General features: G+C 53.1%; 5 protein-coding genes across 5 annotated transcripts; 3 read left to right on the top strand and 2 right to left on the bottom strand.

The window, feature by feature from the left end:
* Nucleotides 1–12639: 12639 nt before the first annotated feature.
* Nucleotides 12640–13918, bottom strand: LOC133100067 (interferon-induced transmembrane protein 1-like). Its single transcript, XM_061203956.1, has 2 exons — nt 13596–13918; nt 12640–12988 (listed from the first exon to the last, which is right to left on the bottom strand). Exons 1-2 carry the CDS (start codon nt 13779–13781, stop codon nt 12800–12802), a joined length of 375 nt encoding a protein of 124 aa, XP_061059939.1. The 5' UTR covers nt 13782–13918; the 3' UTR covers nt 12640–12799.
* Nucleotides 13919–18169: 4251 nt separating this feature from the next.
* LOC133098964 (interferon-induced transmembrane protein 3-like) lies at nt 18170–19478 on the top strand. Its single transcript, XM_061202405.1, has 2 exons — nt 18170–18524; nt 19134–19478. Exons 1-2 carry the CDS (start codon nt 18276–18278, stop codon nt 19320–19322), a joined length of 438 nt encoding a protein of 145 aa, XP_061058388.1. The 5' UTR covers nt 18170–18275; the 3' UTR covers nt 19323–19478.
* A 10927-nt stretch (nt 19479–30405) lies between these two features.
* LOC133098963 (interferon-induced transmembrane protein 1-like) lies at nt 30406–31712 on the top strand. The gene is made up of 2 exons (XM_061202404.1): nt 30406–30760; nt 31368–31712. Exons 1-2 carry the CDS (start codon nt 30512–30514, stop codon nt 31554–31556), a joined length of 438 nt encoding a protein of 145 aa, XP_061058387.1. The 5' UTR covers nt 30406–30511; the 3' UTR covers nt 31557–31712.
* Nucleotides 31713–42133: 10421 nt separating this feature from the next.
* Nucleotides 42134–43399, top strand: LOC133098962 (interferon-induced transmembrane protein 1-like). The gene is made up of 2 exons (XM_061202403.1): nt 42134–42439; nt 43051–43399. The coding sequence occupies exons 1-2, from the start codon at nt 42254–42256 to the stop codon at nt 43237–43239; spliced, it is 375 nt and encodes a 124-aa protein (XP_061058386.1). The 5' UTR covers nt 42134–42253; the 3' UTR covers nt 43240–43399.
* Nucleotides 43400–46229: 2830 nt separating this feature from the next.
* LOC133100066 (interferon-induced transmembrane protein 3-like) lies at nt 46230–47470 on the bottom strand. Its single transcript, XM_061203955.1, has 2 exons — nt 47126–47470; nt 46230–46514 (listed from the first exon to the last, which is right to left on the bottom strand). The coding sequence occupies exons 1-2, from the start codon at nt 47372–47374 to the stop codon at nt 46323–46325; spliced, it is 441 nt and encodes a 146-aa protein (XP_061059938.1). The 5' UTR covers nt 47375–47470; the 3' UTR covers nt 46230–46322.
* Between the last annotated feature and the right edge of the window lie 21428 nt (nt 47471–68898).

Here is a 68898-nt window from a genome sequence, read left to right as displayed (position 1 = left end):
AAACATAGGCAGAACACTCTATGACATAAATCACAGCAAGATCCTTTTTGACCCAGGTCCTAGAGAAATGGAAATAAAAACACAAATAAACAAATGGGACCTAATGAAACTTAAAAGCTTTTGCACAGCAAAGGAAACCATAAACAAGACCAAAAGACAACCCTCAGAATGGGAGAAAATATTTGCAAATGAAGCAACTGACAAAGGATTAATCTCCAAGATTTACAAGCAGCTCATGCAGCTCAATAATAAAAAACCAAACAACCCAATCCAAAAATGGGCAGAAGACCTAAATAGACATTTCTCCAAAGAAGATATACAGATTGCCAACAGACACATGAAAGAATGCTCAACATCATTAATCATTAGAGAAATGCAAATCAAAACTACAATGAGGTATCATCTCACACCGGTCAGAATGGCCATCATCAAAAAATCTAGAAACAATAAATGCTGGAGAGGGTGTGGAGAAAAGGGAACCCTCTTGCACTGTTGGTGGGAATGTAAATTGATACAGCCACTATGGAGAACAGTATGGAGGTTCCTTAAAAAACTAAAAATAGAACTATCATATGACCCAGCAATCCCACTACTGGGCATATACCCTGAGAAAACCATAATTCAAAAAGAGTCATGTACCAAAATGTTCATTGCAGCTCTATTTACAATAGCCAGGACATGGAAGCAACCTAAGTGTCCATCATCGGATGAATGGATAAAGAAGATGTGGCACATATATACAATGGACTATTACTCAGCCATAAAAAGAAACAAAATGGAGTTATTTGTAGTGAGGTGGATGGAGTTAGAGTCTGTCATACAGAGTGAAGTAAGTCAGAAAGAGAAAAACAAATACAGTATGCTAACACATATATATGGAATCTAAGGAAAAGAAAAAAAAAGGTCATGAAGAACCTAGTGGCAAGACGGGAATAAAGACACAGACCTACTAGAGAATGCACTTGAGGATATGGGGAGGGGGAAGGGTAAGCTGGGACAAAGTGAGAGAGTGGCATGGACATATATACACTACCAAACGTAAAATAGATAGCTAGTGGGAAGCAACCACATAGCACAGGGAGATCAGCTCGGTGCTTTGTGACCACCTAGAGGGGTGGGATAGGGAGGGTGGGAGGGAGGGAGATGCAAGAGGGAAGAGATATGGGAACATATGTATATGTATAACTGATTCACTTTGTTATAAAGCAGAAGCTAACACACCATTGTAAAGCAATTATACTTCAATAAAGATGTTTAAAAAAAAAAAAAAAAAAAAAAAAAAAAAACCTCTGTGTGGGTTGGTGTGCTATTTGTGAGCTTAACTCCTTCAGGTGTTACCACAGAGTCATTTCGCTCTCTCACGTGTCTTGGTCTCTCTCTCTAGTAGCTTAAAACCTGAGCACCAGATGGCCGATCCTCTTGCGCGCATCTTCAGACGAGTGAGTTGTTTTTGTTTTTGTTTTTGTTTGTTTTTTTGCTTAATGAGAGGCTGTCCCTTTGGGACCACTGCATGGTATGAAGATTCGGCTCCACCACTCCTATAAGTTTCTCAGTTGCCTGAGAAAACAAAGCCATAGCTGGCTGGGAGAAGCTGGGTCCCTTATCTTTGGAGCTGAAAGCTCTCATGTGATATCGTCACTTTTATTCAGACAAACTTTGTTAAAGTAGCCAATTCAAGGAAAGACACAAGGCCAGCCTCCTACCTAATCACCCAGTCTAAACCTTTTCAGTGTCTTTCAGCTGGGGAATCCAGGTACCTCTTCTTGAACTTAAGTTCAAAGAAAGAACTACTCCTTATAACGAGGAGTTTAATAACCACCAAATATTGTAAAACTCAGGATTGCCAACCAGGATGGGAGACCTGAGACTCAGGAGAAAATTATCCATTCCTCTGACTCGCCAAGGAGGTGGATGGGCACAAGGGGCCCTCGCTAGTACCAAGGCTGGCAATCCTCTTGGAGTTCAGGCAAGGAGAGACGTCTGCTCTGGGTCCCTTCGTGGTCACCCAAACTGTTGACTGAAAGAAAAATGTACAACGTAAGAGCTATGAGTTGAGTTTTATTCAGGGACCTTACTGAGGACTATAGACTGGGAAACAGCCTCTCAAGTAGCTCTGAGAAACTACGAGGTAGGGGAGAAGCCAGTACGCACATGATTTTGGCTAGGAAATGCAGTGAAGCACACATCTCAGTAAAAGTTCCTGCTAGTCACGAGGATCAGATATCTCAGTTAATGCTTTTAGGGCTTTTCCATGTATGGGAATGATAGGGATAGAGTAGGATAGTTACACAGCTAGTTGTAGAAGTCCCACTAGGGAATTATAGACAGAGAGGGAAACCTAGGGAACTTTGGGAGACTACTGTAAGTTAATGATCACTCAAGAAAGCTATCGGAACTTAATGGAACAAAGCAGTCTTGCTTAACTATAAAGCCATAAATAGAAGTATGAGATATGCCCCAGGTCATTAAGTGAAAGAATGAGGCCTGCATTTTGCTGGTCGAGTTCAGCAAGATAATGATCCTTAGGACCAAGGACAGGAATTTAAGGGAAAGGTGACATTCCAAAGTAGGAGACCTTCATTATACAGAAACCTGAGATGATTCAACATATTTTAGTATATGTTACCACCCTTCTGCTGATTTGAATGAGCGCTATGACAGTCGTAGTTTGACCTCATAGGGTCGAACACTCTCCTGCCTGATACGAAGGAGAGCTAGCGATGTCTACTCAAAGAATGAGGAAAGGGCTTCCCTGGTGGCGCAGTGGTTGAGAATCCGCCTGCCAATGCAGGGGACATGGGTTCAAGCCCTGGTCTGGGAAGATCCCACATGCCGCGGAGCAACTAGGCCCGTGAGCCACAACTACTGAGCCTGCGTGTCTGGAGCCTGTGCTCCGCAACAAGAGAAGCCGCGATAGTGAGAGGCCCGGCAACAAGAGATGCCGCGATAGTGAGAGGCCCGCGCACCGCGATGAAGAGTGGCCCCCGCTCACCGCAACTAGAGAAAGCCCTCGCACAGAAACGAAGACCCAACACAGCCATAAATTAATTAATTAATTAATTTAAAAATGGTCCACATCAAAAAAAATCTTTAAAAAAAAAAGAATGAGGAAGAAGGCGGTCTTCCCCCCTCCCCGCTTACCTTTGGTTATAAAAATATAGCCTGCTTAATTCTTGGGGCAGAACCCCCTCGCCTGCCCGCCTGTATCCCTCACAAGCGTCCTATATTAATAAGTCTATCACTTTGCCTCTCACTGAATTCCTTCTGTGCTGAGCCTCAGTAAGTCCAGACACCAGGTGAGTGATTCTAATTAAGAGACCGTGGGTTCAAGTCCCAATCTGAGGTGCACGGTTTCAGGAAGATACAAGAAATTGGGTTCATTAAAATTTTTTCCAGAGATTTCTCTGCATCCAAGGAGCCTCGTCCTGATGTTTGTCCCGAACTCCTTTCAGGACGCCCTGTTGGGCAGCAACTGCAGTGGCTGACAACCTGACCCGTGTAGCATTGAGTGGTGGACAGTCCTTGTTTTACACACAAACCTCTGTTTTGGTGGGTCTGATACAACCCTCCTACGGCTGGCAGATCTGCCACGAGGTCGCCGGGTGGCCGTGTCCAACTTTAGAGACAGGATAGGAAAGACCACCTTCCCCAGATCACTCTCCACACCCCCAGCCCCGGGCCCGGCTGACGTACGTCTGGCACAGCAGCTGCACTTGGACTCCCACGGCTTGGTCTGCCGTGGCCCAGAGTCCCCACCAGGCCCCTCTGGGTCTGGGGCCAGACAGGTGAACGAAATGGAGGTTTGGTGGGGGTGACACCCCTGCACCCTTTAGGCTTTGAGGTGGCTTAATTTCTGCTTCACTCCCAGTCTGGGATACAGTAAGTCCCTTACATACGAACGAGTTCTGTTCCAAGAGTGTGTTCGTAAGTCCAATTTTTTCTAAGTCCAACAAAGTTAGCCTAGGTACCCAACTAACACAATCAGCAATATAGTACTGTACTGTAATAGGTTTATAATACTTTTCACACAAATAATATATTAAAAACAAACACAAAAAATAAAGATTTTTTTAAAGATTTTTAATCTTACAGTACAGTACCTTGAAAAGTACAGTAGTACAGCACAACAGCTGGCATCCAGGGGCTGGCATCGAGGGAGCAGGCAGGAAAAGTTACTGACTGGAGGAGGGAGAGGAGGTGGGAGGTGGTAGAGCTGAAGGATCGTCAGCCATAGGAGACGGAGGGCGAGCTGCAATTTCACTCACGCCTGACGTTGATGGCACAGGTTCTGGTTCCTTGCTGGATTCAACTCTATCTACCCTCTTGAAAAAACGATCCAGTGATGTCTGGGTAGTAGCTCTTTTTTTCTTATCATAGGTGACATGGTAGCACTGGATTGCATTCTGAACGGCTACTGAAACCTTCATGTACTGCTCTACGTTCGGGTCCTGTGCCTCAAAAACTAACAGTGCCTCCTCAAATAAAGAAAATCCCCTTGCCATTTCCTGCGCTGTGAATCTCTTCCGTTCTTCAGTTACTTCTTCTTCCTCTTGTCTCTCTTCGTCCTTTCTCTAGGCCTCCAATTCCATCAGGTCTTTGTTAGTAAGCTCCTCGTGATGCACAGCAACAGTCCTGTACAGTAAAGTACGCAAAAGCACAACCACTTGTAGAGGATGCACGCACATGACAATGTACACCAGACACGTGAACTAACTTACGTGACTGGATATGCGAACATACCTTCGCATCATTTTAAGTTCGCAACTTGAAGATTCTTACGTAGGGGACTTACTTATTGGTTTTGATTTTCCTCCCTGCTGGGGTGGGCACTGGGGAGCAATTCCAGCGTCCCCACCAGCCAGCCCCATGACCGTGGCTCCTACCCAGAAGCCACTGACCCCACGTGAGGATGTGCCGAGCACCACTTGCTTCCATTCCCGTTCCACCCCAAGGGTGGGAAATGCCTGGATGGGGCCGGGCCCCACTCAGAGTCTGATTAGGGCCTGGAGCCCCCTGATTCCTTAGCCCCATGTGCCCTGCGTGAAAGGGCAGCCAAGTGATACTTTGCCTGTTGAGTTATTGTGATTTATATTAAGAAATATGTATTCGACCTTCTTCCTGTTTCTTGCAAAGAACTCCTAAAACTCTTACAATTTCCTAAGTGATGAGAGTGACAAAGGTATCCTCTCATGTAATGAGGTGACTTTTGGACCCCACCTGAGGATGAGCGCTTCTCAGGGGAACCAACCATGTGTTTAGACGGTGGGAATTCTCAGTCCCAGTTCTCAGGCCTCCAGGGAGAGGAGAGGGGCTGGAGGTTGAGTCAATTGCTAATAATCTATGATTGAATCAATATGCCTATGTAATGAAGTCTCCAAAACCCCCAGAAGGACAGGGTTCCAAGAGCTTCCAGGTCGGTGAACACATGGCGATTCCTGGAGAGGGCAAGGAAGCTCTGTGCCCCGTCCCCCATAATTGCCCTGTGTGTCTCTTCCCTCTGGCTGTTCCTGAGTCATATTCTTTATAATAAATAAGTAAAATGTTTCTCTGAGTTCTGCGAGCTTCTGTGGCAAATTAATTGAACCCAAGGAGGGAATCGTGGGCCCCTCTGATTTACAGCCGGGGTCAGAAGCACAGGTGATAACCTGGTGTCTCTAGTGGCCGGGGGGCTGTCCTGTGGAGCTGAGACCCTAGCCTGTGGGATCTGGAGCCGTGTCTGGGCAAACAGTGTCAGAATTCAATTGAATTGAGTAGAATTCTCAGACACCTTGCAGGAAGCCTCCTCCCCCTCCACACACGCACACATTGAAATTGGGTCCAGGAAACCTATCAAATACCAAAAAATTCAACGGCGTAAATTTGAAGATCCAATTGTCTTTACTGAATGATTCACGAATGGGGTAGTATCCCATCCAACAAGTAGAAAGGAGCTCCAATGGGCTTGCCAACTACAAATCGGCGCTTGCCATCTGCCTCTACGAGGATTAAATCACAAGCCACTGCAGTTGCTGACCTTCATTCAACACACCCTGAAAGGAGTTCAGGGTGGAGATCAGTAATGAGGCCCTCTGTGCTCTGGGAAAAACTGGCAGAACAGGTCTTCAGATAGTTAGATACTTTCAGCAGACTTTATGAGCCCAATTCTTGCATCTCCTCGTATCTAGAAAAGCACTAAAGTTATTGACGGTGACATCTGCTCCTCGTGACCAGCAACAAGCCTCTGCCAGAATGCATGCTTGACTGCACGTCCCCCCCCACCCCCCTTCACTAAAATCACATATAACACTGACCTTCCCCGCTACCTCTTTGGAGCAGTTTCTCAGAGCTGTCTGGGATGCTGTCTCCCGGTCTGCAGTCCTCATTTTGCCCCAAATAAAACTTCACTCGCAACTCTTCACGGTGTGCATTTTTTTCCATTGACAGGCTACAAAAAGGGAAAAGATTTTAAAGGCAAGACAAGGAAGTCATAAACAAAAAAAAGGCTTAGGGCTTCCCTGGTGGTGCAGTGGTTAAGGATCCACCTGCTAATGCAGGGGACACGGGTTCGAGCCCTGGTCCGGGAAGAACCCACATGCTGCGGAGCAACTAAGCCCGTGCGCCACAACTACTGAGCCCACGTGCCACAACTACTGAAGCCCGTGCGCCTAGAGCCCATGCTCCGCAACAAGAGAAGGCACCGCAATGAGAAGCCCCCACACAGCAACAAAGAGTAGCCCCTGCTCGCTGCAACTAGAGAAAGCCCACGCGCAGCAACAAAGACCCAACACAGCCAAAATAATAAATAAATAAATAAATCTATTTTTTAAAAAAAGGCTTAGACAATTTAGATTTCAGGCTTAGATAATTCACCTATGGGGGAGGGAAAGGATCTTATTGGGGTTTCCTCCTAATACTGACCAGGAAATTCCAGGTTGACTGGTTAAAGGTTACTCTCCTGGGGAAGGTTGAAACTGCAATTAGGTTGGTTGTTAACTCTTGGTTGGCTGGTGTGGGGCTTAGCACATATGACTCCATTTGGGGCCTGTTGTTTCTTTTTAACAGTCCCCCCTTTTCTCAGACTCTCAGCTTAACTGGGAGATGTCATCGACATTTAAGGCACTAGCATCTCTCCTAGCTGCCGCTCTGAAGGTCCTTCCCGTGATGTTCACAGGTCACAACTGCAGATTCCAAATTTTTAAGAAACAGGTGAACTTTGAACTGTGTCTGGAGCCACATTTCTGGTTTTCCAAAGATTTGTGAGATAAGGACGCTTGTTTTTAATTCCTCAAAGAACTGGGTTGCAACTTAAATGACACCATAGGTTGATCCACTCATAAATCCTTTTACAAGAGCTTTAGGAGGTTTTTCCCTTCCACTTGGTAGATTTAGCTTAGGGGAGGAGGCCTAAAAAAATTTCTATCAGGCTTTGAATATCAGCTTCCAATATAGCCAAATTTCTGATCCTAGTGTGAAGTTAAATTCATATTTTATGGCAAGACAAGAAAAATTTAACATAAAAAATGTTCTCCGCCCTTTGGCCTCCTCTCTCCCCGCACTGTGCATTGTGTATCGACATTACGCATCAACCAACCTCCCCCATCGGCAGAAATATTGGTTCAACCATAAAGAGCAACATTCACCCATCAACACGACAACTCCTTAAAGACAACATTCCTTCCTGACCTTGTAAGGAGCCACGATGTCGCTTAGCTCTGGATCGTGTAAACTGTCGATAATACGTCATTTAATGTACAGCCCTCTTGTCTCAGAAAACTTATGTAACTGTGCCTGGACTTCTAATGGGCAGAACAGTTCTCTGTGCTTTCTGAGACGTTCTTCCCAGGTTATAAGCCTCAAATTTGGCTCAAATAAGACTTTCCATTTCTTTCTTAGTTTGACTGATTAATTTTTCATCGACACTAGAGTATCTTTTTAAATATCTTGTCAGGTCTCAGCCAGGACAAACAGTAAATATTTCTGGCAATATCAAACAACCCCATGGACCCAAGAGGCATCCTCAAAGAAGGTGTAAAGTTTACTACCTTCCCAAGATCCAGAGTCACTCTCAAAGACAGCCAAAAAAAAAGAGCTGACAACCTGCATGTCCCAGGCAGGCAGAAAGCCAAGCCACCCTCCTAGGACACAAAATGAGACAAGCAAAAAGACGACAGCAGTCCTTGGGAGAGAAAGGATCCATAATCCGCAGGTCTGGTTTGGAAAGGAAGGAACACCATGAAATTTTGTTTTCCTCTCTCAACCAGGCAATAAAGACAAAGACTCAGGAGAGCTGACTCTGTTAAGAACCCTCACCTTTTTCTGGCTTCTGTCAGCTTTCCCAGGATCCCCTGTGCAGGCTCCAGTTTTGCATTAATTTTAATTTTAGCTTCCTTGGCTGTTTAAGGGAATAGTGTAGCAGTTTACCCGAGACCCCTCGGAGTCCCATCAGTTCTGGGAGGGGCCTAGGTGGGGCCTCCTTTGGGGATAGATAGGAGGGCGTTCGAGTTGATGTTGAAAAATCCCCTTTGAGGACAATCTCTTTTCCATTGCCACAGTTCACTACAACTGACACATCACTCCCTGGGCCCCTAGGTGTCTGGTCTTGGAGCTGTAGTAGCTGTAACGTTCATGCTTTGGTGGACTTTGATTATGACCTGTGTCTTTAAATTTTCATTAGCTTTTTGCAAATAACTTTTTAAGGAAGGTATTTTGGAATTTTGAAGGCTTTTGAAAGCTTCCACATACCAATAAAAACAGGTATCCCATTTGCTCTCTTTGATTTGGGAAACTTCAAGTACACCTCTTAAATGATTTTATCTAATTGGAATAGTCCTCATAAATGCCCATTGTAATTCTAGGCTGTTTTAGTAAGACTTTTCCCATTTTTGTGATATCTACAGCTTCTGGGACAACAGTTCTTAGATATACAATAATAAACGGTTGTGCCGGCAGGTGGCAAGTTCCTTTCTTCTAGCTAAGCCTTGGGTTCTCTCTGAGCCAAACTAAAACCTCAAACGGATGTGCCTCCGCGATGCAGATTGTGTGTGGTTCACGGTGCACCTCGCTGCTCGGAAATTTTCTTGAGGTTGGTGAGTGACCAGGAGTCAATATAACCCGTTTCACGATCAACATATCCTAACATGGGAGTCCTTGGGTTAGGAGACAAGTGGTCTAACAGCCCTTAAATGCTCCACCTGCACTACCAATTTTTGCGCCTTTTTTTTTAACTTGCAAATTTCGCATTCGCAGTTAGCCTTTGCTTAGGATTTTACTCACCCGAGGACCTGCACCGGACCCAGTCCAGTTTAAATTGGACTTAGTTCATTTCGAAACCCTGTTCAGTTTTTCAATCAGACCCAGTCCGACCCCAGCTGGTAAACGCCAACAGTTCCTAATGTGGAGTCCGGGGACTCGTCGAGGATTCTACCAGCAGAACTCCACACAGGACTGCAGCCTGGGGGCCCCACGCGGATGGGAAACTGTGCGCTGCACTTACAGTGCCCACGAGGGCGCAGACGCAGATCCAAGGGAACTGCGCCCGGGTCCTGGGCCTTCTTCTGATGATCGTCTTCATCATTATTTTCGCCACTGGCTCCCTGATGATTTTTCAAGCAGTTTCCCAGCTCATAAAGGATTATGGAGGCTACTAGTAGCTGCCGGCAGCCTGAGGCAGTCACCCCTTTTCACTGCAGTTTATACACGCGTCTGTCCACAGTTGAATAAAATAAAGCATTTGTATGTGAGGGTGCTGTGTTTTGACCTGGGGAGGGGGCCCTGTTGAGAGTCCCAGCCTGCCCCTGAGACTCAGCCCACCGCCCCCTGTCCCGTCTGCTCTGCTGGTCTGAGGGAGGCCTGACAAGTCCTCAGGCCTTGCCTGTTTGTGGCCTCGAGCTGGGGCAGCAGCAATTGGACAGGGGTTTGGGGCGGTGGCTTCCTCTGGGGAAGGGTCATGCTGGGTCCAGAACACCCTGGGCCCTGTTGACAAAATGCAAAGCAAAACAAACAAACAAAAACGCTCGGAAGCCTGCCAATAAGAAAAGAGTTTCTTTGGAGTTTTAGGATTTGCAATCGGAGAAGCGCAGATTCCAGTAGCAAGTCAAACGTGCTGCGAGGAAAGTACAAATGCTGGGGGGTTCTAAACACAACAAAGACATTCCAGAGAAGTTACAGGGGTTGTTTTACAAAGCGGGATCGGTGCTAGCAGGCATTGGGTCACATGTCGGCAGCTGATTGGCTGCTAAACTGAGGTTGCCAGGGAGTCAAGACAACAGGTTCCAGGTGGTGCCAGGACGGCCAGGACGTGTGCAAATTCCAGGTCCGCAGTGGCTCCCCTGCTCCCTTTCAGACCCTTTGACACGTGCCTCCGCTTTGCTGTTCGTAGGACCCCGTCAGCTCAGGAAGGCTACAAGAGTGCACGGGCCACCGCTGCAGAGACAGCCCCCAGGAGGAGGAGAAACCCCTGCCCTGCCCTGGAAATCAGCCCCCGTCCCTGGTTCTGTCAGGCCTCCAGATGTGTGGGCACTTGGGGTGCCCCAGGGCAGACCCTGCCCACAACCAGCTGGGCAGGTGCGGCGTGAGGTGGGGTGGCCCTAGCCTCCCCTTCGTCCCCTGACACCCGAGCCCAGCTGTGGATCCCCTCCTGACCCGCACCCGCGCCCCTTTATCGTCCCCAGCTGCAGTCCCCTGACTCCAGGAGATGGCCGAGGGGCCGGGGTCCCAGGGTGGCCATGAGGGAGCCCCTCTCCCCGGGCGTCTGTCACACGTGAGCAGGGAGGGGACAGCCCCAATGGCCGAGGGGCCGGGGTCCCAGGGTGGCCATGAGGGAGCCCCTCTCCCCAGGCGTCTGTCACACGTGAGCAGGGAGGGGACAGCCCCAAGGAAGTCCTGGAGGAGGGGAGGCTGGCAGACCTGCCCCTCTGGATTGGGAAGGACTGACTCCAAGGTGAGGAGGGGCCAGCAGCCAGTAAAGCCCTGGAGTCAGGCAGGGGGCGCTGCCCAGCGACTCAGACCCCTGCTGGGTGGGCTGGGCAGGCGGAAGCTTCCCTGACCAGCAGTGCTCAGGAAGGGAGCCAGGGGCGAGGCCAGGAGAGATGTTCGTCCCCACCAGGAGCACATCTGTCCTGCTCTGCCCTCACTCCCTCAGGACCAAACCCGGGCAGGGCATCTTCAGGAATCCTAAGGTCAGACTTCCTCCAGGCCAGACTCCAGGCAAAGCGATAACAGACACTTCTCTCCTGAGGGCTACTGGGAGAAAGGACCAGAAACGCCTCTCACCCTTGCTGCCGGCCCACCTGTGCGGCCCTGCCCAGGGCTCTGACGTCCCAGTTCTGTGTCTTCCCACTGTGTCCTCCCAGCTCTGGTCCCCCCGGTCTTTGTCCTCCCAGATCAGACCCTCCCAGGTCTGTGTCCTCCCAGCTCTGCATCCTCTCAGCTCCCTGAACGCTCTCCGCCCAGCCCAGGTCACCCACCCCAACCAGCACCGCCCACCCACAGGTGACCCAGGACACTGTGGCCGCCCACATCGGAACCAGAGCTGGGGTGGCTCCGAGGACTAAGCCGCTCGTGACCCAGCAGTCCATGCCCAGGACCTTCGAAGGACCCTCAGTTCCCCTGCTTGATGCCTTGGGCCTCCTGTGAATTTTCGGAAGCTCCAGACCACGGGATCTTGGCTGCCTGCACCAGCTGGTCTCCCACCTAGCAGGACCCTCACCCCAAATCCGTGAAGATTGACGGGGTTACACTCAGTGCCACCACCCTTCGTGACCGCTGTCCGCCCGACAGGGGAATGTGGGACGCGCCTAGTCAGCCAGCCGGGGTCGGGGGTGTGGGGGCTTGGGGTCACACATCTGTCCCCCCACCCCCTGCCTGGGAGAGTGTCCTTCCTGGACTCAGAGAGGCAGGTCCGCCAGCCTCCCCTCCTCCGGGACCCAGCTTCCCTGGGGCCGAGCCTCCCGAGCTCACATGTGGGACCCAAGAGAGAGCGGGCAACCTCGTCTGAGTCACCGTCCTCCAGGCAGGACCCCAACCTACATAGCTCCTGAGGTAGGGCCTTGGGAGGGTTTGGTGTCTATAGTCCTAGGTGCCAGGATGGAAGGAAATCCACTGGGAAGAGTGCTGTGAAATTCAATGAGAGCCGGACAGGACTGGACCTCAGCCCAGTGAGGGAGCCCAGAAGAGCCTGGATCCCCAAGGGGCCTGTGGAGAAGGGGTCACTGCCCCAGCACCAGCCTCTGGCTGCCTGGACTCCTCCAGCCTCTCCTGGGTGATGCACAGCACGCCTGGGATACTGTGCAGGGCGCGGTGGGTCAGCCGGCAGGGTGCGTCCCCCGCGCCCTCTCCCTCTGGGGCTCAGAGACAGGAATACCTGCCTGGGGTGTCTCTCCCTGTGTTGGGCTGAGGCGGGTCCCCACCTCCCCGTGTGCAGCCCAGGCTCACACCCAATGCCCCAGGGTCCCCAGTGTCTGTGAGACGCTGCCACCCAGCAGGGCAACCACGTTTGCGAGGGAGGGAGTGGTCTTTCCTTTTGGGGTTTCTGTCGACCGGGGCGGGGTCACCAGCTCTGCTCTGGGCTTCTGCTGTCAGCCCACAGCTGAGCGCTCTGTGCTTCCCCGAGGCCACCGGGGACTCACAGCAGTGTCCCCTCCCAGGGGACATCACAGCACCTTCACAGATGAGTGCACTTTATTGAATTCAGCTGTCGACAGCTCTGTCTCCATAAACTGCTGTATAAAGGGGTGGGGGGAAGGAGGGGGCAGGCCCACAGCCCCAGGTGCAGGGCCGGCCGTGGATGGTGGAGGAACTGGGTTGCCTCCGTGTCCAGCGGCTAGTAACCTCTATTATTCTGCATCTGTAAAGCCATCTGGTAGGCGGTCAGGTAAACAAACACCAGAAGAACGATCAATCCAATAGTCAGAAAGATGCCCAGGACCAGGGCCCAGATGTTCAGGCACTTGGCGGTGGAGGCATAGCTCTGGGCCCCAACGACATCGCCCACCATCTTCCGGTCCCTAGACTGGGGGAGAAGAGACGGTGAGGGGGACCTGGAGCTGGGCCAGGTGACAGCCAGGTGCTGTGACTCAGGCCCTCCCCTGCTCGTCCCCCAGGGCCCATTCACCCAGATGGGGACCCACCCCTGCCCGTTCCCTGGAGCCCAAGCAGGACAGTGCCCGGTGGGCCCCCCTCCCCTTCTGGGGCCTCGATCTGCTTCCTCACAGACTCTCAGCCTCTCCTGGAGGCCCCAGGGCTCACCCTCCCTCTGCTCTGGCCCCTTTGCTGGCCACTCACCCCACCAGGGGTCAATGTCCCTTCAGTACCTTTTTCTTTTCTGGACCAGACTCGAGGTCTGAATCCGAAGTGTGAAGGATGTAGCTTCTCTCACAAGGCTGGGAAGGAGAACTTCCTGGGGTGGTGGAGACATAGCCCCCCATCCCCATGTGCGCCCCTGCAGCTTCGCCGTGAACTCTCATTGGGAATGATCCCCCAAGCCACACACACACACACACACACACACACAGAACAATACACACAAGGGCTCTCCACACCCCACGTGCCGGCCAGGCAGGGGGGCCTCTCCAGGCTCACACACACTTCCTTGGAGAACACCCCAGGCGCCCACCCACCTTCACGGAGTAGGCGAATGCCACGAAGCCCAGGCAGCACCAGTTCATGAAGATCGTGTTGAACAGGGACCACACGATGTGGTCAGGCACCGAGGTCTCCCTGGGGATGTTGATCACCGTGGTGGTCACGGGGGCCTGGCTCTGGGGAGCCCCCAGCACGGCCACCTCGTGCTCCTCCTTGATCATCTCTGGCGCTGGGGGAGCCAAGTGCTGATGGCAGAGGACAAGGATTGACAAGTATGTTTCCTGAGGCAGAGACGGAGCAGCTGTGGGCCAGATGCAGCGACACACTCAGGGGCCCTCCCTTTCTCAGTAGTTTCGATTTCTCTGTTTCCTTTTCCTGGCCTTTTGCGAATTGGAGATGGGCTGGTCCAAGGAAGTGGGACAAAATTCTGCCAGTCAAGTTACACCAGGGTGGGTGGGAAGAAGGCTGAGGGCCTGGAGGGGGCTTCAGGCCCTGTCTCGGCCACCCCACCTCCCTATTTAGGGGTGTGGTTGGGCCCCGGGACCCTTCCCCAGCCTGGGAGTCTCAGGCCCAAGCCTGCTGCAGCCCCGCTGTCCCCACGCAGGGCCCCTCCCAGACCCTCACTCAGCCTCCACACCCCAGCCCCCAGAGCGAGCCCTGGCCCACAGCCCACCCCTCACTGCACCGCCCTCCCCTCGGAAATGCACTGGCCTTCCTGGCCCTGAGTCCCTGCTCCAGGCTGGTTTGGGTCCTTCCTGGCTGCAGGTCAGCACCCAGCAGCCTGGGTGGCCTGCCCCAAAGGAGCCTCCCATGTTCTCCCAAGGGCTCCCGGGAGCGGGGACACTGGGCCCCGCGTGACCTGAGGAGGCAGCTGTGGTGGGAGACCCCGGGGTCCAGGGCGTCTGGCGGCGGCTGGGAGCCCAGGGCCTGCATATTTGCGCAGCCCCGTCGTTCCTTCCTCCCTCCCGCCCCCCCTTCTCACAGGACTTGGGGTGCTCCCGGGTGGAGCTGGGGTGTTGGCAGGACGGCTCCTGGGCTGTCGGGCCGGTGCCCACTTCTCAGGGGCAGGGTCAGCTCAGCTCCGTGGACGGGACTCCGCTCTCTTCAGACTTCCTGAAAAGAGCCGGTTATTTTACCAGCAAAATGGATTTATTTAGGAATAGCGGATAATTGTAATTCAGGACAAGTAAGCTACAGCAGAAACTATAAGCATATTTGGGAAACAAGGAGGGGAATGTTACCTCACAGATAAAATGGAGGCCTGTCGGAGGGACTGCTCTGAAGGAAAGTCCACTGGAGAAAAGTGGCGATAGGGTGGTGATGGTTCCCATGGTCTGAGTTGCAACGGTTCACATTGGCTGGGACTGCTGGAGGGAAGAACTTTCCCTCTACTCTTTTAGGTTCTTCTGGCTGGTCTAAGAATTAAGCTGACATGAGACATTAACAGGAGAAAAATCACACAAAAGTTTAATAACATGTATACGTGGAGAGACCCAGGAGAACTGAATCACCACCAAAAAGGCCAAAACCCTCGCCTTAAATACCATCTTCAGCTAAAGACAAGGGGAGATGTTGAGGTAGGGGTTTGGGACTTGAAAGGGGAGGAAGGCAGTTGACCTGAAGATAGAAAAGCAAATGTTTGGTAAATGAATGTTTGTTGGGCCAGCAGGAACATTGGGACACAGAGTGGACTCTGGCCTCTAACAAGTTTTTATCTGAATTATTTTAGGCAGTTATGAAGGGTAACAATAAAAACTTCCTGAGTCTTCTGTTGTTTTTTTTGTTTGTTTGTTTGTTTTTTACAAATAGTCAGCCTAAATTAATCCTTATGCCAAAGAGACACATTTTGAGATGGCAGATTTTGCTCCCCCACAGCTGGTACTATTTTGCTGTGGAAGCAGCCAGAACTCCTGGTGTTGGGCACAGGCTTCTAATCATGTTTTCATTGACCCAGGGGGAAAAAAGCTCTCCCTACGGAGGCAAACCTGGAGCCATGGGTGCCTCCTAGAAGTTTCTGATTAAGGTGCTATGGAAGCTTGATGGGGTGACCAACAAGAGGTTTTTGATCTGTTATGTAGAGAAAATGGAATGGCAAATACAGCGAGAGCACACTGCCCTTTTACCCTCCAGCTGTCAAATCAAAGACTTGCCCAAGCACAGACACTGCTGCCAAAACGTCCACATGTGAAGGAGTAGCTGGGGTGCACTCGTGAGCTGTAGCATCTGTAGACCCACGGGTCGGTATAAAGGCGTTGGCACCATTCAACCAAGACTAACTCAAAGTACGGGTGTGTCAAAAAGCTGATAAAAAGCCCGATTTACATTGGTTGCCCCTCAGTGTATCTTACAGTATATATCTTGTTTTTCCAACCCAGGGTTGGGTTAAATTGAAGCAAGGAATGGGGTGTGGAATTAATTAAGGAAACTGAGCTAAAGTTGGAGTCAGGACAGGCCTGCAGAGGACGCTCTCATGCCCTCAATACATGTCAACTACTCCAAACAGGAAGAGACGTCCCCCTGCACCCCCGACAGGAAGGCGTCTCTACTGACCGTCCAGCAGGAGGAAGGAAACTTCTCTCTTCCCACGGCAGCCCAGCCAATCAGAGACTGCAGCGGCCCAGCCCACGGGAAGCCTCCTTACTCTGGACCCCCAGCTCTTCCAATGGGCTCTGGTTATCACAGCCCCTCCCAACTCCCCCTTTTCCCCATAAAAGCAAGATCCCCCTCCTCATTCTCTGGATTTCTCTGTGTTGGGTCTTCATTGCTGCTCACGGGCTTTCTGTAGTTGTGGTGATCGGGAGCTACTCTTCCTTGCCATGCGCGGGCTAATCATTGTGGTGGCTTCTCTTGTGGAGCACGGGCTCTAGTTGCGTGCTCTAGGGCTTCAGTAATTGTGGCGCGTGGGCTCAGTAGTTGTGGCTCACGGGCTCTAGAGCGCAGTCTCAGTAGTTGTGGTGCACGGGCTTAGTTGCTCCGCAGCATGTGGGATCTTCCCGGACCAGGGAGGGTTGAACAGGAGGACGGAGGCACACAGGGCACCTGTTCAAGGGGGACCCAGAGGCGGCAGGTGCAGCAGCTGCCCCTCTGAGGGGCCCAGGGTGGGGGCAGAATTGGCCAGACCTGGAAACTGGAGGAGGCCCAGGGCTAGAGACCAGACTGCCGGGTGTTGGGGCCACTGGGGGCACGCAGAGGCTGGTCTGGGAGCCTTGACCCAACGGGCCCCACCAGGGAGAAGGCCTTGCTCCTAACAGGACAGGACAGGCCTGGCCATCAGCTCCCATGGCCTCCTGCTCGCAGGTGAGGACCCAGGCGACAAGGAGAACACCCTGCCCCGTGGTCTGAAGAGAGCGGAGTCCCGTCCACGGAGCTGAGCTGACCCTGCCCCTGAGAAGCGGGCACCGGCCCGACAGCCCAGGAGCCGTCCTGCCAACACCCCAGCTCCACCCGGGAGCACCCCAAGTCCTGTGAGAAGGGGGGGCGGGAGGGAGGAAGGAACGACGGGGCTGCGCAAATATGCAGGCCCTGGGCTCCCAGCCGCCGCCAGACGCCCTGGACCCCGGGGTCTCCCACCACAGCTGCCTCCTCAGGTCACGCGGGGCCCAGTGTCCCCGCTCCCGGGAGCCCTTGGGAGAACATGGGAGGATCCTTTGGGGCAGGCCACCCACCCAGGCTGCTGGGTGCTGACCTGCAGCCAGGAAGGACCCAAACCAGCCTGGAGCAGGGACTCAGGGCCAGGAAGGCCAGTGCATTTCCGAGGGGAGGGCGGTGCAGTGAGGGGTGGGCTGTGGGCCAGGGCTCGCTCTGGGGGCTGGGGTGTGGAGGCTGAGTGAGGGTCTGGGAGGGGCCCTGCGTGGGGACAGCGGGGCTGCAGCAGGCTTGGGCCTGAGACTCCCAGGCTGGGGAAGGGTCCCGGGGCCCGACCATGCCCCTAAGTAGGGAGGTGGGGTGGCTGAGACAGGGCCTGGCTCGGGTGTGAAGGGAAGCAGAATTCATTACTCCAAATGTGCCTCTTTGCCATATTGATTATTTTAAGCTGGTTATTTTTAAGCAATAGGACACCTGGGAGGAGCTCTGAAACTGAGTAGAAGTCAGCCTTTTGAAAGACATTTACATGTACAAGGGACACCTCCATGTAAGTGTGTCTCCTCTTGTATGGGGATGAGGGGGACGACCACATTTCTGGAAACTCTTGTGGATGGAGAAGCTCTGCAGGAAACCTTACCCTTACTTGTGTGCTTTTCCTTGTCACCTCCCAGAGGGGCCTCTCTTCCCCACCCCCAGCACCTTCTGTCTTTAGCTGGAGGTGGCCTTTAAGGTGGTGGCTTCAGCATTTCGGGGAGTCACTCAGTTTTCCTGGGTCTCTTCCATGTATACAGGAGGTATACGTGTTATTAAACTTTTATTTGTTTTTCTCCTGTTAAACTGTCTTTTTATTACAGTGGGGTCTCAACCAAGAACCTGGGAGGGTGGAAGGAAAGTCTTCTGCCCCTTCCAGCCTCTGGGACAGGAAGCTCCCTCCAAGCCCTCAGCCTTCCTCCCACTCACGCTGGTGTAACCTGACACTCAGTGGTTCTCATCCCGCCTCCTAGGACCAGCCCATTCTCAATTCACCAACTTCCAGGAAAAGGAAACTTCAGTGAAATCGAAACTACTGGGGAAAGGGAGGGCCCCTGAGAGCGTCCAGGCACCGGGAGCACAGCTGCCTCATCCCCACCATGAACCGCACATCCCAACCCTTCTTCAACGGTGCCCACAGCGGGGTCTTCCCAAGCTATGGGATGCTCAAGGAGGAGCACGAGGTGGCCGTGCTGGGGGCTCCCCAGAGCCAGGCCCCCGTGACCACCACGGTGATCAACATCCGCAGCGAGACCTCGGTGCCTGACCACATCGTGTGGTCCCTGTTCAACACGATCTTCATGAACTGGTGCTGCCTGGGCTTCGTGGCATTCGCCTACTCCGTGAAGGTGGGTGGGCGCCTGGGGTGTTCTCCAAGGAAGTGTGTGTGAGCCTGGAGAGGCCCCCCTGCCTGGCCGGCACGTGGGGTGTGGAGAGCCCTTGTGTGTATTGTTCTGTGTGTGTGTGTGTGTGTGTGTGTGTGTGGCTTGGGGGATCATTCCCAATGAGAGTTCACGGCGAAGCTGCAGGGGCGCACATGGGGATGGGGGGCTATGTCTCCACCACCCCAGGAAGTTCTCCTTCCTAGCCTTGTGAGAGGAGCTACATTCTTCACACTTCGGATTCAGACCTCGAGTCTGGTCCAGAAAAGAAAAAGGTACTGAAGGGACACTGACCCCTGGTGGGGTGAGGGGCCAGCAAAGGGGCCAGAGCAGAGGGAGGGTGAGCCCTGGGGCCTCCAGGAGAGGCTGAGAGTCTGTGAGGAAGCAGATCGAGGCCCCAGAAGGGGAGGGGGGCCCACCGGGCACTGTCCTGCTTGGGCTCCAGGGAACGGGCAGGGGTGGGTCCCCATCTGGGTGAATGGGCCCTGGGGGAGCAGCAGGGGAGGGCCTGAGTCACAGCACCTGGCTGTCACCTGGCCCAGCTCCAGGTCCCCCTCACCGTCTCTTCTCCCCCAGTCTAGGGACCGGAAGATGGTGGGCGATGTCGTTGGGGCCCAGAGCTATGCCTCCACCGCCAAGTGCCTGAACATCTGGGCCCTGGTCCTGGGCATCTTTCTGACTATTGGATTGATCGTTCTTCTGGTGTTCGTTTACCTGAAAGCCTACCAGATGGCTTTACAGATGAAGAATAATAGAGGTTACTAGCCGCTGGACATGGAGGCAACCCAGTTCCTCCACCGTCCACGGCTGGCCCTGCACCTGGGGCTGTGGCCCTGCCCCCTCCCCCTACCCCTTTATACAGCAGTTTATGGAGACAGAGCTGTCGACAGCTGAATTCAATAAAGTGCACTCATCTGTGAAGGTGCTGTGATGTCCCCTGGGAGGGGACACTGCTGTGAGTCCCCGGTGGCCTCGGGGAAGCACAGAGCGCTCAGCTGTGGGCTGACAGCAGAAGCCCAGAGCAGAGCTGGTGACCCCGCCCCGGTCGACAGAAACCCCAAAAGGAAAGACCACTCCCTCCCTCACAAACGTGGCTGCCCTGCTGGGTGGCAGCGTCTCACAGACACTGGGGACCCTGGGGCATTGGGTGTGAGCCTGGGCTGCACACGGGGAGGTGGGGACCCGCCTCAGCCCAACACAGGGAGAGACACCCCAGGCAGGTATTCCTGTCTCTGAGCCCCAGAGGGAGAGGGCGCGGGGGACGCACCCTGCCGGCTGACCCACCGCGCCCTGCACAGTATCCCAGGCGTGCTGTGCATCACCCAGGAGAGGCTGGAGGAGTCCAGGCAGCCAGAGGCTGGTGCTGGGGCAGTGACCCCTTCTCCACAGGCCCCTTGGGGATCCAGGCTCTTCTGGGCTCCCTCACTGGGCTGAGGTCCAGTCCTGTCCGGCTCTCATTGAATTTCACAGCACTCTTCCCAGTGGATTTCCTTCCATCCTGGCACCTAGGACTATAGACACCAAACCCTCCCAAGGCCCTACCTCAGGAGCTATGTAGGTTGGGGTCCTGCCTGGAGGACGGTGACTCAGACGAGGTTGCCCGCTCTCTCTTGGGTCCCACATGTGAGCTCGGGAGGCTCGGCCCCAGGGAAGCTGGGTCCCGGAGGAGGGGAGGCTGGCGGACCTGCCTCTCTGAGTCCAGGAAGGACACTCTCCCAGGCAGGGGGTGGGGGGACAGATGTGTGACCCCAAGCCCCCACACCCCCGACCCCGGCTGGCTGACTAGGCGCGTCCCACATTCCCCTGTCGGGCGGACAGCAGTCACGAAGGGTGGTGGCACTGAGTGTAACCCCGTCAATCTTCACGGATTTGGGGTGAGGGTCCTGCTAGGTGGGAGACCAGCTGGTGCAGGCAGCCAAGATCCCGTGGTCTGGAGCTTCTGAAAATTCACAGGAGGCCCGAGGCATCAAGCAGGGGAACTGAGGGTCCTTCGAAGGTCCTGGGCATGGACTGCTGGGTCACGAGCGGCTTAGTCCTCGGAGCCACCCCAGCTCTGGTTCCGATGTGGGCGGCCACAGTGTCCTGGGTCACCTGTGGGTGGGCGGTGCTGGTTGGGGTGGGTGACCTGGGCTGGGCGGAGAGCGTTCAGGGAGCTGAGAGGATGCAGAGCTGGGAGGACACAGTGGGAAGACACAGAACCAGGGCTCGAACCCGTGTCCCCCGCATTGGCAGGCGGATTCTTAACCACTGCGTCACCAGGGAAGCCCTGTGTTCTCCCTTTTCACGTTTTAATCTACTGCTGCATTTTATCCTCCATTTTTAACCGTGGTTTTAGCTTGCTGTGGTGCAATAATTTCCCCTACAGACACCTGGGCAGCACTGGGCCGGGACGCGGGGGCTTACTCCCGGCTCAGGGCGGTGGGTCCGGTCTGGGCTTCACCCCAGGGCTGGAGCTTCTTCCTGCAGCCAGCGCGCAGCGTGCAAACACATTTCAAGACACTGCTAGCTTCGCATTTGTTGATGTTGATTTTCCATTGGCCCAAAAATGTCCCCCAGTCAGGCCCAGAGTCAGGGGGAGCCACGGCCAGGCGCGGGCTGTGGCCGAGGCCATCGCTCACCAGCTCACCCCAGCTCCCGGGGACTCTCGCCTTTTGCCCCAGGGCCCTGCCATCTCGGCGTCTGGAAATTGCTGCGTGAATGCCACCTCGCCATGTAGACCCTGTGGAGTCTTCTTTCCGCAGAGCAGGTCCATTCTTGGCGCCACACTCCTATCGGGGACCAGGCCAGTCTGGGACCACAGTGTGCGTGGTGAGGGTCCGGCTCCCAGGTTCATCTGCCTCTGGCCAGCGTGTTCCTGCAGGTGTGTCCTCGGGCCGCTGGGTGGGCCTGAGCACCCACGGGGGTCCTGCCAGACAAACCCCCTGCTTTCCGAGGAGGCTCTCTGCCGACATCATGGGCCTCCTACCTGGGGAGCCTCCTGGTCTACTTGATGGGGCCAAGACCACCCTTTCAAGACCACTCTGTCCCTCATGTAGACACAAGTTTTTATCATGGAAGTGTGGTGGGGAATCAGTCAAAAATAAAATTGTGCGGGGGGCAGAGAACGGTCTTCTAAAGACAAAGAGTTCTGTAATGCGACTTTTTAGACTTCAACGTATGGGTTGGTTAGAGCAGTTTTTTCCTTTTTCCCACCTGTCACCACTGACTGGTGCACAGATCAACTGATCCTAAGTCCACAGAAAACCACACGATGAGAAGAATTTCTGCCACGTCTCCAGGTAGGAAAGCAGCAGAGGCCCGTGGGGCAACGTACGAGGAGGGGCGGAGTTCAGGGAGCAGCTCGGGCCAGACTTGGCCCTGACTGGGGCTGGGGCAGGACAGGCTGGGGGTCCTTCAAGCCTCAGACAGGACCGAGAGGGCCCCCTCACCCGCCGGAAAGGCCCAAGGGACAGCGTGGGAGAGACCCAGACGCCATGGCAACCTCTGCTCTCATCCCGAGGCCCGTGACAGAGAATCAGGGGCAGCGCTCAGGGGACGGGGGTCCACACCAGCATGTCAGGTCGGGCTGAATTCCGTGCCGAAAGGGCCTGTGCTCTGGTTCTGGTGCACGCTGGCCCAGATCAGAGGTGAGGGAGACGAGGGCCAGCATTGGAACTAATCCAACCTTGAAGGGATGGCGGTGCTTCAGCCATCCTCCCGATGGGATCTGAACCCAGTTTGAAGGACCCCACGAGGGACTGAACAGCCGTGCCTGGAAGAAGGGGGCGTTCGGCTTCTGTCGCTTCCTGACACTCCCCCGCTCAGGTCGAGTTCAGGGCGTCCTGCCTACGTTTTCACAGGTGTGGAAGGCGACTCAGACAGCCAAACTTGGGGGTATTTCCTGATCCGTGTGGGCCTTGTTATGAAGCTGGCCCTGGCATCCCCTCGTCCTCTGCCTCTGCTGAGCTGACGTTTAATCGAATGAACTCACGCTTCTCTCCTGGGCTCCCAGGGCCGGTGGCCGAGCGCTCTCTTGGTCCCGGGTGGAGGGGGAGACCTCAGGCTGGTGTTAGGGAACAGGGAGCAGCCCCAGGTGTCCCAGCTCCCCTGGGCGCTGGCTGATGAGTGGGGAGCAGAGCCGTCCGGAGGTGGACACACGAGGCGAGTCCAGCAGTGAGTTCCTGCTGGCCTGCCGTCACCTGTCTTCCCAGGCTCACCCACATTTTGGAAAGTTAGCTGATAGGTAAGAACACTTCATTGCGTGCCCTAATAAGGTTACAGTTGTACATTTTATGTCATGGATACTTTACCACAATAAATTTTTAAGTTGATTCTGACAGCTTATGGTGGTTTATTCATTGACTTCGCGGGGGCAGACTTTCAGAGTTCCCTACTTTGCCATTTTACCTGCATGATTTAATCTTAGCGACAGCTGTGTTTCACAACTGGCACAAACATTCCTTGACCCTCAGAATCAGCCCCTGCAGCTTGGTGGGAGCTGGCTCCAGCGCAGCCCGTGGCAGGACGTCTGCCACGGAAGGTGCGTCTTGCTTGGAGACCAACATGTTAAGACCTCTGTGCTCCCCCTGCAGCCCCAGCTGTGAGCAGAGGGGCAGGCCTTGGGAAGCACTGTTTGACCTGGAACGTTCCACGTCCATGCCGGAACGCATTGCTGCTGGGTCCACCCAAACCTCTGTCGTGGTGGGTCTGACACAACGCTCTTATGTTCGGCAGATCTGCCACGAGGTCCCCGGGCGGCCGTGCCCATCTTTAAACACAAGATAGGAAAGACCGCCTTCCCCAGATCACTCTCCACACCCCCAGCCCCGGGCCCGGCTGACGTACGTCCGGCACAGCAGCTGCACTTGGACCCCCACGGCTTGGCCTGCCGCGGCCCAGAGTCCCCGCCAGGCCCCTCTGGGTCTGGGGCCGGACAGGTGAACGAAATGGAGGTTTGGTGCGGGTGGCACCCCTGCACCCTTTAGGCTTTGAGGTGGCTCTCCCAGGATGGGATATCGGTTTTGATTTTCCTCGCTGCTGGGCTGGGCGCTGGGGAGCAAGTCCAGAGTCCCCACCAGCCAGCCCCACGACCGTGGCTCTTAGGCAGAAGACACTGACCCCGTGTGAGGACATGCCGAACACCACTCCCTTCCATTCCCGTTCCACCCCTGGGCAGGTAATGCCTGCTGGGCGGGGCCGGGCACCCATTGCCCAGTGGCCGCACTGAGAGCTGGACTTGGGCCAGGCCTCCATGTGCCCTCACACATTTAACAACACTCTGCCATTTCGTCATCTGTCATTCTTTTGTCATTTTGTCATTCTTTACCCTCATTTTATTGTTTTTACACTTTTTAGCTGGCATTTATCGTCACTGATACATGCAAATTTTAGCTGTTCAGTTTTGAAAGCTGGATGCACCCATGTAGCTCACACACTTACCATGATGTAGAACATTCCAGAGCTGCAGCCAGCTCCTATCAATGTGCGAGGGTTGGCCTTTCAAGTACCAGGAATTTGTCTTCCGGTTGTGAGGAACTACACAGAAAATGATGGGGTAGGGAATTCCAGAAGCCCATCCCGCCACAAGAGCAGGGAAAAAACTTGCAAAAGTTATCAGAAGCAACATTTTCAGACTCTGGAAAGTAGTAAAAAGCTTGCAGAAATCAGAGGGGTGCTTAATCAAGAAGAAAATAGTGGAAGTTCAGTACAGAGCTTTGTGGCATTTTAAATACCTTGGTTCCATCCCTCACGTCCAAGCCCAGCGGCAGCCTTGCAGACAGCAGCCTGTAATCTTTCTCAAATGCTCCCGAAAGTCTGAAGAGGAGGGAGCGCTTCTTAACTCATTCTGTGAGGTCAGCATCATCCAGACACCAAAGTCAGACAGAGACACTACAAGCAAAGAAAAGCACGGACGATTATCCCGTGTGAATATAGATGAAGAATCCTCAGTAAATTCTAGCAAACTGAATCCAGCAGCATATTATACACCATGACTGTTACCGGCTGGGGCCAAAACCGAACTCAGGTTGGGCTGCTCATCATTCCAAAGTCAACGTTCAAGAGACAAGTGTTGGTGGGGAAAGAAAGATGCTTTATTCAGGAAGCCAGCAACCTGGGGAGATGTCGGACTAGTGTCCCCCCAAACCATCTCCGAGTTGCTGATCGGGGGCAAGGGTTTTAAAGTTAAGCTCCAGGGCGTGCGGGTGGGGCCTTTGTGCTGCTCAGCAGAGTTGGCTCCGACAGGCGTCCTGACACTGGTCGTGCGGTGGTCTGGTCAGCATCATCTTGATTATTTTAAGTGAAGTTAATCTTCAGCTCCAGGGTCGGTTTGCTCCCATTTTCCTGAGGCCAGTTCTTGGAATTGTGCCAGATGGAGCAGCTTACATCATGCCTACAGTCTGGTCATCATTCAGTCAGCTTTTTCCCTCTGGTGGCAGTTTTTGATTCTGCAAAACAACTAAGCAATGTGCATCAGACACTGTTATCTATGTCCTTCAGGTGGAACTAAAGATACTGTGACTGATATATGGCTGATTCACTGTTTAAATTACCAGTTCTCCTGACCCAACTGCTATTTTTGTCACTACATATTAACATCTTTTCAATCATTAATTCTTGAACCAGGCTTTTGTGACGCGGGGGGGTGGGGGCCCTAGGAGACTAAAGCCTTTTTTTTTTACAAACAAGAAACAGGGGACATGGAGGAGCCTTTGTACCTGGGAGGGCCCCGCAGGGTCCTGCTGGGTTTCATGACCAAGAGTGATTTATCCCAGAAATGCAAGCATAGTTTAAGAATAAAAGTCAATTAATTAAGTCAAAGTAATTAATACACGGTATTAATAGAATGAAGAAAAAACATCATGTGATTATCACAATTGCTGCAGACAAAGCATCTGACAAAAATCCAACAACATTTCATCATAAAAGCATTCAAAAAAAACACTGCCTCAGCCTGATAAAGGACGTCTATGGAAAAGGGACAGCTCACATCATACTTAAAGGTGAAAGACTGAAAGCTTCCCCCTGAGATCAGGAACAAGATGAAGCTGTCTGCTTGAATCCAGCATCATGCTGAAGGTTCTAACGAAGGCAATGAGACAGAAAATGAAAGGGGGGGTGGTGGGATCCAGACTGGAAAGGAAGTGCCTTGGAAATGTCTCTATATGCAGATGACATGACTTTGTGTTTATAAAATCTCATGGAAACCACACACACACACAAACTATTAAAGAGATTACCAAAGTTTCAGGTGACAAAATCAACGTACAAAAATCACTAGCAATGATCAACCCAATAGTATAATTAAGAAAACAATTCCGTTTATAATAGTACTTTAGGGTTCGATCCCTGGTCGGGGAAGATCCCACATGCTGCGGAGAAACTAAGCCCGTGCGCCACAGCTACTGAGTCTGCACTCCAGAGCCCGCGAGCCACAACTACTGAGCCCGCGTGCCACAACTACTGAAGCCCGTGCGCCTAGAGCCCGTGCTCCACGACAAGAGAAGCCACCGCAATGAGAAGCCCGCGTACCGCAACAAAACGGTAGCCCCCGCTCGCCGCAACTAGAGGAAACCCACACACAGCAACGAAGACCCAACACAACCAAAAATAAATAAATAAAAATAAAATAAAATAAAATTTCAAAAGAGGATAATAGTATTTGAAAAATACTTAGTAAGAAGTTTAACCAAGCAGGTGCAAGACTTGTATGCCGAAAACTACAAGCATTGCTGAAAGGAATTAAAGAAACCTAAATAAATGAAAAGACATCTGTGCTCACAGACCTGAACTCTCAGGCAATACTTCACAAACTGACCTTCAGTTTCAATACAACCACTATCAAAACTCCCCCAGTTTTTTTTTGTTTGTTTTATTTTTGTTTTTTTCCAGAAATGGACAGGCTGATCCTAAAATCCATATGGAATCATCGGGCCAAAACAATCTTAAAAAAGAATAACAAAGTTAGGGGCTCACGCGTCCTGATTTCAAAACTTACAACAAAGCTGCCGTCATCAAGGCATTGTGTTCCTGGCATAAGACAGACACGTGGATAGTGGAATGGAAGCTAGAGTCCAGTAATAAACCTGTGCCTCAGTGGCCAAGTGACACAACAAGGGTGCCAAGACCTTTCACAAATGGTGCAGAGACAACTGGATGTCCACGTGGAAAGGGAGGAAGTCGGACCCTTACCTTACAGATTATACAAAAATTAACTCAAAACGACAGGCAGGGACCTGGGACCCTTTGCTGCAGGGCTTACACCTGGACGAAGCCCTCCTAGAGCAACAGATACAAAGAGATGATAGGGGACTAAAAGTAACTGTGTGCCTGCGCAGTTGGGGCAAATTATGGACAGCAAGATACAAAAACGGCGAAAACCCCACTGCCACTGCAAAAGCAGTGCCCGGTGCGTGATCCCTGCACACAGCACCACCAGGGGGGCGGGCAGACTACCTAAGCCATCCCTCCAGCCCAACCCACCGATCTGTCCCCATCCTCACCCCGTTTAAGGGACCAGCTCGCCCCCCTCGGGAGCGAACAAGGGCACCTGTTACTTGTTTCCGCTCCCTCTTGCTGTGGCACAAGTCCCAATAACACCTTGCCTGGATTCCTCATCTGGCCTCTCGTCAATTTCTATTGATTAAAGAGTTCAAGAACCTCAGTCGGCAGGACCGACTATATTAGGACAGTAGGACCTAATATAGAAGCTAAAACTACAAAACTGTTAGAAGGAAATAACAGGTGTAAATCTTTGTGACCTTGGATCAGGCAATGGTTTCTTAAATACAATACAAGCAACAACAACAACACCACCACCCCACACAGAGAAATTGCAGTTTGCCAAATTAAAGATGTTTGTGCCTCAAAGGAAACTCTCGAGAAAGTGAAAAGATAACCTAAAGAACAGGAGAGAATTTTGCAATTCATATATCTGACAAGGGACTAGTATTCAGAACATAAAGAACTGTATTAATTCAACAACAGCAAGACCAACAGGCCAATGAGTCAATGGATAAAGGGTTCGAGCAGACATTCTCCAAAGACACGTGAATGGCCGGTGCACACAAGAGATGCTCAGCATCATCAGTGATCAAGGAAGTGCACATAAAACACAACCAAGGGAATAGGTACAATGGTTTTCAAGGTGAAAACAACTGTGCGCGAGGATAAGGAGGGGTTAAAACTCTCCTACAAAGCTGGCAGGAATATGGAGTGATGCAAACCTGCTATGGAAACCAGTCTGGGGGCCCTAAAAGGGTAAACATTGAATTATGATACGAGCCAGTAGTTCCACTCCTAGCTGCATACCAAAGAGAATTAAAAATGTGTGTTTACACAAAAACTTGCACACAAATGTTTCTAAGCATTATTCATGATTGCCAAAAAACTGGAAATCGCCAAATGTCCATAAATTGATGAAGAGATAAACAAAATATGGTATACTCTCACAGTACCACATTAATCAGCCATAAAAAGGACTGTAGTTCTGACACAAGCTACAACGTGGATGAACCTTCAAAACATTATGCTCGGTGAAATAAGACAGAAACAAAAGGCACATAATTTATATGAAATACCCAGAAAAGGGAAATCCATGCAGAGAGAAAGCAGACTGGTGGTTGAAGAAACTCGGTGGGCAGGATTAGGGAAGCCGACCTTCCCCTAAGAGTGGGGGTTGTCGGAACTGGGTAGGGGTGGTGGCTGCAGCGTCACCCCAAGAATGTACTGAAAGCCGCTGACTTGTACACTTTCAGTGGGTAAAATGACAACGTTTGTGTTCTGCAAATTTCAGGTGATTAATAAATTAAATCATATGACTTATAAATAATTAAAGTATACCGAAACAAAGTCGTCATTACGAGAAACACATCACCTGGCAATTATTTCCCTACGTGTCACTGTTACCTCTGCACTGAAGGTCATTTTTGTCTACTTGATCCGCCACCTGATGAAAGGTTGCCCGAGGCTGAGCTACTGCCCCTCGCTTGCCAGGAACAGGGGCACCTGCTATGGGGGGAATGCCCGCGGGGGGAGCATCAGCCCCGATGCCGGCGAGGGCGGCGGGCTCATCAGGGCCTGGAGTGGGCAGCAGTCCACTCGGGCCTGTGGGTCGTGCGTCCCGCTCGCGCCGACCTCACCCCAAACCAGGCGCCAGGGCAGCCCTCTGATGGCCCGCGTGCGCACGTCGGCTTCGGCCGTCTGGACAGCCTGCCGGCTCAGTGTGGGCCCAGCAGGAAAGCAGACAGCATGAGCTATCGCTACAGGGAGGGTTGAACAGGAGGACTGAGGCACACAGGGCACCTGCTCAAGGGGGACCCAGAGGAGGCAGGTGCAGCAGCTGCCCCTCTGAGGGGCCCAGGGTGGGGGCAGAATTGGCCAGAACCTGGAAACTGGAGGAGGCCCAGGGCTAGAGACCAGACTGCCGGGTGTTGGGGCCACTGGGGGCAGGCGGAGGCTGGTCTGGGAGCCTTGACCCAACGGGCCCCACCAGGGAGAAGGCCTTGCTCCTAACAGGACAGGACAGGCCTGGCCATCAGCTCCCACGGCCTCCTGCTCGCAGGTGAGGACCCAGGCGACAAGGAGAACACCCTGCCCCGTGGTCTGAAGAGAGCAGAGTCCCGTCCACGGAGCTGAGCTGACCCTGCCCCTGAGAAGCGGGCACCGGCCCGACAGCCCAGGAGCCGTCCTGCCAACACCCCAGCTCCACCCGGGAGCACCCCAAGTCCTGTGAGAAGGGGGGGCGGGAGGGAGGAAGGAATGACGGGGCTGCGCAAATATGCAAGCCCTGGGCTCCCAGCTGCCGCCAGACGCCCTGGACCCCGGGGTCTCCCACCACAGCTGCCTCCTCAGGTCACGCGGGGCCCAGTGTCCCCGCTCCCGGGAGCCCTTGGGAGAACATGGGAGGCTCCTTTGGGGCAGGCCACCCAGGCTGCTGGGTGCTGACCTGCAGCCAGGAAGGACCCAAACCAGCCTGGAGCAGGGACTCAGGGCCAGGAAGGCCAGTGCATTTCCGAGGGGAGGGCGGTGCAGTGAGGGGTGGGCTGTGGGCCAGGGCTCGCTCTGGGGGCTGGGGTGTGGAGGCTGAGTGAGGGTCTGGGAGGGGCCCTGCGTGGGGACAGCGGGGCTGCAGCAGGCTTGGGCCTGAGACTCCCAGGCTGGGGAAGGGTCCCGGGGCCCGACCATGCCCCTAAGTAGGGAGGTGGGGTGGCTGAGACAGGGCCTGGCTCGGGTGTGAAGGGAAGCAGAATTCATTACTCCAAATGTGCCTCTTTGCCATATTGATTATTTTAAGCTGGTTATTTTTAAGCAATAGGACACCTGGGAGGAGCTCTGAAACTGAGTAGAAGTCAGCCTTTTGAAAGACATTTACATGTACAAGGGACACCTCCATGTAAGTGTGTCTCCTCTTGTATGGGGATGAGGGGGACGACCACATTTCTAGAAACTCTTGTGGATGGAGAAGCTCTGCAGGAAACCTTACCCTTACTTGTGTGCTTTTCCTTGTCACCTCCCAGAGGGGCCTCTCTTCCCCACCCCCAGCACCTTCTGTCTTTAGCTGGAGGTGGCCTTTAAGGTGGTGGCTTCAGCATTTCGGGGAGTCACTCAGTTTTCCTGGGTCTCTTCCATGTATACAGGAGGTATACGTGTTATTAAACTTTTATTTGTTTTTCTCCTGTTAAACTGTCTTTTTATTACAGTGGGGTCTCAACCAAGAACCTGGGAGGGTGGAAGGAAAGTCTTCTGCCCCTTCCAGCCTCTGGGACAGGAAGCTCCCTCCAAGCCCTCAGCCTTCCTCCCACTCACGCTGGTGTAACCTGACACTCAGTGGTTCTCATCCCGTCTCCTAGGACCAGCCCATTCTCAATTCACCAACTTCCAGGAAAAGGAAACTTCAGTGAAATCGAAACTACTGGGGAAAGGGAGGGCCCCTGAGAGCGTCCAGGCACCGGGAGCACAGCTGCCTCATCCCCACCATGAACCGCACATCCCAACCCTTCTTCAACGGTGCCCACAGCGGGGTCTTCCCAAGCTATGGGATGCTCAAGGAGGAGCACGAGGTGGCCGTGCTGGGGGCTCCCCAGAGCCAGGCCCCCGTGACCACCTCGGTGATCAACATCCGCAGCGAGACCTCGGTGCCTGACCACATCGTGTGGTCCCTGTTCAACACGATCTTCATGAACTGGTGCTGCCTGGGCTTCGTGGCATTCGCCTACTCCGTGAAGGTGGGTGGGCGCCTGGGGTGTTCTCCAAGGAAGTGTGTGTGAGCCTGGAGAGGCCCCCCTGCCTGGCCGGCACGTGGGGTGTGGAGAGCCCTTGTGTGTATTGTTCTGTGTGTGTGTGTGTGTGTGTGTGTGTGGCTTGGGGGATCATTCCCAATGAGAGTTCACGGCGAAGCTGCAGGGGCGCACATGGGGATGGGGGGCTATGTCTCCACCACCCCAGGAAGTTCTCCTTCCTAGCCTTGTGAGAGAAGCTACATTCTTCACACTTCGGATTCAGACCTCGAGTCTGGTCCAGAAAAGAAAAAGGTACTGAAGGGACACTGACCCCTGGTGGGGTGAGGGGCCAGCAAAGGGGCCAGAGCAGAGGGAGGGTGAGCCCTGGGGCCTCCGGGAGAGGCTGAGAGTCTGTGAGGAAGCAGATCGAGGCCCCAGAAGGGGAGGGGGGCCCACCGGGCACTGTCCTGCTTGGGCTCCAGGGAACGGGCAGGGGTGGGTCCCCATCTGGGTGAATGGGCCCTGGGGGAGCAGCAGGGGAGGGCCTGAGTCACAGCACCTGGCTGTCACCTGGCCCAGCTCCAGGTCCCCCTCACCGTCTCTTCTCCCCCAGTCTAGGGACCGGAAGATGGTGGGCGATGTCGTTGGGGCCCAGAGCTATGCCTCCACCGCCAAGTGCCTGAACATCTGGGCCCTGGTCCTGGGCATCTTTCTGACTATTGGATTGATCGTTCTTCTGGTGTTCGTTTACCTGAAAGCCTACCAGATGGCTTTACAGATGCAGAATAATAGAGGTTACTAGCCGCTGGACATGGAGGCAACCCAGTTCCTCCACCGTCCACGGCTGGCCCTGCACCTGGGGCTGTGGGCCTGCCCCCTCCCCCTACCCCTTTATACAGCAGTTTATGGAGACAGAGCTGTCGACAGCTGAATTCAATAAAGTGCACTCATCTGTGAAGGTGCTGTGATGTCCCCTGGGAGGGGACACTGCTGTGAGTCCCCGGTGGCCTCGGGGAAGCACAGAGCGCTCAGCTGTGGGCTGACAGCAGAAGCCCAGAGCAGAGCTGGTGACCCCGCCCCGGTCGACAGAAACCCCAAAAGGAAAGACCACTCCCTCCCTCACAAACGTGGCTGCCCTGCTGGGTGGCAGCGTCTCACAGACACTGGGGACCCTGGGGCATTGGGTGTGAGCCTGGGCTGCACACGGGGAGGTGGGGACCCGCCTCAGCCCAACACAGGGAGAGACACCCCAGGCAGGTATTCCTGTCTCTGAGCCCCAGAGGGAGAGGGCGCGGGGGACGCACCCTGCCGGCTGACCCACCGCGCCCTGCACAGTATCCCAGGCGTGCTGTGCATCACCCAGGAGAGGCTGGAGGAGTCCAGGCAGCCAGAGGCTGGTGCTGGGGCAGTGACCCCTTCTCCACAGGCCCCTTGGGGATCCAGGCTCTTCTGGGCTCCCTCACTGGGCTGAGGTCCAGTCCTGTCCGGCTCTCATTGAATTTCACAGCACTCTTCCCAGTGGATTTCCTTCCATCCTGGCACCTAGGACTATAGACACCAAACCCTCCCAAGGCCCTACCTCAGGAGCTATGTAGGTTGGGGTCCTGCCTGGAGGACGGTGACTCAGACGAGTTTGCCCGCTCTCTCTTGGGTCCCACATGTGAGCTCGGGAGGCTCGGCCCCAGGGAAGCTGGGTCCCGGAGGAGGGGAGGCTGGCGGACCTGCCTCTCTGAGTCCAGGAAGGACACTCTCCCAGGCAGGGGGTGGGGGGACAGATGTGTGACCCCAAGCCCCCACACCCCCGACCCCGGCTGGCTGACTAGGCGCGTCCCACATTCCCCTGTCGGGCGGATAGCGGTCACGAAGGGTGGTGGCACTGAGTGTAACCCCGTCAATCTTCACGGATTTGGGGTGAGGGTCCTGCTAGGTGGGAGACCAGCTGGTGCAGGCAGCCAAGATCCCGTGGTCTGGAGCTTCCGAAAATTCACAGGAGGCCCGAGGCATCAAGCAGGGGAACTGAGGGTCCTTCGAAGGTCCTGGGCATGGACTGCTGGGTCACGAGCGGCTTAGTCCTCGGAGCCACCCCAGCTCTGGTTCCGATGTGGGCGGCCACAGTGTCCTGGGTCACCTGTGGGTGGGCGGTGCTGGTTGGGGTGGGTGACCTGGGCTGGGCGGAGAGCGTTCAGGGAGCTGAGAGGATGCAGAGCTGGGAGGACACAGTGGGAAGACACAGAACCAGGGCTCGAACCCGTGTCCCCCGCATTGGCAGGCGGATTCTTAACCACTGCGCCACCAGGGAAGCCCTGTGTTCTCCCTTTTCACGTTTTAATCTACTGCTGCATTTTATCCTCCATTTTTAACCGTGGTTTTAGCTTGCTGTGGTGCAATAATTTCCCCTACAGACACCTGGGCAGCACTGGGCCGGGACGCGGGGGCTTACTCCCGGCTCAGGGCGGTGGGTCCGGTCTGGGCTTCACCCCAGGGCTGGAGCTTCTTCCTGCAGCCAGCGCGCAGCGTGCAAACACATTTCAAGACACTGCTAGCTTCGCATTTGTTGATGTTGATTTTCCATTGGCCCAAAAATGTCCCCCAGTCAGGCCCAGAGTCAGGGGGAGCCACGGCCAGGCGCGGGCTGTGGCCGAGGCCATCGCTCACCAGCTCACCCCAGCTCCCGGGGACTCTCGCCTTTTGCCCCAGGGCCCTGCCATCTCGGCGTCTGGAAATTGCTGCGTGAATGCCACCTCGCCATGTAGACCCTGTGGAGTCTTCTTTCCGCAGAGCAGGTCCATTCTTGGCGCCACACTCCTATCGGGGACCAGGCCAGTCTGGGACCACAGTGTGCGTGGTGAGGGTCCGGCTCCCAGGTTCATCTGCCTCTGGCCAGCGTGTTCCTGCAGGTGTGTCCTCGGGCCGCTGGGTGGGCCTGAGCACCCACGGGGGTCCTGCCAGACAAACCCCCTGCTTTCCGAGGAGGCTCTCTGCCGACATCATGGGCCTCCTACCTGGGGAGCCTCCTGGTCTACTTGATGGGGCCAAGACCACCCTTTCAAGACCACTCTGTCCCTCATGTAGACACAAGTTTTTATCATGGAAGTGTGGTGGGGAATCAGTCAAAAATAAAATTGTGCGGGGGGCAGAGAACGGTCTTCTAAAGACAAAGAGTTCTGTAATGCGACTTTTTAGACTTCAACGTATGGGTTGGTTAGAGCAGTTTTTTCCTTTTTCCCACCTGTCACCACTGACTGGTGCACAGATCAACTGATCCTAAGTCCACAGAAAACCACACGATGAGAAGAATTTCTGCCACGTCTCCAGGTAGGAAAGCAGCAGAGGCCCGTGGGGCAACGTACGAGGAGGGGCGGAGTTCAGGGAGCAGCTCGGGCCAGACTTGGCCCTGACTGGGGCTGGGGCAGGACAGGCTGGGGGTCCTTCAAGCCTCAGACAGGACCGAGAGGGCCCCCTCACCCGCCGGAAAGGCCCAAGGGACAGCGTGGGAGAGACCCAGACGCCATGGCAACCTCTGCTCTCATCCCGAGGCCCGTGACAGAGAATCAGGGGCAGCGCTCAGGGGACAGGGGTCCACACCAGCATGTCAGGTCGGGCTGAATTCCGTGCCGAAAGGGCCTGTGCTCTGGTTCTGGTGCACGCTGGCCCAGATCAGAGGTGAGGGAGACGAGGGCCAGCATTGGAACTAATCCAACCTTGAAGGGATGGCGGTGCTTCAGCCATCCTCCCGATGGGATCTGAACCCAGTTTGAAGGACCCCACGAGGGACTGAACAGCCGTGCCTGGAAGAAGGGGGCGTTCGGCTTCTGTCGCTTCCTGACACTCCCCCGCTCAGGTCGAGTTCAGGGCGTCCTGCCTACGTTTTCACAGGTGTGGAAGGCGACTCAGACAGCCAAACTTGGGGGTATTTCCTGATCCGTGTGGGCCTTGTTATGAAGCTGGCCCTGGCATCCCCTCGTCCTCTGCCTCTGCTGAGCTGACGTTTAATCGAATGAACTCACGCTTCTCTCCTGGGCTCCCAGGGCCGGTGGCCGAGCGCTCTCTTGGTCCCGGGTGGAGGGGGAGACCTCAGGCTGGTGTTAGGGAACAGGGAGCAGCCCCAGGTGTCCCAGCTCCCCTGGGCGCTGGCTGATGAGTGGGGAGCAGAGCCGTCCGGAGGTGGACACACGAGGCGAGTCCAGCAGTGAGTTCCTGCTGGCCTGCCGTCACCTGTCTTCCCAGGCTCACCCACATTTTGGAAAGTTAGCTGATAGGTAAGAACACTTCATTGCGTGCCCTAATAAGGTTACAGTTGTACATTTTATGTCATGGATACTTTACCACAATAAATTTTTAAGTTGATTCTGACAGCTTATGGTGGTTTATTCATTGACTTCGCGGGGGCAGACTTTCAGAGTTCCCTACTTTGCCATTTTACCTGCATGATTTAATCTTAGCGACAGCTGTGTTTCACAACTGGCACAAACATTCCTTGACCCTCAGAATCAGCCCCTGCAGCTTGGTGGGAGCTGGCTCCAGCGCAGCCCGTGGCAGGACGTCTGCCACGGAAGGTGCGTCTTGCTTGGAGACCAACATGTTAAGACCTCTGTGCTCCCCCTGCAGCCCCAGCTGTGAGCAGAGGGGCAGGCCTTGGGAAGCACTGTTTGACCTGGAACGTTCCACGTCCATGCCGGAACGCATTGCTGCTGGGTCCACCCAAACCTCTGTCGTGGTGGGTCTGACACAACGCTCTTATGTTCGGCAGATCTGCCACGAGGTCCCCGGGCGGCCGTGCCCATCTTTAAACACAAGATAGGAAAGACCGCCTTCCCCAGATCACTCTCCACACCCCCAGCCCCGGGCCCGGCTGACGTACGTCCGGCACAGCAGCTGCACTTGGACCCCCACGGCTTGGCCTGCCGCGGCCCAGAGTCCCCGCCAGGCCCCTCTGGGTCTGGGGCCGGACAGGTGAACGAAATGGAGGTTTGGTGCGGGTGGCACCCCTGCACCCTTTAGGCTTTGAGGTGGCTCTCCCAGGATGGGATATCGGTTTTGATTTTCCTCGCTGCTGGGCTGGGCGCTGGGGAGCAAGTCCAGAGTCCCCACCAGCCAGCCCCACGACCGTGGCTCTTAGGCAGAAGACACTGACCCCGTGTGAGGACATGCCGAACACCACTCCCTTCCATTCCCGTTCCACCCCTGGGCAGGTAATGCCTGCTGGGCGGGGCCGGGCACCCATTGCCCAGTGGCCGCACTGAGAGCTGGACTTGGGCCAGGCCTCCATGTGCCCTCACACATTTAACAACACTCTGCCATTTCGTCATCTGTCATTCTTTTGTCATTTTGTCATTCTTTACCCTCATTTTATTGTTTTTACACTTTTTAGCTGGCATTTATCGTCACTGATACATGCAAATTTTAGCTGTTCAGTTTTGAAAGCTGGATGCACCCATGTAGCTCACACACTTACCATGATGTAGAACATTCCAGAGCTGCAGCCAGCTCCTATCAATGTGCGAGGGTTGGCCTTTCAAGTACCAGGAATTTGTCTTCCGGTTGTGAGGAACTACACAGAAAATGATGGGGTAGGGAATTCCAGAAGCCCATCCCGCCACAAGAGCAGGGAAAAAACTTGCAAAAGTTATCAGAAGCAACATTTTCAGACTCTGGAAAGTAGTAAAAAGCTTGCAGAAATCAGAGGGGTGCTTAATCAAGAAGAAAATAGTGGAAGTTCAGTACAGAGCTTTGTGGCATTTTAAATACCTTGGTTCCATCCCTCACGTCCAAGCCCAGCGGCAGCCTTGCAGACAGCAGCCTGTAATCTTTCTCAAATGCTCCCGAAAGTCTGAAGAGGAGGGAGCGCTTCTTAACTCATTCTGTGAGGTCAGCATCATCCAGACACCAAAGTCAGACAGAGACACTACAAGCAAAGAAAAGCACGGACGATTATCCCGTGTGAATATAGATGAAGAATCCTCAGTAAATTCTAGCAAACTGAATCCAGCAGCATATTATACACCATGACTGTTACCGGCTGGGGCCAAAACCGAACTCAGGTTGGGCTGCTCATCATTCCAAAGTCAACGTTCAAGAGACAAGTGTTGGTGGGGAAAGAAAGATGCTTTATTCAGGAAGCCAGCAACCTGGGGAGATGTCGGACTAGTGTCCCCCCAAACCATCTCCGAGTTGCTGATCGGGGGCAAGGGTTTTAAAGTTAAGCTCCAGGGCGTGCGGGTGGGGCCTTTGTGCTGCTCAGCAGAGTTGGCTCCGACAGGCGTCCTGACACTGGTCGTGCGGTGGTCTGGTCAGCATCATCTTGATTATTTTAAGTGAAGTTAATCTTCAGCTCCAGGGTCGGTTTGCTCCCATTTTCCTGAGGCCAGTTCTTGGAATTGTGCCAGATGGAGCAGCTTACATCATGCCTACAGTCTGGTCATCATTCAGTCAGCTTTTTCCCTCTGGTGGCAGTTTTTGATTCTGCAAAACAACTAAGCAATGTGCATCAGACACTGTTATCTATGTCCTTCAGGTGGAACTAAAGATACTGTGACTGATATATGGCTGATTCACTGTTTAAATTACCAGTTCTCCTGACCCAACTGCTATTTTTGTCACTACATATTAACATCTTTTCAATCATTAATTCTTGAACCAGGCTTTTGTGACGCGGGGGGGTGGGGGCCCTAGGAGACTAAAGCCTTTTTTTTTTACAAACAAGAAACAGGGGACATGGAGGAGCCTTTGTACCTGGGAGGGCCCCGCAGGGTCCTGCTGGGTTTCATGACCAAGAGTGATTTATCCCAGAAATGCAAGCATAGTTTAAGAATAAAAGTCAATTAATTAAGTCAAAGTAATTAATACACGGTATTAATAGAATGAAGAAAAAACATCATGTGATTATCACAATTGCTGCAGACAAAGCATCTGACAAAAATCCAACAACATTTCATCATAAAAGCATTCAAAAAAAACACTGCCTCAGCCTGATAAAGGACGTCTATGGAAAAGGGACAGCTCACATCATACTTAAAGGTGAAAGACTGAAAGCTTCCCCCTGAGATCAGGAACAAGATGAAGCTGTCTGCTTGAATCCAGCATCATGCTGAAGGTTCTAACGAAGGCAATGAGACAGAAAATGAAAGGGGGGGTGGTGGGATCCAGACTGGAAAGGAAGTGCCTTGGAAATGTCTCTATATGCAGATGACATGACTTTGTGTTTATAAAATCTCATGGAAACCACACACACACACAAACTATTAAAGAGATTACCAAAGTTTCAGGTGACAAAATCAACGTACAAAAATCACTAGCAATGATCAACCCAATAGTATAATTAAGAAAACAATTCCGTTTATAATAGTACTTTAGGGTTCGATCCCTGGTCGGGGAAGATCCCACATGCTGCGGAGAAACTAAGCCCGTGCGCCACAGCTACTGAGTCTGCACTCCAGAGCCCGCGAGCCACAACTACTGAGCCCGCGTGCCACAACTACTGAAGCCCGTGCGCCTAGAGCCCGTGCTCCACGACAAGAGAAGCCACCGCAATGAGAAGCCCGCGTACCGCAACAAAACGGTAGCCCCCGCTCGCCGCAACTAGAGGAAACCCACACACAGCAACGAAGACCCAACACAACCAAAAATAAATAAATAAAAATAAAATAAAATAAAATTTCAAAAGAGGATAATAGTATTTGAAAAATACTTAGTAAGAAGTTTAACCAAGCAGGTGCAAGACTTGTATGCCGAAAACTACAAGCATTGCTGAAAGGAATTAAAGAAACCTAAATAAATGAAAAGACATCTGTGCTCACAGACCTGAACTCTCAGGCAATACTTCACAAACTGACCTTCAGTTTCAATACAACCACTATCAAAACTCCCCCAGTTTTTTTTTGTTTGTTTTATTTTTGTTTTTTTCCAGAAATGGACAGGCTGATCCTAAAATCCATATGGAATCATCGGGCCAAAACAATCTTAAAAAAGAATAACAAAGTTAGGGGCTCACGCGTCCTGATTTCAAAACTTACAACAAAGCTGCCGTCATCAAGGCATTGTGTTCCTGGCATAAGACAGACACGTGGATAGTGGAACGGAAGCTAGAGTCCAGTAATAAACCTGTGCCTCAGTGGCCAAGTGACACAACAAGGGTGCCAAGACCTTTCACAAATGGTGCAGAGACAACTGGATGTCCACGTGGAAAGGGAGGAAGTCGGACCCTTACCTTACAGATTATACAAAAATTAACTCAAAACGACAGGCAGGGACCTGGGACCCTTTGCTGCAGGGCTTACACCTGGACGAAGCCCTCCTAGAGCAACAGATACAAAGAGATGATAGGGGACTAAAAGTAACTGTGTGCCTGCGCAGTTGGGGCAAATTATGGACAGCAAGATACAAAAACGGCGAAAACCCCACTGCCACTGCAAAAGCAGTGCCCGGTGCGTGATCCCTGCACACAGCACCACCAGGGGGGCGGGCAGACTACCTAAGCCATCCCTCCAGCCCAACCCACCGATCTGTCCCCATCCTCACCCCGTTTAAGGGACCAGCTCGCCCCCCTCGGGAGCGAACAAGGGCACCTGTTACTTGTTTCCGCTCCCTCTTGCTGTGGCACAAGTCCCAATAACACCTTGCCTGGATTCCTCATCTGGCCTCTCGTCAATTTCTATTGATTAAAGAGTTCAAGAACCTCAGTCGGCAGGACCGACTATATTAGGACAGTAGGACCTAATATAGAAGCTAAAACTACAAAACTGTTAGAAGGAAATAACAGGTGTAAATCTTTGTGACCTTGGATCAGGCAATGGTTTCTTAAATACAATACAAGCAACAACAACAACACCACCACCCCACACAGAGAAATTGCAGTTTGCCAAATTAAAGATGTTTGTGCCTCAAAGGAAACTCTCGAGAAAGTGAAAAGATAACCTAAAGAACAGGAGAGAATTTTGCAATTCATATATCTGACAAGGGACTAGTATTCAGAACATAAAGAACTGTATTAATTCAACAACAGCAAGACCAACAGGCCAATGAGTCAATGGATAAAGGGTTCGAGCAGACATTCTCCAAAGACACGTGAATGGCCGGTGCACACAAGAGATGCTCAGCATCATCAGTGATCAAGGAAGTGCACATAAAACACAACCAAGGGAATAGGTACAATGGTTTTCAAGGTGAAAACAACTGTGCGCGAGGATAAGGAGGGGTTAAAACTCTCCTACAAAGCTGGCAGGAATATGGAGTGATGCAAACCTGCTATGGAAACCAGTCTGGGGGCCCTAAAAGGGTAAACATTGAATTATGATACGAGCCAGTAGTTCCACTCCTAGCTGCATACCAAAGAGAATTAAAAATGTGTGTTTACACAAAAACTTGCACACAAATGTTTCTAAGCATTATTCATGATTGCCAAAAAACTGGAAATCGCCAAATGTCCATAAATTGATGAAGAGATAAACAAAATATGGTATACTCTCACAGTACCACATTAATCAGCCATAAAAAGGACTGTAGTTCTGACACAAGCTACAACGTGGATGAACCTTCAAAACATTATGCTCGGTGAAATAAGACAGAAACAAAAGGCACATAATTTATATGAAATACCCAGAAAAGGGAAATCCATGCAGAGAGAAAGCAGACTGGTGGTTGAAGAAACTCGGTGGGCAGGATTAGGGAAGCCGACCTTCCCCTAAGAGTGGGGGTTGTCGGAACTGGGTAGGGGTGGTGGCTGCAGCGTCACCCCAAGAATGTACTGAAAGCCGCTGACTTGTACACTTTCAGTGGGTAAAATGACAACGTTTGTGTTCTGCAAATTTCAGGTGATTAATAAATTAAATCATATGACTTATAAATAATTAAAGTATACCGAAACAAAGTCGTCATTACGAGAAACACATCACCTGGCAATTATTTCCCTACGTGTCACTGTTACCTCTGCACTGAAGGTCATTTTTGTCTACTTGATCCGCCACCTGATGAAAGGTTGCCCGAGGCTGAGCTACTGCCCCTCGCTTGCCAGGAACAGGGGCACCTGCTATGGGGGGAATGCCCGCGGGGGGAGCATCAGCCCCGATGCCGGCGAGGGCGGCGGGCTCATCAGGGCCTGGAGTGGGCAGCAGTCCACTCGGGCCTGTGGGTCGTGCGTCCCGCTCGCGCCGACCTCACCCCAAACCAGGCGCCAGGGCAGCCCTCTGATGGCCCGCGTGCGCACGTCGGCTTCGGCCGTCTGGACAGCCTGCCGGCTCAGTGTGGGCCCAGCAGGAAAGCAGACAGCATGAGCTATCGCTACAGGGAGGGTTGAACAGGAGGACTGAGGCACACAGGGCACCTGCTCAAGGGGGACCCAGAGGAGGCAGGTGCAGCAGCTGCCCCTCTGAGGGGCCCAGGGTGGGGGCAGAATTGGCCAGAACCTGGAAACTGCAGGAGGCCCAGGGCTAGAGACCAGACTGCCGGGTGTTGGGGCCACTGGGGGCAGGCGGAGGCTGGTCTGGGAGCCTTGACCCAACGGGCCCCACCAGGGAGAAGGCCTTGCTCCTAACAGGACAGGACAGGCCTGGCCATCAGCTCCCACGGCCTCCTGCTCGCAGGTGAGGACCCAGGCGACAAGGAGAACACCCTGCCCCGTGGTCTGAAGAGAGCAGAGTCCCGTCCACGGAGCTGAGCTGACCCTGCCCCTGAGAAGCGGGCACCGGCCCGACAGCCCAGGAGCCGTCCTGCCAACACCCCAGCTCCACCCGGGAGCACCCCAAGTCCTGTGAGAAGGGGGGGCGGGAGGGAGGAAGGAATGACGGGGCTGCGCAAATATGCAAGCCCTGGGCTCCCAGCTGCCGCCAGACGCCCTGGACCCCGGGGTCTCCCACCACAGCTGCCTCCTCAGGTCACGCGGGGCCCAGTGTCCCCGCTCCCGGGAGCCCTTGGGAGAACATGGGAGGCTCCTTTGGGGCAGGCCACCCAGGCTGCTGGGTGCTGACCTGCAGCCAGGAAGGACCCAAACCAGCCTGGAGCAGGGACTCAGGGCCAGGAAGGCCAGTGCATTTCCGAGGGGAGGGCGGTGCAGTGAGGGGTGGGCTGTGGGCCAGGGCTCGCTCTGGGGGCTGGGGTGTGGAGGCTGAGTGAGGGTCTGGGAGGGGCCCTGCGTGGGGACAGCGGGGCTGCAGCAGGCTTGGGCCTGAGACTCCCAGGCTGGGGAAGGGTCCCGGGGCCCAACCACACCCCTATATAGGGAGGTGGGGTGGCTGAGACAGGGCCTGAAGCCCCCTCCAGGCCCTCTTCCCACCCACACCTGGTGTAACTTGTCTCGCAGAATTTTGTCCCACTTCCTTGGACCACCCCATCTCCAATTCGCAAAAGGCCAGGAAAAGGAAACAGAGAAATCGAAACTACTGAGAAAGGGAGGGCCCCTGAGTGTGTCGCTGCATCTGGCCCACAGCTGCTCCGTCTCTGCCTCAGGAAACATACTTGTCAATCCTTGTCCTCTGCCATCAGCACTTGGCTCCCCCAGCGCCAGAGATGATCAAGGAGGAGCACGAGGTGGCCGTGCTGGGGGCTCCCCAGAGCCAGGCCCCCGTGACCACCTCGGTGATCAACATCCCCAGGGAGACCTCGGTGCCTGACCACATCGTGTGGTCCCTGTTCAACACGATCTTCATGAACTGGTGCTGCCTGGGCTTCGTGGCATTCGCCTACTCCGTGAAGGTGGGTGGGCGCCTGGGGTGTTCTCCAAGGAAGTGTGTGTGAGCCTGGAGAGGCCCCCCTGCCTGGCCGGCACGTGGGGTGTGGAGAGCCCTTGTGTGTATTGTTCTGTGTGTGTGTGTTTGTGTGTGTGTGTGTGTGGCTTGGGGGATCATTCCCAATGAGAGTTCACGGCGAAGCTGCAGGGGCGCACATGGGGATGGGGGGCTATGTCTCCACCACCCCAGGAAGTTCTCCTTCCTAGCCTTGTGAGAGGAGCTACATCCTTCACACTTCGGATTCAGACCTCGAGTCTGGTCCAGAAAAGAAAAAGGTACTGAAGGGACATTGACCCCTGGTGGGGTGAGTGGCCAGCAAAGGGGCCAGAGCAGAGGGAGGGTGAGCCCTGGGGCCTCCGGGAGAGGCTGAGAGTCTGTGAGGAAGCAGATCGAGGCCCCAGAAGGGGAGGGGGGCCCACCGGGCACTGTCCTGCTTGGGCTCCAGGGAACGGGCAGGGGTGGGTCCCCATCTGGGTGAATGGGCCCTGGGGGACGAGCAGGGGAGGGCCTGAGTCACAGCACCTGGCTGTCACCTGGCCCAGCTCCAGGTCCCCCTCACCGTCTCTTCTCCCCCAGTCTAGGGACCGGAAGATGGTGGGCGATGTCGTTGGGGCCCAGAGCTATGCCTCCACCGCCAAGTGCCTGAACATCTGGGCCCTGGTCCTGGGCATCTTTCTGACTATTGGATTGATCGTTCTTCTGGTGTTTGTTTACCTGACCGCCTACCAGATGGCTTTACAGATGCAGAATAATAGAGGTTACTAGCCGCTGGACACGGAGGCAACCCAGTTCCTCCACCGTCCACGGCCGGCCCTGCACCTGGGGCTGTGGGCCTGCCCCCTCCTTCCCCCCACCCCTTTATACAGCAGTTTATGGAGACAGAGCTGTCGACAGCTGAATTCAATAAAGTGCACTCATCTGTGAAGGTGCTGTGATGTCCCCTGGGAGGGGACACTGCTGTGAGTCCCCGGTGGCCTCGGGGAAGCACAGAGCGCTCAGCTGTGGGCTGACAGCAGAAGCCCAGAGCAGAGCTGGTGACCCCGCCCCGGTCGACAGAAACCCCAAAAGGAAAGACCACTCCCTCCCTCGCAAACGTGGTTGCCCTGCTGGGTGGCAGCGTCTCACAGACACTGGGGACCCTGGGGCATTGGGTGTGAGCCTGGGCTGCACACGGGGAGGTGGGGACCCGCCTCAGCCCAACACAGGGAGAGACACCCCAGGCAGGTATTCCTGTCTCTGAGCCCCAGAGGGAGAGGGCGCGGGGGACACACCCTGCCGGCTGACCCACCGCGCCCTGCACAGTATCCCAGGCGTGCTGTGCATCACCCAGGAGAGGCTGGAGGAGTCCAGGCAGCCAGAGGCTGGTGCTGGGGCAGTGACCCCTTCTCCACAGGCCCCTTGGGGATCCAGGCTCTTCTGGGCTCCCTCACTGGGCTGAGGTCCAGTCCTGTCCGGCTCTCATTGAATTTCACAGCACTCTTCCCAGTGGATTTCCTTCCGTCCTGGCACCTAGGACTATAGACACCAAACCCTCCCAAGGCCCTACCTCAGGAGCTATGTAGGTTGGGGTCCTGCCTGGAGGACGGTGACTCAGACGAGGTTGCCCGCTCTCTCTTGGGTCCCACATGTGAGCTCGGGAGGCTCGGCCCCAGGGAAGCTGGGTCCCGGAGGAGGGGAGGCTGGCGGACCTGCCTCTCTGAGTCCAGGAAGGACACTCTCCCAGGCAGGGGGTGGGGGGACAGATGTGTGACCCCAAGCCCCCACACCCCCGACCCCGGCTGGCTGACTAGGCGCGTCCCACATTCCCCTGTCGGGCGGACAGCGGTCACGAAGGGTGGTGGCACTGAGTGTAACCCCGTCAATCTTCACGGATTTGGGGTGAGGGTCCTGCTAGGTGGGAGACCAGCTGGTGCAGGCAGCCAAGATCCCGTGGTCTGGAGCTTCCGAAAATTCACAGGAGGCCCGAGGCATCAAGCAGGGGAACTGAGGGTCCTTCGAAGGTCCTGGGCATGGACTGCTGGGTCACGAGCGGCTTAGTCCTCGGAGCCACCCCAGCTCTGGTTCCGATGTGGGCGGCCACAGTGTCCTGGGTCACCTGTGGGTGGGCGGTGCTGGTTGGGGTGGGTGACCTGGGCTGGGCGGAGAGCGTTCAGGGAGCTGAGAGGATGCAGAGCTGGGAGGACACAGACCTGGGAGGGTCTGATCTGGGAGGACAAAGACCGGGGGAACCAGAGCTGGGAGGACACAGTGGGAAGACACAGAACTGGGACGTCAGAGCCCTGGGCAGGGCCGCACAGGTGGGCCGGCAGCAAGGGTGAGAGGCGTTTCTGGTCCTTTCTCCCAGTAGCCCTCAGGAGAGAAGTGTCTGTTATCGCTTTGCCTGGAGTCTGGCCTGGAGGAAGTCTGACCTTAGGATTCCTGAAGATGCCCTGCCCGGGTTTGGTCCTGAGGGAGTGAGGGCAGAGCAGGACAGATGTGCTCCTGGTGGGGACGAACATCTCTCCTGGCCTCGCCCCTGGCTCCCTTCCTGAGCACTGCTGGTCAGGGAAGCTTCCGCCTGCCCAGCCCACCCAGCAGGGGTCTGAGTCGCTGGGCAGCGCCCCCTGCCTGACTCCAGGGCTTTACTGGCTGCTGGCCCCTCCTCACCTTGGAGTCAGTCCTTCCCAATCCAGAGGGGCAGGTCTGCCAGCCTCCCCTCCTCCAGGACTTCCTTGGGGCTGTCCCCTCCCTGCTCACGTGTGACAGACGCCTGGGGAGAGGGGCTCCCTCATGGCCACCCTGGGACCCCGGCCCCTCGGCCATCTCCTGGAGTCAGGGGACTGCAGCTGGGGACGATAAAGGGGCGCGGGTGCGGGTCAGGAGGGGATCCACAGCTGGGCTCGGGTGTCAGGGGACGAAGGGGAGGCTAGGGCCACCCCACCTCACGCCGCACCTGCCCAGCTGGTTGTGGGCAGGGTCTGCCCTGGGGCACCCCAAGTGCCCACACATCTGGAGGCCTGACAGAACCAGGGACGGGGGCTGATTTCCAGGGCAGGGCAGGGGTTTCTCCTCCTCCTGGGGGCTGTCTCTGCAGCGGTGGCCCGTGCACTCTTGTAGCCTTCCTGAGCTGACGGGGTCCTACGAACAGCAAAGCGGAGGCACGTGTCAAAGGGTCTGAAAGGGAGCAGGGGAGCCACTGCGGACCTGGAATTTGCACACGTCCTGGCCGTCCTGGCACCACCTGGAACCTGTTGTCTTGACTCCCTGGCAACCTCAGTTTAGCAGCCAATCAGCTGCCGACATGTGACCCAATGCCTGCTAGCACCGATCCCGCTTTGTAAAACAACCCCTGTAACTTCTCTGGAATGTCTTTGTTGTGTTTAGAACCCCCCAGCATTTGTACTTTCCTCGCAGCACGTTTGACTTGCTACTGGAATCTGCGCTTCTCCGATTGCAAATCCTAAAACTCCAAAGAAACTCTTTTCTTATTGGCAGGCTTCCGAGCGTTTTTGTTTGTTTGTTTTGCTTTGCATTTTGTCAACAGGGCCCAGGGTGTTCTGGACCCAGCATGACCCTTCCCCAGAGGAAGCCACCGCCCCAAACCCCTGTCCAATTGCTGCTGCCCCAGCTCGAGGCCACAAACAGGCAAGGCCTGAGGACTTGTCAGGCCTCCCTCAGACCAGCAGAGCAGACGGGACAGGGGGCGGTGGGCTGAGTCTCAGGGGCAGGCTGGGACTCTCAACAGGGCCCCCTCCCCAGGTCAAAACACAGCACCCTCACATACAAATGCTTTATTTTATTCAACTGTGGACAGACGCGTGTATAAACTGCAGTGAAAAGGGGTGACTGCCTCAGGCTGCCGGCAGCTACTAGTAGCCTCCATAATCCTTTATGAGCTGGGAAACTGCTTGAAAAATCATCAGGGAGCCAGTGGCGAAAATAATGATGAAGACGATCATCAGAAGAAGGCCCAGGACCAGGGCCCAGATGTTCAGGCACTTGGAGGTGGAGGCATAGCTCTGGGCCCCAACGACATCGCCCACCATCTTCCGGTCCCTAGACTGGCGGGGAGAAGAGACGGTGAGGGGGACCTGGAGCTGGGCCAGGTGACAGCCAGGTGCTGTGACTCAGGCCCTCCCCTGCTGCTCCCCCAGGGCCCATTCACCCAGATGGGGACCCACCCCTGCCCGTTCCCTGGAGCCCAAGCAGAACAGTGCCCGGTGGGCCCCCCTCCCCTTCTGGGGCCTCGATCTGCTTCCTCACAGACTCTCAGCCTCTCCCGGAGGCCCCAGGGCTCACCCTCCCTCTGCTCTGGCCCCTTTGCTGGCCCCTCACCCCACCAGGGGTCAGTGTCCCTTCAGTACCTTTTTCTTTTCTGGACCAGACTCGAGGTCTGAATCCGAAGTGTGAAGGATGTAGCTCCTCTCACAAGGCTAGGAAGGAGAACTTCCTGGGGTGGTGGAGACATAGCCCCCCATCCCCATGTGCGCCCCTGCAGCTTCGCCGTGAACTCTCATTGGGAATGATCCCCCAAGCCACACACACACACACACACACACACACACAGAACAATACACACAAGGGCTCTCCACACCCCACGTGCCGGCCAGGCAGGGGGGCCTCTCCAGGCTCACACACACTTCCTTGGAGAACACCCCAGGCGCCCACCCACCTTCACGGAGTAGGCGAATGCCACGAAGCCCAGGCAGCACCAGTTCATGAAGATGGTGTTGAACAGGGACCACACGATGTGGTCAGGCACCGAGGTCTCGCTGCGGATGTTGATCACCATGGTGGTCACGGGGGCCTGGCTCTGGGGAGCCCCCAGCACGGCCACCTCTTGCTCCTCCTTGAGCATCTCATAGCTTGGGAGGACCCGGCTGTGGGCACCGTTGAAGAAGGGTTGGGATGTGCGGTTCATGGTGGGGATGAGGCAGCTGTGGTCCAGGTGCCTGGACACTCTCAGGGGCCCTCCCTTTCCCCAGTAGTTTCGATTTCACTGAAGTTTCCTTTTCCTGGAAGTTGGGGAATTGAGGATGGGCTGGTCCTAGGAGGCGGGATGAGAATCACTGAGTGTCAGGTTACACCAGCGTGAGTGGGAGGAAGGCTGAGGGCTTGGAGGGAGCTTCCTGTCCCAGAGGCTGGAAGGGGCAGAAGACTTTCCTTCTACCCTCCCAGGTTCTTGGTTGAGACCCCACTGTAATAAAAAGACAGTTTAACAGGAGAAAAACAAATAAAAGTTTAATAACACGTATACCTCCTGTATACATGGAAGAGACCCAGGAAAACTGAGTGACTCCCCAAAATGCTGAAGCCACCACCTTAAAGGCCACCTCCAGCTAAAGACAGAAGGTGCTGGGGGTGGGGAAGAGAGGCCCCTCTGGGAGGTGACAAGGAAAAGCACACAAATAAGGGTAAGGTCTCCTGCAGAGCTTCTCCATCCACAAGAGTTTCTAGAAATGTGGTCATCCCCCTCATCCCCATACAAGAGGAGACACACTTACATGGAGGTGTCCCTTGTACATGTAAATGTCTTTCAAAAGGCTGACTTCTACTCAGTTTCAGAGCTCCTCCCAGGTGTCCTATTGCTTAAAAATAACCAGCTTAAAATAATCAATATGGCAAAGAGGCACATTTGGAGTAATGAATTCTGCTTCCCTTCACACCCGAGCCAGGCCCTGTCTCAGCCACCCCACCTCCCTACTTAGGGGCATGGTCGGGCCCCGGGACCCTTCCCCAGCCTGGGAGTCTCAGGCCCAAGCCTGCTGCAGCCCCGCTGTCCCCACGCAGGGCCCCTCCCAGACCCTCACTCAGCCTCCACACCCCAGCCCCCAGAGCGAGCCCTGGCCCACAGCCCACCCCTCACTGCACCGCCCTCCCCTCGGAAATGCACTGGCCTTCCTGGCCCTGAGTCCCTGCTCCAGGCTTGGGTCCTTCCTGGCTGCAGGTCAGCACCCAGCAGCCTGGGTGGCCTGCCCCAAAGGAGCCTCCCATGTTCTCCCAAGGGCTCCCGGGAGCGGGGACACTGGGCCCCACGTGACCTGAGGAGGCAGCTGTGGTGGGAGACCCCGGGGTCCAGGGCGTCTGGCGGCAGCTGGGAGCCCAGGGCCTGCATATTTGCGAAGCCCCGTCGTTCCTTCCTCCCTCCTGCCCCCCGCCATGTGACTTACCGACCAAGGAGCTTAAGGGGCAGCATGGAGGGGCCTCGGGAAGGGGCAATGCCTCCACTGCCCAGAGCCTTCCTGAATTACACGCTTTCCTCTTACTGACTCTGTCCACCCCCACGGCAAGATGGTGCCATCGGAGCAGAGAGCGGTGTGTGTCTTGCGGTGAGGCCGGTCCGGTGACTCAGGGGCAATGGCCGCTGTGCTGCTTCCGGGTCACAAGGAAGTAACGCACATAGTAGGCCTGGCCCCTGACCCGCCTCTCCCGCAAGCCCCCTCCATGCCGACGTCCATCTGGCTCCCTCCAGCCCCTCCTGCTCTGCCGTCCCCCACCCAGGGCAGGGTGGCTGCCTTTTCTCCGGGAGCTTCCAAGTCCCCTGTGCCCTCCTCCTTGTCAGGCTGGGGCAATGAACTTGGTGGCCCCCCTCCTGCTGCCCCACCTGGGGGTCCTCCCTGCCAGCTCCCACTCCTCCAACAGCCTCCAGGGTGGCTCTGCTCCATAGCGTCACAGCGGCCACCAGGCCCGGGAACGTGGCGAGTTCCAGCGGAGAAAAGCTGTATGCATAAGTCTCATATCAGACTTTGAAAGCTTGGTGAGAAAAAAAGAATTTTTGTTAAGATATAAAATATTTCATCAATAATATCTTTCATGGGGCTTCCCCGGTGGCACAGTGGTTAAGAATCCGCCTGCCAGTGCAGGGGACACGGGTTTGATCCCTGGTCTGGGAAGATCCCACATGCCGCGGAGCAACTAAGCCCGTGCGCCACAGCTACTGAGCCTGCGCTCTAGAGCCCGCGAGCCACAACTACTGAGCCCGTGAACCACAACTACTGAAGCCTGTGCGTCTAGTCCACGACAAGAGAAGCCACCGCAATGAGAAGCCCGCGCACCGCAACGAAGCGTAGCCCCCGCTCGCCGCAACTAGAGAAAGCCCACGCGCCGCAACGAGGACCCAACGCAGCCAAAAATAAATAAATTTATTTATTTATTTTTAAATAATACCTTTCATTAATTATATGTTGTTATAATATTTTCTATATATCGGTTCAAAGAAAATAGATCCTTAAAATAAATCTCACCTGTTTTTTTTCTTTCTTAACGTGGCTACTGGAATATTTTAAATTGGGTTTGCAGCTCACACTCTACTATGCTTATGCCCTGGTGATCTGTGGGCAAGAGAAAAGAGGGCCTGACCCCTTCTGCTTGCAACGGTAGGCCCCAGCAGGGACATGTCATCTTGTGGAGACTCCCCTCCACCAGCTCCCCGAGTCTGAGGTCCTTTCTCAGGTGGGGCAGGGTCTCTCGGAGTCTGTTCTGGGTCCCTGCGCGGCAGGCGAGGTGGTGGAGGCGGGAAGGGATGGTACAGCTGGCCCACACTGTCCGATCTTGCAACGGTAGAAGGTGCCATTGGAAGGTGCCATTCCTCTGCAAAGTTTTAGGGGTTTTACACGACTTTTCCTAATGAATTTCCAAGGACCAATAATCAGAGAGACCGGAACAAGCTGCAACAGTTAGGGCCACCTAACTTTCTAACTACACAGGGAAATAAGATCCATACTCCTGTGAACCTGCTCAGATTAACACGGTATAAAGCCAGATTTTTGAACATGTCTAGGATGTAGAAAGATATCTCTTCCTTTTGTTAAGCCTAGCCTCTGGAGTTTCATGAATTAACATTTTAAGGAAAAAGCAAGTCTCTACAGGGCCTCTTACTGCCCAAAATGGAGTAGAGAATAAACAGTTTTGCTTCACAGAGAAATCAGGAGCACACAGCATCCGTCTTGGCCACAGGCACTCTGACACACTGTCCTCGAGGAGGTCCCCTCTCTTGGAGGCGTGAGGTCCAGCCCCTCGGCGTGGTGGTGACGCTGCAGCACCCAGCCGCAGCTGGTACACGGCGGAGGCGACAGCGGGCAGGGAGCCCACGCTCACAGACCAGCTGCCCGGGGACTGCAGACAGTCAGGACAGACGTGAGAGCAGCCGGAGGCAGGGCCGGCGGGGACACCGTCTTCCGGGAGTTTCGGGGGAGGTTCTGCCCCTCACACCCTCATTCGCAGTGCGCGGAGCCCGGAGCCGCATCGCCTCCTCCAGAAGCCCGCCACCCTTCCCCCACCCAAGTCCCGCAGCACCTGGGACGCGGGCGCAGGTGCGGGGTCACTCGCGGGCATCACGCGGACTCCCCACATCCCTGTGGCGGTCACGAAGCCCACGATGGGAGCTTCACCCTGGGCCCCGGGGGGTGAGGGGGACCCGCCGCTCACGGCCGCCAGCCCACGTCAGGTGGCAGCAGGAACAGAGCTTTCTTGGCCGCCGTTAAGATCCGAGATGACTTGTCGTCAGAGCACCGTGCAGCTCTCCCTGACCGCCGCGGCGAAGCGCCGTAAACGCGGCCTCGGGCCAGGAGGCCGCAACGAAAAGCCGTGTTCCCGAGGCGGGAAAGATCCAAGCCACGTGGAGAAGCGTGGTGTGAATTTTCTGCGTCAGCCCGACTGGGGCGCAGGGCCCAGACGCTGGGTCAGAGGTTATCCTGGCGTGTCTCGGGGGTCTTTCTGGATGAGCTGCACTTTGAAAGGTGGGCTGAGTAAAGCAGAACCCCTCCACAGTGTGGGCCGTCTGTCCAACCCCTCCGAGGGCTGAGTAGGAGGAGAAGGTGGGAGAGGGGAGAAGCTCCTTCCGACTGGGCCCTGGCCTCAGCCTGGCTGCCCCGCGGCTCCCCTGGTCCCCCTCCTTATAACAAGTCTCTTCTAAGTATACAGTGAGGAAATGGAGGGTCAGCTGGTTCCCTGTGATATTTGGAAGGCGGACCAAGAACCTAGAACCTTGTAGCCCTAGAACCCCCGGGTGCTGGCTGCCAAAGGCCCACCGCATGCTGTTCACTGTTGGCTATGCGTTTTGGCCTCTGGGCTCAGAGAGAAGGGCTGGCGGGTGGGCAGGAATGAACGGAAATAGAGAAAGTCCAGGGCAGGGACTTGGGGGGTTAGAAGAGTGATAGCTTCTCAACCGGAAGCAGTCACAGATAAAATTACAAAACTCTCAAGTTATACTCGAGTCAGGGGGCAGCTCGTCCTCCTCAGCCTGACACGCCCGGTTACCTGCCTTATGCAGGGGGCATGTGGGCGGGAGGGGTAGGGGTGAAAATGCAAAGCAAAGCCGCAGAAACGAGAACTGTGGGAAAAGGAGCTCCAGGCGTCACTTTGACATCTGAACCTGACTGAAATTAAGTCCAAGTTTGAAAAGTCGATTACATATATGAAAGAGTGATACTGTCCCCCCAAAAAACATCAGCCTGGACCCGAAGAGACTGTGCTGGCTCGAGACTTAAAATAACCCTGGGACCCCGACTCTCTGTGGGCGAGAAGGGGAAGGGAAAGCTTTGGGGTCTCCAGTGCCCACCTCAGCACCCCGAGGACGCCGGGCCGGCAGAGGGGGCCGCCGAAGGCCGTGGAGAACGGCAGGTGGTGTGACCCCGCCAGTCTAGTCCAGGAATGCATCCACCCCGGGCCGGGGTCCTCAGCACAGCCGCCCGGAGGGACTTCGGGACCCCACGGCCGTGTCCACTGCCTTTCTGCTCCTCAGTTATCACTGCGGGTTTGGGGGTCAGTGATTTGGCCTTTAGCCATGCTGCTTGCCAGGAGGCGTGGCTAGGCCTCCTTTGCATCACTTTTGATCTTCGTGGGGCTGGAGGAGACTTTGGGATGGTCCCCGGGGGAGAGTGTATTTTGCACACAGGAAGGAGCGCCCCCAGGTCGTCCTGACCAGGTGTGAACGTGGGGCTCCTCAGTGCGGCCCAGTCCAAGCGCAGCCAGGGTGTGCGTCCCCGAGTGGCCTTCCTGCGCCTCCAACCTGCAGGTGGCACCTCCCCTGGTCCCTGCCTGGCCGAGGGAAGCAGAGCCCCCGTGCCCCTCCTGGGGGTGTAGTCAGATCAGGACGTAGGGATTTGGGGCTGTCCGTTCCACAGCCTAACCCAGCCTGTCCTAAGCAATGCGTCCTTCCAGGCGGTCGCCTGCAGGCCCCCAGCTCATCCCCCACCCACGGGAGACCCTAGCCTTGCCTTCACATGCTACCCAGGCCTTTTCCTGGCAGAATTTTGATGACTTCAGAAACACAGTTACTAACAAATCCACTGCTCCCAGCGTTTCCATTTGTTGGTGCCTGATGTGTTCGGTCTGTGTTGTTAGGTGCATATACTTTTAACCTTTCCTTGTTGTGAAATTTCACAAATACACAGCAAAATGCATGAAACATGAACGTTCTGCCTAGCAAATTGCTAAAATGCAAACGCCTACAAAACTACCAAGTCACAGGTAGCGCACTGCTGCCACCCTGCCGGCAACCGCCGTGCCTGCCCCGGGAAGCTCACCACCTCTCTGGGTCATTACGCTGTGTACATTCTTGCTTTTCATACGAGGTTTAACCCCCAAGTGCGGGTTAAACTGAACCTAATTGAGTGGAGGTTGAATCTGAACACTATGGTTTACTTCTGCCTGTTTTGAGCTCATGTAAATGAAACGATGCTGTCTTCTTTGGTGCCCATAGTCCTTCACTCAACATTACATTCATAAGCCTCTCCGAGGTTGCCGCTGTAGTTCACTTATTCTGATTTGTGTTGTGTCCATTGTATAACTGTACCACAGCTTACCTGCTCTCCTGTCCATGGGCAGTGTCGCTTGCCGCTTGTGGCTACGAGGGACGCTGCTGCTGCTGCTGAGAGGGCCCCTGACCCCAAGGGTAGCCGCTCTGGGGGTTGTGTAATGCTGTCTCTTTGTGGTTTCAATTAGATTGTACCAGTTATGTATTGCCACAATAAGGTTGCATAATGACAAACCACAAAACCTCAGTGGTATATACTAATAAGCATTTGCTTTTGCCCAAGAGTCTAGGAGCTTCGGCTGACCTGGACTGCCTCGGTTGGCCTTGGCCAGGCTCATCATTTTCTGCTGTCAGCTGTGGGTTGAGGGGACAATGCCAGCTCTCCTATGGGAGCCCTCATCTTCCGGGATGTCAGGCTGGGCTTGTTCTTAGGGCCACGGCAGGGTCCCCACAGAGAGCAGAGGTGTGTGAGGGGCTCTGGAGTCCGGTCTGGGAACTGGTTGTGTCACTTCCTCCATTCATTAACCAGACAAGTGTAGAAGGCTGTTTGCAAAAATGGCCACGGTGGCTCCCAGCCCTGCATCCAGGACCGTTGTTGGGGTGAGGGGGGTGGGCTGGAGACTAGGGGCCACTTCTGCAATCCACCCACCGAAGAAGTTTGACACCTTTCCTTATGCTTGATGGCCATTTGCTGGCTAAAGAAATACAACCAGTGTTTGGATATGAACTTTGCATCCAGCAACTTCACCAGACTCTCTTACTAATTCCAGTAATATCTCTACTTTGGCTGATGTTTATTGTTTTATGATTTCATCTGAAAGGGTGGATACTCAACACTCCTTTCCTATTATTTTACTTGTTACTAATAAAATATGACATCACTCTGAGACCCTCAGGTGCTTTTACCTGCCCAACGACACGAGGGCCTTACCTCCCTCCTGATGATGCCGTTGTTGCCATGCTCTTTACTTTTTCATTTTCTGGCAAATCAAGATGTTGTCATTGTTTGGTGCAACTACTACTTACTGACACTGACCACGCACAGGTTTCGCAGCTTCTCACCCCTTCCTTCAGGCCCAGTCCATCCAGGTCGTTTTCTTCAGTGTGAAGAGCTCCCTTTAGTGGGGGCTTACTGGTGGCCAAAGGCCATCAGTTTTTGTTTTCCAAAAAAAAATCTTTATTTCACCTCATTCTTGAAGAGTGTTTTCACTCGGTAAAGAATTTTCGGTCAGCGCTGAAGATGCCATCCACCGTTTTCTGCTTCTACAGTTACTACGAAGTCAGCTACCAACGAGCTGTTACTCCTCATTAGGAAATCTGGGTTTTCATCAGGCTGTTTATGATTTTGTTTACACCTTTTGTTTGCTACAGATTTACTGTGATGTGTAGAGGTGCGGATTCATTTTTATTTATTCTGGTAGAGACTTCTCGGGTTGCTTACACCTGTGGGTTAATGTCTTCCAACAGTTTTAGAAAATTCTCATCCATTGTATTTTCAGATATTGATTTTCCCCCATCTTCCACATCCTCTCCTTCCGGAACTCCAATTAAACATAGATTAAAGCTTTTCACTGTCCTCAGTATCTCTTCCTGCTGTCTGTGGTTTCCTCCACTGTCTGAATGGTTTCTTCTCATTCATCTTCTCCAAGTGAGGTCCTTGAGCAGCAGCGTTGGCCTCACCTGGGAGCAGTATTTTGAGAGATCCAGGACTCACTGCATGTTCTCTCCAGGTGTGCTCCACACGTTGTAAGCCGCCCACTGAGTTCTTAATTTCTGTTACCATATCTTGCAGTACTATGATTTCTAATTAATTCCTTTTCAGATCTGCAATGTCACTTTTTATGGCTTCCCATTCCTGCTAAAACGTTTAAGTTTACCTTTCACCTCCAAGAGCTTAGCAAGCACAGCTAGTTCATTATCTGGAAATTCCAGTATCCAGAGTTTCCGTCATCTGTTTTTCCTGCCGATCCCCAAGCAAGTTTTCTTGTCTCTTTGGGTGCCTATTTATCTTTGGGTTCTGGGTTCAGAGCTAATTTAAGGCCTGAGATGGTATCTCACCCCAGAGAGGATCCTGATGATTCTGGCAAGGAATCACCTAAATCCAATTTCAGGGACTTCCCTAGTGGTCCAGTGGTTAAGACTTCACCTTCCAATGCAGGGGGTGTGGACTGGATCCCTGGTCAAGGAGCTAAGATCCCACATGCCTTGGGGCCAAAAACAAAAACAAAAACATAAAACAGAAGCAATATTGTAACAAATTCAATAAAGACTTTAAAAATGGTCCACATCCAAAGAAAAATAGAAAAATAAATCCAATTTCAGAGACTGAGATGTCTCCATATTTCTGGGTCTTTTCTTAAATTGTATCCCTTTTTGGATCTCTGTCTTTTAATTCACATAATAATTCTTCTGTTAGGACTTATTTCTGTCATATTTTTCATATTTGCTATTTGCTCTACTTTTTTGTTTCTTTTTTCATTTCTGTTGATTGTGATTTGGTGGATTTTTTTTTTCTTCTTATAACTTTTATAAGAAGATATATTCATTCATTTACTCACCAAATACTCACTAAGTAGCTACTTTGCCCAGAGCTGTGGCGGACACGCACGTTCTGGCTGTGCCTGCTATGTGTCTGCATGTGTCTGGCTGTGTCTGTCTTCTCCCAGCCCTGAGCGTCCAGGCCCCTGGCACCTTTGCTCTTTGGTGTCCCTTCCTGTGGCCCTTTATCTTCCCTCCTGTCACATTGGCATCACCCAGAATTTTATGTGGGGTTTGTATGGCTGCACATCCTGCACTTTTTTAAATTTTTTTTTGGCTGCGTTGGGTCTTCGTTGCTGCGCGCAGGCTTTCTCTAGTTGCAGCGAGCGGGGGCTACTCCTCATTGCGGTGCGTGGGCTTCTCATTGTGGTGGCTTCTCTTGTTGCAGAGCACGGGCTCTGGGCGTGCAGGCTTCAGTAGCTGTGGCATGCGGGCTCAGTAGTTGTGGCTCGCAGGCTCAGTAGTTGTGGCACACGGGCTTAGTTGCTCCGCGGCATGTGGGATCTTCCCAGACTAGGGCTCGAACCTGTGTCCCCTGCATTGGCAGGAGGATTCTTAACCACTGCACCACCAGAGAAGCCCACATCCTGCACTTTTGCCCTTTGTTCCTGACTTTTCGTTGGTGATGGTTTGTTCCTAAAATAGGAAAAGGCTTCACAAAGGCATTTGGCCCCCTCACTTCCTTTATGACTCATGGATTTTCCTGGGTGTGTGTTTCCTCTTTTTCAGTTCTTGCTCCAAAAATGTTATCAGTGTAGGTGTTTGGGAGGGGCACATTCTGAGGCTTTCTGGAAATATCTTTATTATATTCTTACATTTGAATAACAATTTGGCTGGATATTAAATTCTAGATTAAATTCAGTTCTTTAAAATATCACCCTGTATCTTCTTATATGATTTGCTCAGAAATTTGGTATCAATATGATTCTTGTTCCCAGGTAGGTGGTCTGTTCTTTCTCTGCGGAACTTTCTCTTTTCGGAAACTTTTCTCTGATACTCTTAAATTTCACTGCAGCATATCTAAGTGTGGGTTATTTCTCATCTTGCCTCTTTGTGGGCTGAAGCTCTTCATCTTTCTTCAGTTCTGGGAAGTTTAGCTTCGTTGTTTCCTCAAGGATATTTCCTCTCATTTCCTTTTCTCTTCCGTCCCAGGACGTGAGGTACTTCTTCCCCGACATGGCTCAGCTCCCTTGTCATCCCCACCATCTGCCTCTCCCACATCACCTCCCAGGACCGCTCTAGATTGATGTCCGACACACTAACCTGCCCTTCGGGGGGGTCCATCCCTGTTTACAGCTCTGGTCATCATAAGAGTGGTAAGTCTGTACCAAGCACTGTTCTAAATGCTTCACACATATATTAATAGATTTAAACCTCATAACAACCTGATCAGATAAGTGCTGTTATTTTCCTCATTTTAGGAAAGAAGAAATGGAGGCACAGAGACATTAGGTAAACTGCCCAATGTCACACAGCTGGACAGTAGCAGAGCAGGCTTTGGCACCAAAGCAGGCTGGCTCCAGGCTCCAGCCACTATGCTACCTTCCTTATCCCACCTCTTTATTACTTATTTCAACAAGCCTAACATTGACTTTTTCCTGGCTTTGTATTTTCAAGAAATTTCAGACATATGGAAAAATTGCAAGAGTATACAGAGAGAGCTTCTGTACCTCCTCAGCCAGGTTCCCTGTGGTACCATGATCAAAACCAGGAAATTAACATTGGTACAATGCTATGGACTAAACTGAAGACCTCATTCAAGTGTCACCAGTTTTTTCACTAACATCCTTTTTCTGTTCCATGATCCCATGTTGCACTGAGCTGTTACTTCTCCCAGCCTCCTCCAGCCTATAACAGTCTTCACTCTTGCCTTGCCCTAAAACGTTTGAAGAGTATCCGTCAGTTATTTTGTAGAATATTCCTCAGTTTGTGTCTGTGTGGTGTTTGGAATGAGGTGCTAATGACAAAAATTCAACAAAGTAAACTTGAGGATCTAATTGGCTTTGTTAAGTGATTCATGAATCAGGCAGATCACATCCCGCAATAGAAAGAAACTCCATTATAGCTGCAGAAAGAAAAGGTTTTCAAAGGTAGGAAGGGAGCAGAAAAAAGGAAATTATTAGCAAAGAATGCATTATTTTAGGCAACGTTGCCCCCCTAAGGGGAATGGAAGGGGTCTATCAGCATATTTCCTCCTAGGACTGACCAGGAAATTCCAAATTGACTGGTTAAAGGTTACTCTCCTGGGGAAGGTTGAAACTGCAATTCGGGTGGGTGTTAAGTCTTGGTTGGCTGGTGTGGGGCTTAGCACAAATGACTCCATTTGGGGCCTGGTGTTTCTTTTTAACAGTCCCCCCTTTTCTCAGACTCTCAGCTTAACTGGGAGACGTCACTAAAATTTAAGCACCGCTCGCAGCGGCCGCTCTGAAGTTCTTGCCGTTTCTGTGGATCCTTCAGGTCCTATTCACAGGTCCTGACGGGTTTTGTTCAGTCTCTGTCATATTCACAGGTCACAATTTCAGAGTCACAATTTTTAAGTCTATAATGCTCTTTGGGGCTTCCCTGGTGGCGCAGTGGTTGAGAATCCGCCTGCCAATGCAGGGGACACCGGTTCGAGCCCTGGTCCGGGAAGGTCCCACATGCCGCGGGGCAACTAGGCCCGTGAGTCACAACTACTGAGCCTGCGCGTCTGGAGCCTGTGCTCCGCAACAAGAGAGGCCGCGACAGTGAGAGGCCCGCGCACCGCGATGAGGAGTGGCCCCCGCTCACCGCAACTAGAGAAAGCCCTCGCACAGAAACGAAGACCCAACACAGCCAAAAATAAATAAATAATAAACAAATAAATAAATAAACCCAAAGTTTAAAAAAATAATAATAATAATGCTCTTTGTTCCTTTTTTTTTAACAAATTTATTTATTTATTTATTTTTGGCTGTGTTGGGTCTTCGTTTCTGCGCGAGGGCTTTCTCCAATTGCGGCGAGCGGGGGCCACTCTTCATCGCGGTGCGCGGGCCTCTCACTGTCGCGGCCTCTCCCGTTGCGGAGCACAGGCTCCAGACACGCAGGCTCAGTAGTTGTGGTTCACGTGCTTAGTTGCTCCGCGGCATGTGGGATCTTCCCGGACCAGGGCTCGAACCCGTGTCCCCTGCATTGGCAGGCGGATTCTCAACCACTGCGCCACCCGGGAAGCCCTTTGTTCCTCTTTGGATAGTCCGGTCTTAGGAAGATCATTTGCTCAGTGGTCAGCAGCTGCGAACATGTATTTAAAGCCTTTGAGAGGACATGGAACACCAGGGAGATTACTATGATTATTATAAGCAGGAGTATTTCCAGTGTCTGCAGGGCACTTTGGAGCTTGGTCCCTAAGACCCAAACAAATCAAAATCACATAAATCAAAGACCCATGGAAGAAGTCACCTTTTTAAGCCACGCGGTTTGCTCAGTGATCTCATGTAACTGAGTTTCAATCTCCCCAGAAGTGTGAACCTGGGTGGGCGGGTGGTGATGGCCATGCACAGACACCTCCTGGCTCAGCTCGAAGATAATCAGGGGCTGTCCTATTACCAAGAACAACACTGCTCAGAGAGTCTAAGGGTGCTTGTTGGGCAGCTATTGACCTAACAGATTCTGCAATATCTTCAAGCATTACGGAGAGGTTTCGGACCACATCCTCATTTACATTTACTCCTAACCAGGGAGGTACGAATTCTGACTCATGAGGTCCTCCTGGTAGGTCCTTCCTAACTACAATGTGAATCCAGGGGAGTCACCAGTGAGGGGTCTTTGTTTGTGGAAAGCTAAGGGCACAGTTACATAACCTAAGAGGCATTGCCTGGCTGTGTGCCAGCCATCTGGACAACCAAAGACCCAAGAAGAATGATAACCATCACAGACAGAGATAAACCCAGACCATTCCCATTAGGGCACATTGTTCATGGATTTGTTCACAGGAATTGCTGGCTGTGTTTACCCGTTTAAGCCAGGGGTCAGCCAGATTTTTAGCACATGTGGTAAGACATCTCCTAGTCTGAAATGAGGAGTCATTCTGAGTATCTTGCAAATATGAGTGCTGCTGGAGAGATCTCTTAGTTGGTGGGGGATGCAAAAGTGCTAAGATTTATTCAGGTATTTGTGTCTAATTGGGCAAGTACAGTTATAACTGGAGAATGGTTAAAAACAAGGCACAGGTGTTCTGGCATAAGGTAACAGAGAAGAACAAACCTGACTCCGTATCAGATCTATTCCTTTAGCGCTAATGTTTGTGCTCTGTTGCCTGTTCTTAGTCATGCTGGCTCTGCATCCTGTCTCCTCAAACACTAAGTGAATGTTGCCTTGGGAACTCCCTGGTGGTCCAGTGGTTAGGACTCTACGCCCTCACTGCCGAGGGCATGGGTTCAATCCCTGGTTGGGGAACTAAGATCCCTCAAGACAAGCAGCGTGGCCAAAAAAAATTTTTTTTAATTAAAAAAATAAAAGAATGTTGCCTGTAGCCTGAAATATACATAATATTTGAGCCTTGAGCCTTCCTCAAGGCTCTGCCTCCCAGGCTTGAACTTTAAAGGCATAACAATTTTTCATTCATAAAGAGATAAAAAGCTGCCGAACAGAGAATAACACTTGTCTTGTTGAAGGGTTATAGAAACATTGTGACCAGACCTACACAGGCAGCTGCAAGAACAAAGAATTTTCACATCCCCTCCAAGGTCTGGAAGAAGTTTGCAACAGCCAGCCGCACCCCCCTCCCCTTTTAGTATAAAAGAAACCCGAATTCTAAGTCAGGGAAGGTGGTCCTTTGGGACGCGAGTCTGCCATCTTCTCCATCTGCTGGCTTTCCAAATAAAGTCACTATTCCTTGTCCCAACACCTCATGTCTTGATGTGTTGGCCTGTCGTGTGGTAAGCAGTATGAGATTGGACTCGGTAACAGTAAGAGTTGAAGTCAATAAGAGATTTCTAAGGGGTCAATTGTAGTTTGCGGTGACATTTGGAAGAGAAGAGAAACTGGCCTCAGGGAGGACCAGGGGTCTCCAGCATCATGAATGGGTCAGAATCTTTGATGACGGAGCCAGCCGTCTAAAAGGCCACCCCTTTAGCAAAGCCCGGGAGATACAGATGAGGGTGACACCTGTAGCTATAACCGAGTCCAAGCTCGCACGACAGGCCAGTGAGTTGAGAGACAAGGTGTTGGGGAAGAATAGCGACTTTATTCAGAAGCCAGCAAACCGAGAAGATGGCAAACTAATATCCTAAAGAACCATCTTAATTCAGGCTTCTTTCACGCCAGGGAAGGGGGAAGCGTGCAGAGGTGAGGTCAGGAAGCAGGAGAGGCTGCAGCCCAAGGTCTTTGTTCTTGGTCAGTTGACTCCGGTTGACATTAACCTGGTCTGGTCATGATGTTCCTTCGGGGAAAGATAAGACAAATGTTACTTTTTCTTGTTCATATTTCCTTATCACCATGGGGGTTTCTTTGAAAGGGGGCTGTCACATACACCCCAAGCTGTGGGCAAGATTCCTTTAGTGACTAACACGTGTATGTGCAGGGCTGAGCAGAGGCTTATGACTCAGAGGTTAAAGCAGCAGAAGCGGGGGATGTCCAGATTCCACAAACAAGAGGCAGGCAAGGGCTTAGTTCCTGAAGAACAAAGAATTCTGTCAGACTGTTGTGTGCATCCCTTGAGGAGAAGCTATGACTCTGTTTTATCCTGAACTATTGTCATTACTTTTCTCATTTAACTGCTTTTCCTCTGTTTCTGCATTCCCTCACTTCCGTAATTAGGAACTGCCTGTCCCTGCTCTTTGGAACTCAGGGAGGGCCTGGGAGACCAAAGCCTTTTTCTACAAACAAGAAACAGGAGGACACAAAGGGGTATTTGTACTTGGAAGGGCCCCGTAGGACCCTGCTTAGTTTCAATCCCCCCTTTTCTTTGATACTCCTCTATCCTGAGGGGAACAAGGGGTGGGACAAGAAAAGGAGTAAAGTTCTGGATAGAGAGGTTCATCATAAAGTCTGCAGAGAAATTCGGTTTAAGGGGGACTTGGTTTCAATGCCAGAGTAAAGGAAAGCATGAGAAAGGGTTTTGCGTTTTAATTAGAGTATGAAACCTTGATCCAGCGTCTTGGGTGGCAGCCGCCGCTTCTCCTTGTCTGTTTGATCCTGAGGTCCCCAGGGTCTGCACAGGACCAGATGTCAGGTGGGACCTTCTTAGCTGTGAGATGTGTACCCAAGGCTCAGTACCTTCTAATTTTGCAGCAGTGTCAGTGGTCAGGAGCACTTAGTAAGGTCACTTCCACCAACATCGAGGGCTGTCTTCCTCTGGTGAAGCTTCCAGAAGACCCGGTCATGAGGCTCCAGACTGACCAACAGGATTCTTTGAATTGGGACTGCGAAAGCTTCTTTAAAGTGTTGATGAGAAGCTTGAGCATAAGACACTGGAGACTTACAGTAGCTGATCACACTAGCGTGGGACAAGGTATCAGCAGAAGGTCGGATACCAATAGACATGGGTCTGCTGGTGACTCTCTCCTGTGGAGTGAGTTTATGTTTCCCAAAGGGGGTCCTATGAACAGTCAGTGAGACCTTAGGCCAGAGGAGTCCAGTAGGTTTGGCAAATTTAGACATTTGAGGATCCCTTTAGTTCTCTCAACTTTGCCTGATGATTGAGGGTGAGAGAGACAGTGATAATGATGCCAAAAACTCGGCCTCTGTGCACCGGTGCTGAATTGAGCCTCAAAGACAGAGCTTTGGGTGAAGTAGAAAAGAAGAGCTTTATTGCTTTGCCAGGTAAAGGGGGACACAGCAGGCTCGTGCCCCTCAAAACTTTGCGTCCCAACTCAGGCGGATTTGGTGAGGAGTTTTATAGAAATGGTTCAAGGGCAGGTTGCTGATAAGGATCAGGGTGTGTGCAGGGCCTGCACTCCTTTAATCTGGCCTCAGGTGGTCTCCTGATGAGCTCCTCTGGTTCTCAAGGTTATCAAACTGTGACCTTCTCTGGAATGAAGAATGCTTCATCAAGTAGTTAACATCTTCCATTTCTTGGGGGTTTTAGTTCTGTAAAGATCTCAATGATATTGTTATGTGCATCCCTTGGTGCAAATCCAGGACCCTGCCCCAAGGCTGCACTAGTGTTTCTTGGCTGCTCCTCCCCTCTCTCTGCATCCCCTCCCTTCCCTGATTAGCAACTGTAGTAGTAGTTAACATCTTCCATTTCTTGGGGGTTTTAGTTCTGTAAAGATCTCAATGATATTGTTATGTGCATCCCTTGGTGCAAATCCAGGACCCTGCCCCAAGGCTGCACTAGTGTTTCTTGGCTGCTCCTCCCCTCTCTCTGCATCCCCTCCCTCCCCTGATCAACAACGGCTTGAAGCTGCTTTTTGGAAATCAGGGAAGGTCAAGAAACAGGGGACACAGAAAGGCTGTCATGCCCAGGAACCCCATAGGGTCCTGCTCAGTTTCACTAATTCCAAGAAGTTTGCAAGGTTTTCGTTAAGGCTTCTGTGATTTTGTTAGCGACCCCAAGTTCCTGTGCCCGATGCATAGTGAAGACAAACAAACTGAAAAGTCGGAGTTTGGAGCAGAGAGAGGTTTATTTCAGGGCCCAGCAAGGAGATGGGTGGCTCGTGCCCCCCCAAACCTCAAACTCTCTGAAGCGTTGCAGCAAAGCATTTTTAAAGCCCAGGTGAGGGAAGGGGGTCGCAGGGTATGTGATCAGCTTCTGCGCAATTCTCTGATAGGTTGATGGTGAGGTCACAGGGGGTAACGTGATCAGTCCTGAGGCTCCAGGATGACTGGGGGCTCCGTGCTCCTGGTCATGATGTAGTTAACATCTTCCACTTGGTGGGGGTTTTCACATCTGTAAAACAACTCAAGAATGTGCATCAGATACTGTTATGCAGGTACTTCAGAGAGGAGCTACAGCAGAGGATATAGGGGAAGGGCCTGCCCCAGGGAGGCCCCATAGGGTCCTGCGCAGTTACAATTTGACTGGTGAAGTGGGTCCCTCAGTCACCAGAAACTGTGGAAGGTCCACCCCGAGTGGTGGAGAGACACATCCTCTAACAGTTTCTTTGCCACCGTGAGGGCATCATCCCTGCAGCAAGGGAAGGCTTCAACCCTTCAGGAAACCGTACAAGTGATAACGAGGACGTTGATAACCCTACTGAGTGGCAGTTGAATGCATCCAGCTGCAGGTGTTCAAAGGGTTCAGAGGGAGGAGGTTTGAGGCCTCTGGGAACAAAAATAGTTTTCCCAGGGTTATGCACCTGGCAGGTCAGACACTGATGGTAAAGTGTCTTCACAATTTTATAGATGCCTCTCCACCAATGCTTATTTATCATTTGAATCATATTAAATGCACTATGGGGGTGAAGGAATGCAAAAGCTGAAAATGGGGTTTGCCAGGGAGCCGGGAAGAACCAAGAGGCCGTCTTGGGTTACCCACAGCCCTGACTGTTCCCTTAATTCACAGCCATTGTTTATCCATCTTAATTTCTCTGACGCAGGAACAGATTGTTGCCACGTTACAAGGATATCAGGGTGAAAACAGTCTGGCAACAAAGGGCCGTTTTTTGCAGAAGCAGAATGACTTCATCCACGTGGCGCCACAGTCTTCACAGATGTTCAGCTACTGCCTTTGCGCGGAGATCAGCTGGGGCATCCCCTAATACTCAGGGTCAGTCTTTCCAGTGGGAACCCTAATTTCGATGACAGCAACTTCGTAAGATAAGAGAATAGCAGTAAGAAGGTCATTTCCTTTCTGCCCATTTTTTATTGGAGTCCCAGAAGATGAAAGAAAATCCCTTTGTTTCCATAACATCCCCAAATTATGTGCGACCCCAAGGGCACACTGGCTGTCAGTATACACATTGACAGTTTGTCCTTCTGAGAGCTGGTGTGCTCAGGTGAGGGCGTAAAGCTCTGCCTGTTGGCTGATTCAGCTGGTGGGAGGTTTCCGCTTTCCAGTAGGTCATCTAGGGTAGTAACAGCATAACCACCTTGAAAATCTCCTTTCTGGTTTCCACGGTATGGCCCGTCAACAAACAAAAGTAGATCAGGATTGGTTAAAGGGGTGTCTCATGAACCAGGACGTGGTGTCACGAAATGGGACGTCATCACCCCACAGTCATGGGGGTCCCCTCGTCAGGCAGAGCAGTAACAAATCAGGATTAAGGATGGGGCAACATTTAAGAAGCAGATCAGGAGGTGGAAGCAGAGGGATCTCATAGGGGGTTAGTCTCCTCGCCGAGACATGTTGAGTCGATTCAGAGTTAAGACTTTGGACAGTGTGAGGAGTTTACAAATAAACGTCATTTCCTGGGGTCAAATCTGCTTCTACCAGATTTGCAGCTGCCAGGGAGTAGCCAGCGCTGAGCCAGGCTGTGAGGCCACAGGCCAGGGTTTATGGCCGTTTCTGCCTGAGGCTCCCAGGGCCTGGCTCACTCTCTGCTGCACAGATAAGGTGAAAGGTTTGGGAGAGTTGGGTACCCGAGGGCGGGCGGTTCTCACTGCTCGTTTTAGCCTTAGAAAGGCCTGTTTACATTTATCTTCCCAGGGAAGGGGCTCGGGGACTGAAATGTAAGTTCATAAAGTAGGGAAGCAAATAGAGAAAAATTAGGAACCCACAGTCTACGATATCCAGCCAGGCCTAGAAGTTCACGAGGCTGCCCCTTCGTTGTGGGTCTACGAAGTACTTGGATTAGCTTCATTCTTTTCAGAGATAGCTGAATTCCTCAGTGCTTAAATGATGACTGAGGTGATGAACAGTGTCTAGAGATCATTGTAATTCTCCCTTAGCAACTCTGTGTCCTTTTCCAGCCACCCGTTGCAGCAAATACACGGAGTCTTTTATGGACGGCTCTTCGGTAACTGAGCACAGCAGGTCACCTGCATTATTGTTAAAGGGGCCTGGAGGCTGCTTACATCATGGTGGAGCCATTGGGAGAAACCAGGAGGGGCCTTTGTGAACCTCTCAGGCACGACTGTCCAGGCCCATTGCTGATTGACTGTTCCAAGCAAAGGCAAACAGATATTGGCCTTTGGGGTCTGAGGGATGTGGAAGAAGGCTGACCAGAGGCCCACAGCAGTGAGCCATTCTGAATCCGGCCGAACATGCAGCAAAGGGTGTTCAGGTTCCGAACAACCGGGAGACGGGGCGTCACTGACTTGTCAACAGCGCTCAGACCCCAGGCAAGCCACCATCCCCATCGGTCCGGCTTCCAGACTGGCAGCTACAGGGCCTGGTACAGGAAGCCCCTGGCGGTTAAGTCTTCTACTAGGTGTGAGGCCTCATATGGCCTGAGTCTTTAATTGACAGTGAGGTCATTTAAGGAGAGGTTTGGTTATGTGTCTAGATTTTTATAGGTTCAGCCCTTTTTATTCTCCCGGTGTCCGTATTAGAGGTAGCCTGCAGATCAGGGAAACTTTGTTGAACTTCGTCCTCTTCTGCGTCAAGGACAGAGTGAGAAGGCCATAAAAGATCAGGCTTAGGTTGGTCAGGAAACTATAAGGCGAGGCCTCCCCTGCAGGCCAGTCAGTCCTTTCCATTTAGAAAGGAGGCCTCTGCCTAATAGGTTGACTGGCGCTGTGTCACATAGCAAAAAGGAGTGTTTTCAGTAAAAGGTCCCAGAGTCATGTGTACCGGTTGAGGTAGAATCTCTCTCTAACCCCGACACCTCACTATGGAAACTTGTTTTCACTCTGAGGGGTTTGTTGTCCTATGAGGGTAGGGCTTAAAGTAGAAAGGGCAGCCCCAGTATATACCAGAATTTGTCAAGGTTTCCCATTAATTTTTTTTTTTTTAATTTTTATTTATTTATTTATTTATTTATTTTTGGCTGTGTTGGGTCATCGTTTCTGTGCGAGGGCTTTCTCTAGTTGCGGCGAGCGGGGGCCACTCTTCATCGCGGTGCACAGGCCTCTCACTATTGCGGCCTCTCTTGTTGCGGAGCACAGGCTCCAGACGCGAAGGCTCAGTAGTTGTGGCTCACGGGCCCAGTTGCTCCGCGGCATGTGGGATCTTCCCAAACCAGGGCTCGAACCCGTGTCCCCTGCATCGGCAGGCAGATTCTCAACCACTGCGCCACCAGCGAAGCCCTCCCATTAATTTTAATTGTAGTTTCCCCTTGGCTGTCTAAGGATATTTTCCTGGTAGCAGTTTACTGGAGGGTCCTTTGGGGCCCTGTCAGTCCTGGGAGGGGCCCATGTGGGGGGCCCCCCACATTGGGTCAGTTGAGTGGATATTGATGAATTTGCATAGGACCTTTGAGGACAGTCTTTTTCAATGATTACAAATGGAACATCACATCATCCTTGGGCCATCGTTTTGATGGTGGACCCCAAGGGTGTGATGTGAGGGCCGGGAATTATTTTCGGCTTCTGGCCTTGGAGCTGTTGTAGCTGTGCGGCCATTAGTTTGAAGGACCTTTGCTTATGACCTCGATCCAAAGTCCTTTCAAAGTGCTCAGCCACAGTTACGAGTTCCATCAGACGGGTGGCCTCCCCCGATCCTATTTTCTGCCTTTTTATCAACCCTCTAATCTCATGGGATAATCCACTTACAAACAGGACAGCCAGAGCGGGCTGGGCATCCTCGTTTACTGTATAGAAACTGGGATGCCGTAGGAAGAACTTTCAGCTGTTACTGCACGAGCTTTGTCTGGTCCATTAGAGGACCACGGATCTCGAATGTCACCCTCGGGACTACGCCATTCTGCTTCCCGAATCCAGTTTGGGGCATCCCTACGGTCCTACCAACTCATGCACAAGCTGATAAAGATCTGGCAGCTGGGGTTAGAGGCTCCAATAAGGACTCTAAACCCAAAAAACTTTGGGGGATCCTCCCTGGTTTAGGAAATTTTTAAACTCTGGCCCTCGGTTTGGTCTTTGACCAAAGAGTGAACGCTATCTGAGTAGGGACACCTGCAACCTCGGGCAGCTTTATTCTAAAAGATACCTGTGTCAGAGTCTCATCTGAGTGGAAAGTCTGTCCAGACAGAGGATTAGTACAACGTAAGTGCCCAGGTGAAGGGGGGAGGGGAAGGGGGAGGGGCACATCAGTCCTGTCACCATTCCAGGTACCTCTTGTGTCTTTAATTTTTCATTAACCTTCTGTAACGAGGCTTTTAATGAAGCTATTTTAGAGTCTTGAAGACTTTCGGAGGCTTCTGTACACAAATTAAAATAGGTGTCCAGCTGTCTGTGGGACTTGGGAACTCTTGCTCTGAAGCGCACCTCTTAAACGAACGATCTTATCTAACTGGAATATTCCCCATGATGGCCACTGTAATTCTAGGTTGCTTTTAGTAAGATCTTGCCATTTTTGTCGGTATTTATAGCTTCCGGGCCCATAGTTACTAGACGTGAAATCAGCGGGGGTTTGGGAAGGCCAGGCACCTGACTGTTCAGGGTCCAAGGACCCCGTGAGCTGAGGCTTCAGGTTTCTTGGAGCCAAACTAGTACCTCAAAGGGATGTGCCGCTGGGCTGGGGACAGTGCATGTGACGCGGTGACCTTGCTGCTGGGACGTTTTCTTGAGGTTGGCAGGTGACCCCGAGTTGACGGAGCCCGTCCTGTAACCAACTTATCCTAACATGCAGGTCCTTGGGTCTGGTAACAAGTGCACTAACAGCATTTAAGTGTTCAACTCTTGTTCACCAAGGTTTGCAGACTTTTGGCCTCTGAGAGCCCCATTAGCAGTAGCTTTTGTCTACACAAAAGAAGACAAATAAGCGTGTGCACCTCAACACACAAGCAGCAACCGAGGGCTGTGACTGCGTCCTGGCCAAGAGAAGGCCCTGCGTGCACCCGCACGACCGCCCGGGGAACCCTGGCCTGAGGAGAGGGCTGGACCCGCAGACCTCAATGAGGGGGCCTGCGGACTGGGGGCTCCACACGGGGGGTGTTCCACACAAAAACCTGGGACATGGGGTCTGAAAGCCCAGGGGCTTAGCTCCGGGCAGAACCGGCTGCCAGGAGACTTCCCTGGTGGTGCATTGGTTAAGACTTCATCTTGCAATATAGGGGGTGCAGGTTCAATCTCCGGTTTGGGAGCTAAGATCCCACATGCCTCGGGACCAAAAAACCGAAACAGAAAACAGAAGCAACGTTGTAACAAATTCAGTGAAGACTTTAAAAATGGTCCACATCCAAAAAATCTTA

Source organism: Eubalaena glacialis, chromosome 10, assembly GCF_028564815.1.
Source record: "Eubalaena glacialis isolate mEubGla1 chromosome 10, mEubGla1.1.hap2.+ XY, whole genome shotgun sequence".
In the NCBI taxonomy this organism is placed as follows: domain Eukaryota; kingdom Metazoa; phylum Chordata; class Mammalia; order Artiodactyla; family Balaenidae; genus Eubalaena; species Eubalaena glacialis.
Note: the sequence above shows the minus strand (reverse complement) of the source record. Positions and strands in the feature narration are given on the sequence as shown.

Bases quoted from the DNA above. Each gene is read 5' to 3' on its own strand.
- LOC133100067 (XM_061203956.1), bottom strand. From the start codon at position 13,781: ATGATCAAGGAGGAGCACGAGGTGGCCGTGCTGGGGGCTCCCCAGAGC. The intron at 12,989-13,595 runs GTGGGTGGGCGC...CTTCTCCCCCAG, and splicing joins CATTCGCCTACTCCGTGAAG to TCTAGGGACCGGAAGATGGT.
- LOC133098964 (XM_061202405.1), top strand. From the start codon at position 18,276: ATGAACCGCACATCCCAACCCTTCTTCAACGGTGCCCACAGCGGGGTC. The intron at 18,525-19,133 runs GTGGGTGGGCGC...CTTCTCCCCCAG, and splicing joins CATTCGCCTACTCCGTGAAG to TCTAGGGACCGGAAGATGGT.
- LOC133098963 (XM_061202404.1), top strand. From the start codon at position 30,512: ATGAACCGCACATCCCAACCCTTCTTCAACGGTGCCCACAGCGGGGTC. The intron at 30,761-31,367 runs GTGGGTGGGCGC...CTTCTCCCCCAG, and splicing joins CATTCGCCTACTCCGTGAAG to TCTAGGGACCGGAAGATGGT.
- LOC133098962 (XM_061202403.1), top strand. From the start codon at position 42,254: ATGATCAAGGAGGAGCACGAGGTGGCCGTGCTGGGGGCTCCCCAGAGC. The intron at 42,440-43,050 runs GTGGGTGGGCGC...CTTCTCCCCCAG, and splicing joins CATTCGCCTACTCCGTGAAG to TCTAGGGACCGGAAGATGGT.
- LOC133100066 (XM_061203955.1), bottom strand. From the start codon at position 47,374: ATGAACCGCACATCCCAACCCTTCTTCAACGGTGCCCACAGCCGGGTC. The intron at 46,515-47,125 runs GTGGGTGGGCGC...TCTCCCCGCCAG, and splicing joins CATTCGCCTACTCCGTGAAG to TCTAGGGACCGGAAGATGGT.